The following is a 71,301-nucleotide window of genomic DNA, read 5'->3' on the forward strand; positions in this document are numbered from 1 at the left end:
TGTTCCCTGACTGCTTGTTCTCTTCAGCCTTGTTTCTTCCTCTGGTCCTTTTGGTCTTTTCCTGCCCGTGGCTCTTAGTTTTGCTGACCTTTCTGGATGCAGCTTTCTGAGGTTTGCCTTGCGAGTGCTTGGCCGTGTTCACAGGAGCCCTGTCACTGACTGCAGCATTGCATAGAACCACTTCTCCCCCTAACAGGCACTCTGGATTCTTTGGCTGGCTTTTGGCCTTGGGAGCACCACTGATAGGCTCAGAGGCTTTCTGTTTGTTCTTCCTGGGTTGATCAGAGGGAACCTTTACGACACTTGGCTTTTCCTGCACCTGATTCACCTTAATGGCTCTGGTGTCTTTAGCTTTGATCACGTTGGGACCTTGGGATTGACCAAGATCTTTCAAAGAATTAAAGAGCTGGGGAAGGTGACTATCCTCCGCCAGTGTAGTCATGTCTGCAAAACCACTGCTAGGTTCAGTCCCATTTTCAAGTGTCCCTAGGTCCTGACGACTGCGGCTGTTCTCTCTCAGATCAGCATTTTCAGAACCAGGCTGCTCCTCTTGGCTGAGGGGATCGGTGCAGGCCAGCGGCTGGTGAATATCAGGGATTCCTAAAGGGCGTAGTGGAGGATCTTGGTTCTCTGTTGGGATCTGGTAGGCATCCAGAGGCTTTGAAAGCTTGGTTTTGATATCATCCACGTTCTTACTCTCTGTTTGTCCCTGGCTTGGAGCTGGAGGCAGGGCCAGGAGACGACTGGCACTCTGGACTGGAGCTGTCACTGAAATGTCCCCAAGTTCAGACGGTGGGTTACTCTCAAGTATGTGACAGTTTCTGGTACTGCAGGACTTGGGGAGTTCTTGAGTTTGTGTCACACAAAACGTCTGGCTTGGAGGTTGCAATCCCAGGGAATTTTTCATCACCAGGGAAGTCTCCATCACTACAAAGGGATCAAGGGAGAAGTCAGTCCCTGATAAATGAGATGCTCCCCCTAAACACCAACACAGCAGTCATGTACCTTTCAAGGGGTTCAGGGGCAAGATGGGCAAGGCATTTCTACTAACTCTTCTTAAGGATCATGGACAGTGCCCTATGCTACGAGGTAAGCGGTGACTGTTGTAATTCTTACTGGTGATCATTTCATGTCACTGATTCTTGGCTTTCTTTGTATTTCATAGGATTGTTATAAGTCCAATACAAAATGAGTCTTATTTTAAAGAAACTGAAATGTTTTACAAAGCCTAGCATTCTCATATAGAGTCCTTTAAATTCTCCCCACTTTCCTGAGAGGCTAAGAACACTTCACACCATGAACTAGGAGAGGGGGTAGAGCCCTTTCTGATGAAATATATCAACAAAGACAGAGTCTTAGCCTGCTTGCTCTCTGGACAGGATCTCGGACCACAAGGGCTTAAATCCTGGTATAAATGAAGGAAGTGAGGACAGTTCAACTGGCACTCTCATAACAAGAGTTCTGAAACACCTTCCAAAGAGACTATAGCAGTAGATGAGGGAAGGGAGTGCTACAGTGTGGTAGTACAGGGGGAATGATCGGCTACAGCAGTGAAAAATGTGGTACCTATTGGTGTGCTCTCAGGGTTCTTGTACATGTAGCATAGATGACCTTTACAGTGTCCCTCCCACCTTCCCACCTGCATTAGGTCTTCTTTTTATAAAAAATTTATGTTTATTTATTTATTGTTTGAACTTATTTATTTTATGTATTTATTATTTTGGCTGCACTGGGTCTTCATTGCTGTGCACGGGCTTTCTCTAGTTGCGGTAGTGGGGGCTACTCTTGGTTGCGGTGTGCGGGCTTCTCATTGTGGTAGCTTCTCTTGTTGCGGAGCATGGGCTCTAGTCGCGTGGACTTCAGTAGTTGCGGCTCACGGGCTCTAGAATGCAGGCTCAGTAGTTGTGTCACATGGGCTTAGTTGCTCCACAGCATGTGGGATCTTCCCAGACCAAGGCTCGGACCCGTGTCCCTTGCATTGGCAGGCGGGTTCTTAACCACTGCGCCACCAGGGAAGCCCTAGTTGTTCTTATATAGAGTCTGAAAACAGAGAGCACTGAGCAAAGGTAGTGGATATTAAAGGCTCAGGATCTAAATTCTACCTGTCTCTACACCACTTCCCAGCTGTAGATTTGACCCCATTTTTGAATGATGACCTCATTCTTCAGCTTTCTTGATGTTTGTACTCACCTTGAAAACTCGTTTCTGGGATGGGTTGAGCAGACACTGGGTAGTAGATTCGAGAGGTGGAAGCTGGTGGTAGGATATTTGTGGGCTGAATCTCCTTTAGTCCCATTACCATTTCTGGTTGCACAGAGGCCCTGCTTCCTGTGTATGACACAGAGCCATAGGATTGCAGGCAGGAGCCAAGTTCTCCATAGAGTAAAGACCCCAATGTGCCTTGGTTATAGTAATCTACCTGGCTTCCTTCCTGGTAGGGAAGTGACAGGCTATGTCCCTGATTTGGAATGTGAGATGGTGTTCCCTGAGCAAGGCTGGCAGAAAGTGATGGATATAGAGGGACCATGTTATTGGCGTCTGAAGTTTTATCATACTGGGCTGCCATAAACATGGAGGAAGCAACTGTGTGCCGGTCAGTGACTGCCAGAGTAAAGTCTCCAAGTGAAGAAGAATTCTTTTCATTGCTTCCTATGATGTCCCACTCAAGAATACCTGAATAGGAAGCAGCTGAAGTGGAGATCTGGCTGTGGTCAGTAACTCCAGATAACATAGTTGTGCTAGAATGTTGGTAAAGGTAGGCACTACCCATGAGTGTCTGGAAAGAGGTACCAGTAGCCGATGCCGAACTGACGGCAGGAGCAGAGACTCTGGAGAAGTTGCAGACACTTCGTGTTAGGGAAGTTGCATTGCTCACTACAGGAAGAGAATGCTGCAGAGAATTTAGAGTTCCAAGTAGAGATGGATGTTGGAAATTTTCTGTAAGAACAAGAGGGTCATGAAAAACTCAGGGAGGTTGAGAAATTCTCACTATGTTTGAGGAACAGCATTATCTTAAGGTTCTTGCTATCAGGACACCTCTACTATCAATACTTACTGAGAAACCCAAAATCAGACAGTTAATGATGGTTGCAAGGACTGAGCAGTTTTCCACTCTTCTGTATTAACTGCCTGTGCTCCCATCTTGGGCACAGATGGGCAGAAGATCCAAGTGGTATGGTTCAGACCTTGTTCTCTAGGTTGGAAGCAACCTTCTTCCTGCCCTGTTTTTCCCTTCAGCCTGCACTAATATTGACTTCTATGCCATTTCCTAGACTAGGATCATTTTAGAACTTGGAGGTCCTTAGAGAACTTCTATTTTCACAGTGTCATTTCATGAGTAAGGAAACTGAGGCTCAGAGAGGTCGGGTTGACTTGTTCAAGTTCTCTCATTATGTTAGTATCATTACCAGGTTCCAGAACCTAAGTATCCTGACTTCCTTGCCAGGACTCTACTCTGAGCATGATACTGCCAGAAAGCAGGAGAAATAGAACTTATAATATATGCATTTTTTTTGTCCATTAGAAAACAGTACAGCTATTACCATCGTAATCTTCAGTGTCTCCCTTTGTTTGTGCAGCTCCCACGCTATTACCTAGAGTTCACATATAGCTCAGTCTAACTGGTAAATTTAAAGAGTCATTTTTACCCTCTTCAAGCCTGGCTTCTCATCCTACCTCAAAATGATTACCCGAAAGTGAATTCCTTTCTTTTTTTTTTTTAACATCTTTATTGGAGTATAATTGCTTTACAATGGTGTGTTAGCTTCCGCCCCATAACAAAGTGAATCAGCTATACATATACATATCTTCCCATATCTCTTCCCTCTTGCGTCCCCCTCCCTCCCACCCTCCCTATTCCACCCCTCTAGGTGGTCACAAACCACCGAGCTGATCTGATCTCCCTGTGCAATGCGGCTGCTTCCCACTAGCTATCTATTTTACGTTTGGTAGTGTAAAGTGAGAGAGTGGCATGGACATATATACACTACGAAAGTGAATTTCTTAAGTGCTTTTGGAAAGAAAAGAGTTATCTGATTACTTCAGATTACTCATCTATAAAGTGGTTATAACACCACCACCAATAATAATAGCAGTAATAATTAATACATGAATAAACTGATATATTGCATATGATTTATATGGAGGAAGATACAATAAGTTCTAGAAAGACAAAGCAAAATCATGAAAAACATATTACATAACGAAAAGAAATCCATAGATATTAATGAAAACTGGGGTATGTGGCAAGTATCAAAGCATAATGAATTTACTAACAAATGACATTCTGTACCATACATGCAATATTATGAAGTGAATTTTGCCCACTCTATTTTAATGGATACTATTAACCAAAAAACACGATAGAAGGTGATTTTGAATGAATTCCTAGCCAATACATACAGACAGAGAAGATATATCAATAAAAAAGCATAACAAGCAACAAAATGCAATAAATGTGAATGTATAGGTAGCCACGATATATATAGACAAGTGTTTCAATGAAAACTGGTACAAAGCAGACAGCAAAATAATAAGTGTAAAAGAATTTCATTATTGTGCTCATTCATGAGCCCATCATGCTCATTCATGTTTTTACCCAGCAAGTAACATGTATTAAGCCTAGTAGAAATATATATTTCAAAGAATTTAACTATATGATAAGCAGAAAGGAAGCTTAAAAAGTATCAAGAAGGTTTTTGTATTTATCCTAGAACTTAGATTAGACTCATCTTCAACATCCAAGAAGATGGCATCCCCAAACCTCAAAAAGCATCATCCCTAGAATCCAATTTATAAAGATCTTCAAATGTAAGAAAATCCAAAGGACTGCACAATATTGTTTTAGATCAATGTGGATTTTTTTCTTTTTTTTTTCTTTTTTTTTGCCGCGCTGCGTGGCCCTGGCCGTGAAAGCACCGAGTCCTAAGCACTGGACCGCCAGGGAATTCCTTAAATGGGGAATTAGAGATGTGGGGCTTGACTCTTTCTTTTTCTTCTTCTGTAGCTAAGATCGAAAAACGAACGATGGCTGTTGATCAGTGTGCTCTCTGTGTTAGGAAGGAAATAACTGTAAAGATGAAAAACAACCTTGCCTTAGAACCTACATATCACACAAAGAAAATAGTCCTTCTGATTCAGTTTAGAAGATATCATTTAAAATTTTTAATTGGTAAAATGTCTACATAGTTTGAAAATTAGAAAGAATAAAACATTGAAAAGCAGCCCCCTAGATAACCACTTTGGTTTCTTGTTTATAGGAAGCATCATTTCTAAAACGTATTTCTAAAATGTTTATATTCAAAACTGTCAAGTGCCAACTGTATTCAGAGAGGCAATAAAAGAAAGAAAACGGAGTATGACTTTTCTGATAAGCTGCCTTTCCTGGTGATACCCTGTTCTGGCCTTACTTTCCTTCTTAGTCTGTTAATGTAAGGATTTGCTACAATCAACTTTGTTTTGTCCTGCTCTGAGCAGATTTCCCTCTGTGCTGTTTCTGCTTTAATTTAAAATCTTTGGTTACCATCAACATTCCATTCCAAACTACGTTTTTCTTGAGAGCTCCTCTATGCTTTCCCTCTTCATTCTTATATTTTTTCCTATCTCTTGGTTCCTGTTGGCCTGTGTTAATGAAAACAATCCTAAACTTCCTTACGTTTGACTCTGTGCCTCCCTATATAGCCCAGTACTCTCCATCCTCTCTCCCTATTCTCTCTTTTCAGCTGGTCGCAATACTAGTGGAGGGAGACCATTAGAGATGAAACATCTTGGTATATATTGCTAGTTTTCTATGTCACCTGGCTCTTCTATGTTTCTGTTGAAACACTCTTGAGAAGTCTCTGATTTCATTTTCTACATGGGTACCCTTTAAGGCTCAATATTAGAAAAGAAACGGATCAGAGTGATCAACCAATGTGGTATCCTAACGTAACAGATAAGGAAAACAACAGGCTTTGTGAGACAGTCAATGATTTGTCCAAAGTCACACAGATAGTAAACGTCAAAGTCAAAACTGAAATTAGGTCTCCAGACTTGTAGTTCAATACTTTCCCTCATTATTCCATGCTATTTTGAATCTCCTACTAAATTTAGGGGCAAAAGAAATCTAACGCAAAACTTTCAAAAGTTTCTTTTCTTACCTGACATGGTCAGAGAAGAAAAGGAAACATCAACTGCAGGTACAAGGGCTGAGGAGACAACACTAGAGGATGTCTGAGTGGCTGCAGCTGAACGGCGCATGTGTCCAGTACAAAGGTCACTGGTTACTGGTCACTGGTCACTGGTTACTTGTGATGATCCAAATTTATTTACAAACAGCTCCACAGATACCCCAAGACTCTACCAAGTGGTAGTGGGTTTGGTAGGAGAGTGATGTCACAAAGCAGGCAGTTCAAAGGTATGAGATAGCCAATAGGGAGGTCCGATCCCCAACAGGAAGGCGGGGTTGGGTGAAGAGAGTGTAGGAGAGCTAAAACAACACCTAAATTTCTGAGCTCTGGGGAGGAAATCCTAGAAGACAGATTTACCTCCCCCAGGCTCTTACCTTAGGGAAATCATTGCAACATTTCTTACAGATGTTCATTAATATAATTAACTAACAGTTACTTATATTCTACAGAGTATTCTATTTTATGTATCATATACTTAGAGCTATATAGATCTTATTTAATTACTATCCTTAGGAAGGAAAGAGCCATCTAGTTTAAACTATTACAGTTGTTCTGAAATCATATGTGTCTAATGAGTGAACTGATAGCAGCTTTTAAGGAGCAAAAGTAGGGATTGAGAAGCTCTTTTTGTAACTTGGTTCAAGAGTAGGGTGAAGTTTGTTGAGTGTACCTTGTGGAGAATGTTGTGGTCCAAGGCTCTTCTCTTTTAGTTTCTTCTCCTTGACTCCTACCGTCCTTGGGCTGGGCTAGGCTGGGGGCCAGGTTGGACTTGCGACTTAACATTTCTCTTCCGCTTTCTGTTTTGTTTTTTTTTTTTTCATTATGGGCATTGTTTCTAGGACAAGCCTTGATCTTGCATTGGATGTTACTTCCTGTCAACTTCCAGCAGCAGGAATCTTCTTTTCAGTGCTTGATGCTTCACGAAATAGACTCTGCCCGTTGGCAGCAAATACCAGAGAGCTAGGAGACAGAGCTGGTTGCAGACCTTTCCTCTTCCAGCCTTTGGTTGCAATTCTTTGGCCCATAATTTGCTAGCTCTAGTTCCTTGGGCCACACAGGTATCCTGCCATCCAGCTCTTTTTATATGTGAGAGACATTCTGAACACTGTCCCTTTTTCTTTGCACAGAAGTATATACAGTGTGGCAGTTACTGTAATCTCCTCCCCCTTGCAAACAGCCACTCTCGAATCTTGGACCTCTAGGACTCTCTGTCTTGCATGCTTGGGTGCAAGGCCAAACAAAATGAAGAGGAGAATAATTAGAGAAAGAGGAGGACATTGGTGGAGAATTGGGAGCAGGTAAGGTGAAAGGGCACAGGAGAAAAGAGATGCATGGAGGTTTTTTGGTTTCTGTGGGAAACAAGTTGACACACTTGGGCCTCATTTTGTATTCACAGAACAGAGAGTTAACGATATAAGTAGCTAGAGAGTGGAGCAACTGCCACGAAGTCTGTACACTGAAGAGAACAGTCTCACATCTAGTTTTCATTTTGTTTTATGTCATAGTACCTTATTGATAGCATTCACTGGTGTGTTTGTAGAACACAGATGTGTTCAAATGCTCTGGTTTTGTCTACATGGTTATTTCCTTGTCCTATTTGTAAGGAATCCAACATTGTAAGACATATTGCATGTTTTTCTCTTGACGATCGTTGACCTTGAAGCGTCGTGAACTAAGTTGAGCTGTTGGATTTTGTGGAGAAACTTTCAAAAGGGTCTGTGAAAAAGGCATTGTGGTGAGTCGCATTATGCACCCGAGCGTAAGGAGCAGATATCTGCCACCAGCCCAACTTGGCCTGGATTGCCTCTGTTTTAGTTCCCCCGGTTAGTGCTTTTCTCCCTAACCACTCTTGTGACTGTGATCATGTGAGTAAGGGCTGAGTTGCTACTGATTTCTGTGTGAGGTAAGCTGGTTTGAGGGAGGAAATCTGTGGACCTAGTCATTTTCCTTGGTGGTAAGCTTTCAGGGGTGCAAACAGATTGATCTTCCTGGGGACTTTTCTGGTCCCAGGAAGATATCGCATAGATGGGACCTCCAAAGACACACATTGAATCTTTAGGCCTGTTTTTCCTATTATGAGATACGAGTTTCTTCACTGATGGGGATGATGCTTATCTGAGAAGAAATTGTGAAAGGTGGTGTAGTATAGAGGTGTGGCTTAAGCTTTTAAGTTTTCTTCAAGGTTTTTCCCCTAAGCTTCCTACTTCAGACGGCCTACTTACATGATACTAGTATGTGATGTCAGGCTAACAACTTCCTAAATACCCGCAGGCCAGATCAGTGTCTCTTTTCTCTATATTTCCATGGAAATCAAGGGACCCATAGTTACTGCAGGTTAGGGTGGGTGGTGTGAGATTGGGGGAAGTGTGGTAAGACAAATTTTGGTATCAGTAAAATGTTTACGTATTAAAATATTCAGTTCCAACATTCAATTCTATTTAGGCAAACCCTTAGTTAGGCTTTTCCTGGTTCCGAGCCTATGTAACTTACTTTCTCTCCCTAGTTCCAGCCATTTAACTTCAGCTTGCAGGCTCAGCATCATGTTAACCTCTAAAAGTATCTTACATGTAGGAGGAAGAAACTAAAGAGCTCTATTTCAACACTTAGGAACATCAAGCCCTACCCTGACCTTCAACCTTTATTCTTATAGTTAGGGTATTGTCTTGTCCCGTATACCCACTTCCTGCATTTTGAACCCATCATTTTAACTGAGACATGTCTTGGTGTAACATACCCAGTTCATCCACCCCTGACGCTCTCCTTAATTCTTCCCATTGTCACATTTTGATTTAATTCAATACTGGAATCCCTGAAACCCTTGCATGGTACCTGAGGCCCTATCAGATACTGGTAGATTTTGTTAGTGTCAAATACTTAGCTCTCTGATTCTCCAAATATCCCTTGCTCCTATATTTTCCATCCCAGCCTACTACATACCCATTAAGGCATTGTTTTATCTCATGTTGGACCCCACTCCCATCCAGAGGCCTACTCTTTGCTAGTTGCCATACTTTCTGGAAACCCTGTTATGGCCAGGTCTGGATTTTTTTGTGTTCCCACCCAAAGCCTGTATCTTTTAGCCAGCTGGAACTGTAAGACGAACATACGTTTTCTAGTTTCTGATAGATTTATGTCACAATTTGTACACTGTCATGTCTATAGATATTTGTATCATTTGTACTTTTTGGCCATTCCATGCCTATTGGATATTTTTCATAAATTGCCAAAGAATATTTTATGATTTAGCACCAAATTGAATGTGCCTAATTTTAAGTTTGTAAACTATGTTGTGCTAACTTGTATCTTTTCTTTATCCAAATAGTAATTTACTAATATTGTCCCATTTTTAATTATGTGGAAGTTTTCAGAATTGTAAATACATGCTTGTGGATTTAAACTTGGTTAGACTATGATTGTCCCAGATATGTTAAAGCTAGTGATCTTTTTACTCATTCATTCATTCATTCAATAATTCTGACCTTCCTGACTCAGTTTACCCAGCTCAAATTGTTGTGAAGATTACTAAGAGTGTATGTAAGATACTTTCAGAAATTAGAAACTAAAAAGTAAAACTAACAAAAAACATTTGTTATTATAAATAACAATGGAATTTAGTATGCTGTTATACCCTCAGACCTACTGTAGAACATGCTGTTCTTTGCTGTTTCACTTGTGGCAGGATTCATAGTTTTTCTAACAGGTACAAATCCCTATGCCTGATCCTGGGAGGAAATGTTATACTTGAGCTCCACTCTTATCTCTCTCAGGCATTTTTTGGTATTGTCTAAAATGTAAACACATACTGTGAACCTCCAGAATGATACCAGGCACATAATAGAAACCCAATAAGTGTTTCACTGTGAGTGGAGTATAAGTTGATAGAATATTTTTGAAGGTTGATTAGGCAGATTAGACTGATTGAAAATCTTTCACTATTTTAAGTTTGCATTTTTTTTATTCCAGAAATTCTATGTCTAGAAATTTATATATAGCTATATACGTGTATAAAGATGTTCACATTGCAGCCTATCTGTAACAGAGGACAAAAACAAAAAACAAACAAAAAAACCCCAAACTGAAAACAAGTAAAAGTGCACCAGTATTGGACTGGTCATGTAAATTATGTAATGTTATGCAGCTATTAAAGAGCATAGAATGGATGTACGCAAAAACTGACTGGGAAAATCACTATCCAAGACAGATTGTAGACTATGTATATGGTATGCTGCTGTTATATAAAATACAGGATATCCACTACGTACAAATACTTCCATAGAAGATACAACAAGTGTGAATGTAAGCACTTGGGAAATATCTGAAAGAACCGCACAAGAAACTGGAAGAGTGGGACAACTTTCCACGTCCCGTATTATTGGAATTCTGAAGGTTACACCCACGAACTAATGGACCTCTGCTACCACCCTCCGGCTAAGGAGGGAATTGCAGCCATCAGAGTCCTCTTTACTAATCAAGCGTCCCAGTCGGCCGGCGTGACGACGTCATCTCGACGGGCGGTGGCGCATGCGCAGTAGAAGAAGGTCGGCGATCTGCGTGGGCTTGTGTCTAGGCTCCTGTGGTTCGGGGCCTTGTGCTGGCACCGGGGGCGCCGTGTTGGCGACTTTGGCACTCTTGGCGTTGGGTGGGCGGCATCTTGGGGGTCACATGAGCCAGTGGCATCATGCCCACGGGCGCTGGGGTCAGGGTCGCGGCTTTTCCGGACGTTCGTCGGCCAAGAGGAAGGGCGGAAACCACATCCCGGAAAGGTAATAGGCCTTGGCCCCTGGGAGTTGCCGGTGGAGCTCAGAGCCCCTGGGCCTGGGCTTCGTCTCTTGTGCTGTCTCCTGTCAGTGTTCCCCCGCGCGCTGGCCCGTCCGCGCTGTGCCAGGGGGTATTGGTCGTCTCGCGGCTCAGTTCACAGTAGCTGAAAGGGACAGTGTGTGATGTTCTGATTTCTCCCCATCGTTTTAAAAGGGAGGCTCTGGCCATTGCTCCTCGGGTAAAATGCAGAGGAAGTGCTTTTTAAGATGGGACTGTCAGTGTTGGGGACACTCCTTAATTACCAGAATGGAATCCCCTTCAGTTCCTCAAGCTGTGTTGTTTTGACACAGAAAATGTAATAGGCACTGGAACTAAGTTTGAGTGAAAAAACGCACCCGTCCCGCCGAATTTTCCATCGAAACAGTTGATTTGTGTTGTGTCTAGGAATTCTAAAGGGCGTACTGTTGCTTCCTAACCGGTGTCATTTGAGAGATCTACCTCTGTACGTTCAAATGATTAATTTTGAGACTTTGCTTATATGTGCAGTAAACCCTTTAATTCCCTAAGACCTTCCTTTCCTCCGTCTCATACCCCATTAAGCCCACTTCAGTTTATCTCCTGAATTTCTTTGGAATCTGTCAGCTCTTCCTCAACATCCTAATACTGAACTTGCCTGTCTGTTGCGGTTAGGTCCTAACTAGTGTCCATATATCTTGTTTCCTTCCAATCCATTCTTCACACAAGAAACCTTCAAAGCAAGTTGGAACATTGCTCATAAACATTGCTCACAAACATTGTTTTGAGAATAGAAAACACACTGTTGGCCTTGAAGACTCTGCGTGGTCTAGAATCCTCTCTGCTTCTCTAGCCCCATCTTGTGCCACTTTTGCCCTCACTTTCTATGCTTCAGATACACTGAATTAATTAACCTTAGTTCTCACTCATCTGACAGAAGTCAGTTCAGATATTATTTTTCACTGTGATTCCTCGCATTAAGGAATTTGATTATCAGGTTTTGTATGAGGACTAAAACTAAACTGGGAAGTGGAATAATTGAGTTTAAACTGTTTCAGTCAACACGCATATATTAATGATACCTAAGTATTGAACACCGGGCTAGGTTTCATGAGGGATACAGAAGTTCTGGCCATCTCTGGTTTTGGATATACCTTATTTGTTGAGACCTTTGCATTGTTTGGTTGCCTTTTATCTGTTTTCCAGATGGGAAAACAGGAACAAAGGAAGTATAGGTTATTACTAGGTGGGGTTGAACAAGTGGAGCAGCAAACTGCAAAGCAGAAAGAAGAGGGACGTACTATAGAGGGATATGATTTCCATTTTCAAGGCGCCTGCATCCTATGCAGGGAGACAGCCTAACATAAAATGTGCCTAACAAAAAATATATTAATAGGTGGAAAGACTATCTCCCAGTTGGACAGCGGATGCCTGGGACTCGTTTCATTGCTTTCAAAGTTCCTTTAAAAAAGGTAAGCAAAAGTTAATACTGTATTCTTCCAGAAATCTGAATTCACCATATAGAGCCCTGGCTCTCAACCCCGTCGTACTCCATTTTCCCTTTTTATAGCAAATACTTTTTAATACCTCCTTTACTATCCAGAAATGGAATTCACAGATAAATACAACCTACTTTTGTACTTAATTTAAAAAAAAAACAATGTAATGCCCTAACTATAAATAAAAAATAAAGTAATTTAAAAGAAAGTAATATGTGTTTCAATATGTAAATGTGTGGGGATGACTATACTAGAAATAAAGAAATAGTCAGTTACTTGTACCATGAATGCAATAAACTATGAACTTTGATTGATAAGGATGTGTCAGTGTTGGTTCATGAATTCTCACAAATGAAGCACACTGGTATGGCATGTTGATAGTGGGGAAGGCTGTGTGGGATGAAGGAGAGAGGGTATAAGTGGGAACTGTGTACTTTTTGCTCAGTTTTGCTGTGAATCTAAAACTGCTCTAAAACTAGTCTACTAATTTTTTTAAAAAGTGTGTTGCTGGCACTTGAATAATCAAACAGATCAATGGAACAGAGTACATAAATAAGCCAAATACATAAAAGAATATTTAGCAGTGAAAGCCATCCTTCATATATGTAGATATTCAAGAAGTATTTATTTATGTGTCTATTTACAGGCACTCTGCTTGGAGCTGGCAATACAGTGGTAGGCAAAATTGATGTGGTCCCTGCCTTCTGGGAGTTTACAGTCTGGTTAGGAGACCAACATGAAATAAACAAACATAGAAATAAATATATAGAAGTGAGCTTGTTTTCTTCCGTCTAATCTCTCTGGAAGAAAGGATTGGAATATCGCTTGTAAATTCCAGAGGAGGAAACTTTCCTTTGAATCTCATATGTTAGCATCACAGGGTTTGAATAAATGGATAATATAAAAAAGGATTTTAAACACATGTTCTTTCTTATTTTATTCTTTCTGACAGAGTTTTGAAAAGAATCTTGCTCCAGAAGAATGTTTTTCCCCCTTGGATCTTTTTAACAAAATCCAAGAACAGAATGAAGAACTTGGGCTGATTATTGACTTAACATATACTCGCCGCTATTATAAGCCAGAGGTAAATGGAACCCGTAATTGAAAATGACCTTCTTTCTGATACTGTAATAATTCATAGTAATTCAGTAGTTATCATCTTATGCTAAGGTGAATCCTGGCCTTCTTTCATGGGTTCAAAAAGGGAAGCTAGTGTTTTCCTTAAATACACATTTCTAATTGCTGTTTCAAAATGAGATTAAAGATATGAATTGAACTATAGTATTTGGCAGTAGGCTCTAGATATGGTTAAGAAATTCTGTAAGCTTCCACGTTCTATATTTTGAAAATGAAGTAAACTTTTAGTAAGAATAGTAGTAGCCTAAAAGGAAAGAAAGGTATGTCCATTATGTCTTTAGTACTTATTTTAAGCAGTTGCCTGAGCATGTTTAAGCATCATGGTAAAAGACAATTGTTCTCTAAGTTTTATGCTTTCTTTGCCTAATACCTTCTGATATAATACAGAAACCCATATATTCTCTTGGCCCATGCAGGACATACCAGTGCAAAAGAATTATCCTTCTTCTGACCTGTTCCATGGCCTTGGGAGACAGTAACACCTAATGTTTGTTAATATTTGTATAGCAGTTTGCCATTTAGAAAGTTCTTTCATATCCATTGACTTAATCTTCACAACAGTCCTTTGCTGTTGAAGTGGAAGTAGTACTGATATCTCCTACTGAGTGCTTACTCTGCACTAAGCTCAGAGGATAGACAACTACAATTACTAATTTTACAGACGATGAAACTGACTCTCGGAAAAGGAAGAATTGAAATTTCAACTCAGTTATTCCTCTTTTTTTTTTATTGTGGTAAAATATACATAAATAATATTTATTTTAACCATTTATAAATATGCAGTTTAGTGGCATTAAATACAGTCACAGTGTTGTGTAACCATCACCACTGTGTATAACCAAAACTTTTTCATCATCCTCAACAGAAACTCTGTAACCATCAAACAGTAACAACCCCATTTTCCCTCCCACCAGCCCTTAGTAACCTCTATTCTATTTTCTGTCTCTGAATTTGCCTATTCTAGGTACCTCGTGTAAGTGGAATCTATAATATTTGTCCTTCTATGTCTGGCTTATTTCACTAAACATAGTGTTTTCAAGGTTCATCCATGTTATAGCATGTAACAAAATGCCATTCCTTTTTTGGCTTAATAAATCCCACTGTGTGTATATACCATATTTTGTTATTCATCGGTTGATTGACACTTGGGTTGTTTCCACCTTGTAGCTATTGTGAATCATGCTGCTATGATCATTGGTGTACAAATATTTGTTCAAATCCCTGTTTTCAGTTCTTTTAGATGTGCAGTGTAGGTAGTAGCAGAGTTGTTGGATCATATGGTAGCTCTACGTTTAACCTTTGAGAAACTGCCAAAGTGTTTTCTACAGTGTCGTCTTGTTTTTAAAGAATTATCACAAATTTTAAACATATACAAAAGTATACAAAATACTGTGAGTGTTCCTTGTATACCCATGAACTCATCAAGCTTTAATATTTACCAACTGATGGCTGTCATGTTTTATCTATACCCCCACCTGTTTCATCCTATTCCATATTATCTTGAAGCAGCACCAAAACAACATGTAATTACACTATACATTTTTGGTATGTATATTTAAAATATAGGACTTTTATTCCTTAAAATCATTTTTTAATATTAAATACCCAGTGAGTGCTCAAATTTGCAGTTGTCTCCTAAATGTCATAAAAAATTGCTTTTAAGAATTTTGAGGGCTTCCCTGGTGGCGCAGTGGTTGAGAATCTGCCTGCCAATGCAGGGGACACGGGTTCGAGCCCTGGTCTGGGAAGATCCCACATGCCGCGGAGCGACTAAGCCCGTGAGCCACAATTGCTGAGCCTGCGCATCTGGAGCCCATGCTCTGCAACAAGAGAGGTCGCGATAGTGAGAGGCCTGCGCACCACGATGAAGAGTGGCCCCCACTTGCCGCAACTAGAGAAAGCCCTCACACAGAAACAAAGACCCAACACAGCCATAAATAAATAAATAAATAAATAAATAAAATTAAAAAAAAAAATTTTGAATTAGATCCAAATAAGGTCCACCCTTTGCCATTGATTGTTAGGTCTCTGAAGTCTTATTATAGATTCTCCCTCCATGTCTCTCTCGCTTTTTTTTTCTTCCTTGAAATTTATTTTTAAAGAAACCAGGTAATTTGTCCCATCTAGATTTTGATGATTACATTCCATGTGTTGTTAACATAGTCTTCAATCCTTTTATTTCCTCTAAATTGGTAGTTGATCAGAATGAAGCTTGCATGTTTTGTTTTGGCAAGACAGTTACCTAGGTGATGATGTGTTCTTCCATGGAGACATATAATTGTCTCTTTCTGTGATATTAGCAGTCACTGATGATTCATACCTACATCCATTAATGCAGTTGAGGCTTCAAAAAATGGTGAATTCTGTTGTTCTTTTTTCACTTATTAGCTGGGTATATTTCTATCAGGAGAAGATTCCCGTCATCAACTATTTGGTTGCCCAGTTGTAGAGGCATGATTCTCTTCTTTTATTTAACAGTTTTCAAAATAATGAGTTGATTCACAAATATCCTCCAGTGGTGACCAATTTTTTAAAATTTATTTATTCATATCACCGTGGACTCCGTTACAGTTATTATTCTAACTGAGGCCCTATCTTTGGCCAGTTGGAGCTTCTCAGTGACTCCTGAGTCCTTTTGACATGACATCAGTTGTTTCTAGACTTTTTCAGTGGTCAGAGCTAGGAAATATGTGTGTTTGTTTTTAATATAAAATATGTCATAGGTTCATACTGCTACTTTCCATTTAAATTCAGAACTACGGAACTTTCACTTATCCTTTTCTATCTTCTATTGATAGTCTACTTTCTCCCACCCCAAGAATACCAGTTCTCAACAATGCCTGAAATTTGCTCTGTTTCCTAATTCGAATCCAAGTTCTTCTGACTCTATTCTACTATTCTACTTAAATTATGGGTGCTTTATGGCCCTTGAAATATCAGATAGAACATAAATGTAGGTAGAACTGTTTATATCATTTTGAGTTACATGTGCATTCATTTACATGGATTTGCTTTTCCTTTTGCATGCCTAGTAACTGTCCATTCTGCAGTTTTAATGAAAATTAAGTGATACTGGTTAAAGCAGCTTTGGAAAAAATGGCTCTTATCAGAATGACTGACATACTAAGTTTAATGTACTCTCTTGGTTTATATTCTGCCTTCTCTAATTAATTTTTTATTATTTCCCTACAAATGAAATAATACATATTTTCATGGTTTTGCCTTATAGGACTTACCAGAAACTATTCGTTATTTAAAAATTTGTACAATTGGGCATCAGGTGCCAGATGATGACACTATTTTTAAATTCCAATGTGCTGTTAATGGGTTTTTGAAAGAAAATAAAGATAATGGTGAGTTGTTTTTCTTTTTTTTTTTTTTTCCTTTCCCTGAAGTTTGGTATGCATTTTGAGTGGGGTTGGGGATTTTTAACATTTTTAATAGTTCTGACATTAGGCCTGTTGTGTTTGATAAGATTAAGGTGGAAATGTCAGATGGTGCTCATAGAGTATGGTGTTTTTCCTGTTTATGGTCACAAACAATTTAGTTTAGTTTGGAAAGTGATTTTTGTGAGAAATATGAACTGAACTAGCTTACTTATCTCTTTAAAAATTTGAATGGAAAATACATAAAAAAATAAAAATGTTCTTTTGTCCTATTTATTGGTTGAGGGGTGGAAGAAAAGGTTAAGACTCTCAGGTTCTTAGCGTATATAAAAGAGAAAACAAAAAGCAAAGATTCGGAGTGAGACAGATCCCTAGAAGCCAAACAAAACAGAGTGGAACAGAAGAGTGGCTTCCTCATCATATGTGTTTAAGATATTTTTGCTGCTTTTATACTTTGGGTGCAAGTGAGGAAGAACACTACCACCTCTTCTTCTATCTTCAGACAGGAAGAACTTGAAAGGCTGGTGTTTTCTTGTTTCCGCTTTCAGATCTGCTCTGTTGATAGTAGGTCTTAATAGCGTCTGAATTTTAAGGATCCACTTGCCTTTTTCTAGCATCTAACTATCAGAAGGAACATGGTATTTGCCATGTTTTAAGACTGAGGAATCTTTTGTCTTTGGAACGCCACTGCCCCACATGAGAAAGTGTTCATTTTGTCCTCTTTCTAAATTTAGCCTGAGGAGTGTGCACTTTATTAAATAAATCTAACAGACAGTAAATATTCCGTGTATCTGTAAAATGATGCACATCTATACATAAAACAGGGAGTAGGGGAGAAGGAATAGAGATGGAGGTGGGAAGATAGGGGATAGGAGGTGAGAGAGAGAGGGAGAGACTGGAATTTCAAGATAAATATTCATTCTATAACCTGGTTGCTTAATGCAGGTATTAGCTCTTAAATATCTTAAGCCCTATTCACAGATCTTCCCTGTACTTTAGCTTTAAAACTTGAGAGGCTTGGCTTGCCTGTGATAACCAAGGTGTCTACAAAGGAGGCAAATTATCTGATTTGTGGAAACTGTAGTCACAGAAATGCTACCTCTTAAGATGTTAGGGTGCAGCTGCCGGCCTCCTCACTTCCTCCAGGCTCCTTTGTGTGTGTTCTGTCTGTTCTGCGTGGGCCAGAAGATCCTTACAAGTGCATGAGAACACGTTTGTAAACCTTGATTGTTCACATGTTATACCAAGTGTAGTCCATTGCATATGCTGACTCCTCTGTGGGTCTTCTGCATGCAGTGGGCTAACTTCACCATGCTCTCTGCCATTGCAGTCTCAGGACCTTAGTTATGACCATTGGTGGCTTCCTCTGCTATAAGCCCCTCCCACAGGTGCCAGGCTCACTGATAATGAGGAGGAGACTATACTATCCACTCCCTAGAATTGGTAGAGACTCAGAAAATAAATTGTTTTAGTAAACACCGAGAGGCTTATAGGTTTGTTGTTAGGGCACGGGGATACAGAGATGACTAGAAGTCTTTGTTCAGTAGCAACTTACAGTTATCTAGGAAGATAAACATGTAGTGACTATAAGTGGGTTAATTATAATAAAAGAATCAAGTGCAGCAGGAATATAGAGGAGAAATTGAGGAAGGCCTGAGGAGACAGCATTTGAGCTGGGCTTGGGGGAAGAGGATTTTGCCGGAATGAGGAAAGGACAGCCCAGGTATTGGGAACAGGTACAAAAGGCACAGGGCTTGGACTTGTGCTCTGGAGGGGCAGCCTCTGGTGTGACTAGAGGGTAGTGTGAAAGGGCAAAGAATTCATACATTCATTTTCAGCAAATATTTGTATAACACCTTCTAAGTTGAAGGCACTGTTCTAGGAAGTAGGAACAGAATAAAGTTCTTGCCCTTACGTACTTTACATTCTAGTGGGGGAGAGAGATAAAGAAACAAGTACATATATGGAGTGTCAAGTGGTGGTAAATGCTTTGGAGAATAACAAAACAAGATGAAGAGGTGAGGGAATGTGGTAGGTGATCAGGGAAGTCCCCTCTATTAAGATTTCGATTGAGCAGAGCCTTGAAGTGAGAAACAAGCCATTGGATATCTGGAAGAGTGGAGATGGGGTGGGAGGGTGTGTTCTGAAGCAGAAGGAATAGTAGGTGCAAAGTCCCTGAGGCACGACTGTGCTTGGCATGTTTGAGGAATAGTAAGGAGACCAGTGTGGCTGGACAGGGGAAAGTGAGTGAGGGCAGGGCAGTAGAGAATGGGATAGGGAGGCTCGCAGGGGAAAGGAGGGAGGTGGATGATGTAGGTCCTTGTAAGTCATAGTTTGAACTTCTAATTCAGTTGGAGAGACAGACTGATATTTGTTTATAAAGAGTTCTCAGTGCTATGCTGAAAACTTGGGCTTTATTCTGTGCTAAGTGAAGATTTTTAAGCAACAGAGCAATCCAGCCAAGTTTATATTTTAGAGAGATAACATCTTCCATGTGGAGGATCAGTTGAAATAGAAGAGATTGTTAGGCAGGAGATGACGAATGCCAGACACCACCTAGTCACAGACATACCTTTTGCAGAGATCAGCTACATGTTGTTTTTTATTTACTTTCTCATATAATTTTTTTAAAGTGCTGGACCACGAAATACTGTGGCATAGTTGGAAAAATCTGAGACTCGATTCTAGTCTTTTTTTCTGTTTGCCTGCTGTGCAGCTTGGGCTTACGTCTCAAGCCTTACTTTTTCATTGTGAAATAAGAACGGTGCTACTTAACCCGAGAACTCCACAGGCACATAGACCCGTGGCGTGTGAGGAGCAGTGAAGGAGAGAAGGAATGGAAGTGCTTTGGGGGACCCCAAGAGCCCTTCAGAAACCGCTTGTTCTTTTTAATATTGAGCATTAAAAGTGAAGGCATTCCATTTGTTTCACTCAAAAATAAATTCTATTCTTCTGATGGCCTGTTTTTTTTTTCCCACTCCCTTCTTCTATAGTCAGATCAGTTCCTGATGGGCATTCTCCAGTCCACACTATTGCATCTGATTGGAGGCTATGCAAAATTTCCCAGAGACAATGAATTTTGACTTTATAGTAGTTCATTCTTTATAGTACGTTCCTGCAAAAACACTCTTTTCTTCAGAGTTTTTCCTTTTCAGGATAATGGTAGTGTTGTGGTAACTAATAAACGCTACTCTTCAGAAAATTGTATAACTTGTTTTTAGTGTATCTACTTCACTTACTTAATTCCATATTCCCTGTTTTATAGACAGACTTATTGGTGTCCACTGTACCCATGGTTTAAACAGGACTGGCTACCTCATCTGCAGGTGAGTTGCCAACCCCAAGAGGCAGAGCATGTTTAAATTGTTCTGTTTACAATAGTAATGTAAGCTAATGTAAGCTGAATGCAAAAAATGCAGTCAGAGAAATGTATGAAGTGGAAGGCAATTTTGCCCCCTACTCAGATGTTACCACCAGTAATAATTTAGCACATATTTTTTCAGACGTAAAAAAATGCAGATATAAGCATATACAGTGGTCCCTTGGTATCTGCAGGGGGATTGGTTTTAGGACTCCCCATGGATACGAAAATCCTCGGATGCTCAAGTCCCGTATGTAAAATGGTGTAGTACAGTCGGGCTTCCATATCTGCAGGTTATGGAACCGTTGGATGTACAGAACTGACTGTACATGTGATTTAATGGTATAGTGTTTTAGACATTCTGGTTTATAATTTAATATATGGAGGACACCTTCCTCTGACAATATTTGGAGACCTCATACTTATTTATTTATTTATTATTCTTTTTTTCCTCCAAATTTGCTTTATGTAGTTGGATATAAATTAATGAACCAAAACTTAAGCAAGATACATGTAACAATGTAATAGAACCTGATACTCTAATTCTTTCAGTTTTTCTCAAACTCATCATGGGGCTCGTAAGAAAATTAACCAACATGGTTACTACTACAGTTGAATGTCAAATCTTTAAGTGCTTATGACATACTAAATACTTGTATAATGCACTTATGAAGAACCCTTCAAGAGACTTGTGTATGTAGCAAAAAGTGTTAAGAGTCAAATATTCAACTCAATATAAAATAATAAGAAACACTTCTGATTTGTTAGGTTGAGATTGCTTCTCCTTTTACTAATGAATGATTTTTTTAGCTGTAATATCACTGAGCTGAACAAATATGTCACCTTGGAGTACATAAGGAAAAATAAACACATGCTGAATGGGTAAAACATGACAACTACACCTTTACTAGACCATCTCTACTTCTAACACTTCAGAAGCTTAGAGATTCAGAGTGTTCTTACGTTAATTGCAAGAAAAATATAAAGGAGAAATTCCTTCTTTTTTGAGATCACAGCTGTGAAGTCGTGATTATACAAATTCTGCATTTGTGTGCAAAACATGAAACACATTTCTCTTAGTTCTCCCTGCTTAGAATTGTCAGTCAACTAGCAGGACTTTCCTTCCAAGAAACGGAGACTGAGATATGTTTTATATAACTTCAGTAACCTCAGCACTACAATAAGAAGACATGCAGTATCCTTTTGCTGTGGTTCAAGACAACAGGGAAGGAGGTCACAGGAAAGAATAAATCAAAATTGTTACAACTGAGAAACTTTTCTCAGTTTAACCATGGTGCCACTTTCATTTTTACATAAGCATGGTGGCATAATTCAAGCTCGATACGTCAGAATTCTTAATATTTAAAATTTACCTTGACTTTTAATTATCACCATGTTAACAACCAAAATAATTCGATGAAACTCGTAAGAAAGGGTAATGTTAAACCCCACTTTACTAGAGTTAGTTTCTGGACACATTAACTCATTTTTTTTATAGAAGAGGGACAGTGAATCTCAGTTTGCTTACAAGCTAGGAGATCACTTTGAATTCTGCATTTCTTAACTGCAAACAGATATAGCACTTGTAACAGGTTATAACTGGTTTTCAACTGGTTTTCAAGCACAGAGCCAGCCCCAACAGTAATAGTACACTATTTAAAAAAAACCTAAGGCAATGAATTCCATTTCCAGTGGAAAAAAAGAATCATATGGTCTTGGACAAACAAATCTGATGGTTTACTTAACAGTCACTTAGTAGTTCTTCCTTGCTCATAGAACTTTATGACTTTTTTGAGGAGTGAAGCATTCAGCTTTAGTGGATAAATCCTTGTTAGGCTAAGACAATCATTATCATATCCCTCTTTGCCATGAATTGACTTATGAATGGTCATATCAATCTGTTTTGGCAAATGAGTAATTAGGGGAAGGCTGTTATTGTGCTTATGAGAATGATATTTTTCTCTGAAAAAAGATAAATATGCATTAGGAAAATGACCATTTGGGCTCTTTTTCTGCTTCCTCCTTGTTTTGTGAGAATATGATACTTGGTTTTACAGCAGCCATCTTGTGACCCTGAGATGATCATATGCCAATAATGACAAATGGTAGATTAGAAAGAACCAGCAAAGACAGAAAACAGCAACATCAATAGTAACAACAATCACAGCAAAAGAACAATGGGACCTTAACTTGTGGAGTTCCTATAAAGTAAAAAATAAATGCTCTATGTTTATTCTAAAAAGTAAAGAACTATGCAAACCAGCTTAAAACTCTTTTTTTGTGTGCCAGTGTTCTAAAATGTGGCGTTTAATAAAACCTTGACCCAAATGCCAGCAACTTCAGAAAAGAATTTGGGTAGGGGGAAGAAGAAAGTTATCTCACTTAGGAAAAACAACCACTATCTTTATCCTAATCTTCGACACACAATTTAAACGTATATAGCTGCTGTAACACTTTACACAATTCCTATGTAGTAGAGCAATAATAAGATCTAAATACAATTATATTTTTAAACACTGGGTGAAGGCTTTACATAAAAATACCATCCTACTTTTCCCCGTAAATTTCTAAAATATCACGTGCTTTTCCCCAACATCTGCAGCCGTTCAGGAATCTTTAGGAAAGTTTCATGCATGATCTTAATTCCTAATCCCTGGCTCTTTGGGCTCAATGACAAAAGATCAAAACCACCAAAAATGATGGTTCACTTGAAGTCAGGTGAGAGACAGTGGTTCAGTTAGTCTCGTAAGACAAAAGCAGTGCTGCATCAACTGTCTCCATGCAGGAGGGGCACGTGAAGAATCTCATCAGCCAGTCATCTGTACAGCCCAGGTGATCTGCATACACAGCAGAAATCAAATTGGGTTCTCATAAACAAAGTGCATCATACAGATCACACACTCCCGGATCTTTTTTTTTAATATTTGTTTTATTTTATTTATTCATTTATTTATTTGGTTGTGCCGGGTCTTAGTTGCAGCCGGTGGGCTCCTTCGTTGTGGCATGCAAACTCTTAGTTGCGGCATGCATGTGGGATCTAGTTCCCTGACCAGGGAACGAACCCGGGCCCCCTGCATTGGGAGTGCAGAGTCTTTAGCCACTGCACCAGCAGGGAAGTCCCCCGGATGCTTTTTTCTGATCCATTTCTTACAGGGTCATAAACTCCTTCAGGCTGATGCTGTATGAGGCCTATTCTTTGAGCTATCCTAATTTGCTCCTCTCGGCTGAGTTGCTAGGCGAGTCTGGCTAGGTGCTGGATGAGAGACCAAAACTGGAACTTGATCCAGATATGGCAGCAGCAGCTCCTGATCCAGCTCCATCCCCTTGCCAAAGCTAGCCCAGTCGGACTGAGACTTGTGAGGCAGGGAGATGTCATCCGAAGTGGGGGACTTAAGGCAGTTCCCCATCTTCTGGGGCTTGAGTGTTTGATCTGTGTGCTGCTTTGACAGTCTTCCAACCTCATTCTTTTTAAAAAAAAAATTAATTAAGGTTTATTTATTTTTGAATTTTTAAAATTTATTTATTTTTTATACAGCAGGTTCTTATTAGTTATCTGTTTTATACATATTAGTGTATATACGTCAATCCCAATCTCCCAATTCATCTCACGACCACTGACCCCCACCCTGCCCCGCTTTCCCCCCTTGATGTCCATACGTTTGTTCTCTACATCTGTGTCTCTATTTCTGCCTTGCAAACCGGTTCTTCTGTACCACTTTTCTAGATTCCACATATATGCATTAATATACAATATTTGTTTTTCTCTTTCTGACTTACTTCACTCTGTATGACAGTCTCTAGGTCCATCCACATCTCTACAAATGACCCAAGTTCGTTCTTTTTTATTGCTGAGTAATATTCCATTGTATATACGTACCACATCTTCTTTGTCCATTCATCTGTCGATGGGCATTTAGGTTGCTTCCATGACCTAGCTATTGTGAATAGTGCTGCAGTGAACATTGGGGTGCATATGTCTTTTTGAATTATGGTTTTCTCTGGGTATATGGCCAGTAGTGGGATTGCTGGGTCATACGGTAATTCTAGTTTTAGTTTTTAAGGAACCTCCATACTGTTCTCCATAGTGGCTGTATCAGTTTACATTCCCACCAGTAGTGCAAGAGGGTTCCCTTTCCTCACACCCTCTGCAGCATTTGTTGTTTGTAGATTTTCTGATGCTGCCCATTCTAACCGGTGTGAGGTGATACCTCATTGTAGTTTTGATTTGCATTTCTTTAATAATTAGTGATATTGAGTAGCTTCTCATGTGCTTCTTGGCCATCTGTATGTCTTCTTTGGAGAAATGTCTATATAGGTCTTCTGCCCATTTTTCTTTTTTAATTTACCATTTTTAAAAAAAAATTATTAGCGCCTTTAATTATTATTTATTTATTTATTTTTTGGGCTGTGTTGGGTCTTCGTTTCTGTGCGAGGGCTTCCTCTAGCTGCAGCAAGCGGGGCCATTCCTCATCGCGGTGCGCGGGCCTCTCACTATCGTGGCCTCTCTTGTTGCGGAGCACAGGCTCCAGACGTGTAGGCTCAGTAGTTGTGGCTTACGGGCCTAGTTGCTCCGCGGCATGTGGGATCTTCCCAGACCAGGGCTCGAACCCATGTCCCCTGCATTAGCAGGCAGACTCTCAACCACTGCGCCACCAGGGAAGCCCTTCTGCCCATTTTTTGATTGGTTGTTTTTTTTTTTAATAGTGAGCTGCATGACCTATTTGTATATTTTGGAGATTAATCCTTTGTCTGTTGATTCTTTTGCAAATATTTTCTCCCATTCTGAGGGTTGTGTTTTCGTCTTGCTTATAGTTTCCTTTGCTGTGCAAAAGCATTTAAGTTTCATTAGGTCCCGTTTGTTTTTGGTTTTTTTTTTAAGGCTGCATTGTTCCTTTGCTTACTGATGAACATATAAAAGTCAGAAGTTTTTGATATTATAAAATGTCAAAGTAATGAACATTCCTGTGTGAACATCTTTGAATATATATGCTTTGTCTCAGTTAACTTCACTCAGAATGGGACTTCTGCATCAAGGAGTTTATGCCCTTATGCTTTTTGTGGGTGTTGCTACACTGTACCAATGTATGGTTGTTCATGCAGGAAATACTTATTGAGCATCTGTTATGTTTAAGCACTGTGCTGGGTGCTAGCAAAAAGACTTGTGAAATTTTGTGAGTAAAGAGACTTGACCTGCCCTTTGTGAATTCTAGCAGTCCAGAGAGGGAATAGATATTCAAGAATCATACTCTGCATGTAGAATTACAACTCTGACAAGTGCCAAGGAGAGGGACATGGTACCATGAGAGCATATTTTAGGGAGGATTTGATCTCATCATGGAGATTAGAGAAGGTTTATTTAGGGATGTTTCAGCTGATATCTGAAGGATGAGTAGGTATTAACCAGATAGGGACGTTGGGGAGAGATTTCTGAGCATAAGGAATAGCAAAAGACCCTATAAGAGGAAAGCATATGCTGTGTTGGAGGAACTGGCCAGGAAGGTGGGGCCGTTGGGGAGAGATTTCTGAGCATAAGGAATAGCAAAAGACCCTATAAGAGGAAAGCATATGCTGTGTTGGAGGAACTGGCCAGGAAGGTGGGGCCGTTGGGGGAGCATGTCATTATAATGGAGCTGCAAGTGTGGGTAGGAGCTCAGTCGTGCAGGCTTATGTTTAAGGTTTCAGACTTGAAGAGTAATAGAAAACCACTGAACTTTTTTTGTTGAAGGTGAGTGTGTGGAACATACCCAATTGCATTTTCAACCTATCGTTTTGCTACAGAGTGGAGAATACACTGCAGGGAGAAAGAGTGGAAGCGAGGAAACAAGTTAGGAGACTTGTGTAGAAATTGGGCATAATGGTGGCTTGGACCAGGGTATGGTGGTGATTTTGGTGGAAAGATGTGGACAGATTCTAGAGGTATGTAGGCAGTATCATTGTCAGCACTGGTGGTGGGTTGAGGATGAGGATGAGGGAGAAATAGCTGTCAGTGATGGTGATTCCTAAGTTTCTGGCTCCTATGGTTGGTTAGATAGGGCTTTTTAGATATGATGTTAATATTTGTCCTAATTTGTCTTTTGTTATTTGTTGGTTCTTGATGAATACTCTGTCATATTAAGTCTCCTGTTTTTAGTGTACAAAGCATTTTGACCGAAACTGACCGTTGTATGTTATCAGATAACTTTTTAACATCTGCCAGTTTGGTCCTGTATTTTATTCTCTTTCATTTATTAATTAAATTGTTGTATTAATGTAAATAATTATATTAATAGATTTTCTAAAGTTGCGTTATCCTTGCATCGTTGGAATAAAGCCTTTCTGTAGTCATGGTATATATCATTCTTTAATAATTATTGATTAGATGTGCTGATATTTTCTTAGGATTTTTATATCTATATTTGTAAAGCGAAATTGGACCTTTTTTGCAAAAACTTGATTTTCTTTTCTTTTTATTTACAAATGACTCGAATTTTGTTGTTTTGTAGATATTTGATTGATGTAGAAGGCATGTGGCCAGATGATGCAATTGAATGTAAGTATAAGGGTTGTCACTACTTTTCCCTTGTTATAAAATTTGAAGGTAGAAGTGTAGGGGAATTTCTCAAATTTTCGAAAAAGAGAAAAGTTTGTAATTCATTTGTTCTGACATAAGATAACCTTTTACCAAAAGTTTATAAAGGTATGTATCTGGAAATAGCGAGATATAACAGCCTGAATAATTAGTCAGTGGGTTTCAGCATTTTTTTTTTCTTGTTAAAATTTATTTAATTAATTAAGTTATTTTTGGCTGCGTTGGGTCTTCGTTGCTGTGCGGGCTTTCTCTAGTTGCAGCGAGCGGGGGCTACTCTTTGTTGCGGTATGCGGGCCTCTCATTGCGGTGGCTTCTCGTTGCGGAGCACAGGCTCTAGGCATGCAGGCTTCAGTAGTTGTGGCACGTGGGCTTCAGTAGTTGTGGCGCATGGGCTTAGTTGCTCTGCGGCATGTGGGATCTTCCCGGACCAGGGCTTGAACCCCTGTCCCCTGCATTGGCAGGCGGATTGTTAACCACTGTGCCACCAGGGAAGTCCCTGGATTTCAGCTTTGATCTGCTTTCTCTGGGAAAGATTTGCTTTCTGTACAGTTATTTCTAACAGTTCATCTGCTCCTCAGTATTCAATAGGAGCCGTGGACATTGCTTAGAAAGACAAAACTACATTGAAGACCTTCGGAATGGTCCCATCAGAAAGTAAGTTGCATTTTATATGTGATATTTGTGGTTAGGAAGATCTATTTTTATATCATTTAAGTTGCACATATCCCTTCTTCATGTAGCTTGTTTACTTGCTCGAGGAAACCTAAACAGATAGGAATGGGGGGAGGATGGAATTGTTATTTTCACGGGCCAAAATATAGTCACTAAATTGGCTACTGAATTTGCAGACCAGTAATATTTTGTGGAAACATTCTGTTTGAGGAATCGGGATTCCAGTGTATCCAGAACAAGTGGTTTTGAAGACTCAGTGCATATGATGGAAACAGTTCACACAGCTAATAAGTCTGTTAACCAAGGACCTAAGTATAACCTACATTCAACCCCAGGTTACCCAACATCTCGGCGTTTCCATACCCAGACCCAAGATTTTCAGCAATCAGAAAGGTATCTCTGCTTTCCCTTTTTCTAGAATTGAAATAGAAATTAATATTATATATTAGTGTAAACACATTATAATGTGAAGAATTGGTGTTTTCTTGCTGATCAGTGTCAACCAGGAGGTATTGTTTGTTCCATATTTTGCATTTAGGGCTGGAAAATCAAGTATAGGAGGGGGAATAGGTGATTTTTCAGAGGCAGTTGGGAAGAGGACTTAGGAATTTTCATTGATTCTTAAACTTAGTTTAAGCCAATAATTTGATGTGAGTGTCAGAAAGGATCTTACATTCTTAGGCTGCATTAATAGTGGTATAGTTTTCAGAATAAAGAAGGTTGCTTTATTTAAAGAGTAAATACAAATTATAGGGAAAATGGTAAAATTCCAGTAGAGAAACTTGCAAAGGGGTTGAACACATAAATCACAAACATACTTTTACTCGGGAAACAGGAAAAACCTCAGTACAATTAAAACAACAACAGTTTTTGCTGTTTTGCTATTAATTTAGCAAGTTTTCGACAAGGTAGTCCAGTGTATTGATTGTCAGGCTGGACCTGGGTTTGCATCCTGGCTCTGCTGTTCACCCTGTATGTGATGTTGAGTAAGATCTCTAAATTTCTATTTTCTTATCAGTTAGATGGAAATTTTAACAATATTATAAATAAAATTTTAATAACATATACCTTGGGATTGTTGTTGATTATTACATGAGTTAATAAAGTACTTTAGCACATTGTAAACTTTCAGTTTTCAAAAAAATGTTTTGGCATTTTTAGCAGATGTAAACATTTCAAAAAGGTGTTGCTTGTGTTGCCAGGGGCACTGAAAAATGGTATAGCCCTTTTGAAACATAACTGTAATAGCCATAAAAATGTTCATACCTGGTAATTCCACCATGAGGTTACAGAAATACTTTAAAATATGGAAAAATGTACATGCATTTAATCATTCAGCACATTTCTCAAACTCCCTACTATGTATCAGACTCTGGACTAGGTGCTTAGGATACAGTTGTATATGTTCTGGGATGTTAATCCCAGCATTATTTACAGTAGTGGAAAAACTGGTAGCAGCTTGCATTTCTAACGATGAAGAATAGCTAAGTAAATTATTATATCCATACTATGATATTTTATAAAGCCATTGAAAGTGATAGCTTACTTATGATAAGTGAAAATAATAGGTTATGATTCAGCAGTCAAAAAAAGATGCTAGGGGGAAAAAGACCAAAAGTAAATATTAACCAGTTTACTTAGATTAAGTGGGATTGAGGGGTTTTGGGGGGTGTTTACTTTTCTCAGATTTCCAAATTTTCTTTTGTATGATTATATTAGATTTACTGATGTTGCTTTTGAAACAATTTAATTTTCCAAATTTGCTGCATGTGCCATGGTTAGAATTTCTACATTTTATAATTAATTCATATATGTATTTACTTATAAAGTGAAAGTAGGTTCCTGGTTTTCAAAAATAAATAGCTTATTCTGTTTCATGTCAACCCTGCCACACTTGGAGAGAATGTATCTGATTAGAATAGTATGGGCATTTATCTCTATAGGGAAAGGTGGAAAGGCTTTTGGGAACCTACAGTGTGCCAAGGCATTGTGGTGGGTAATTGAAGTATATCATCTTAATTTACCTTCAAAACAATCCATGAAGATGGAAGGTATTATTAGCTCTATTTTATAAAGAACTACGAAATCCAAAGATTAAGCAATTTTATCTGCTAAAATCACACAGGTAGAAAACAGTAGAACCAGAGTATCTATGTATAATTTTATAAAGCTTATTATATATATTTATTAAAACTAATAATGGTGTATTACTTTTGTTTTGTTTAAGAAAATTTTCACAGAATCAGAACATTTACCAGAGAGGCCGTATTCCTCCTCCTGGTCCCCACGGAGAGGACTGTTTACAAAGGAGGTACTCTTGGAATGTAAAGCCAAATGCCAGTCAAGCAGCGCATAACAGAAGGTGGTATCCTGGCAGTTACTACAGACTACCCTATCCGACCTATTATAGATGGACCAAGTGACACAAGCCTACCCTGGAAATCTATGTGGAGACAGAACAGGACTGAAGACAGCCAGAGTGACTTTTTATAACATCAGGTCAAATGAGGTTTATAATCTATTTTAGTGCTCCCTTATGTGTTCGAGCTTAAGGAAAAATTATATTGATACTTAGCTCCGCTGATAAATTTGCAGTATTTACAACAGTGAAGGAAATAATCTGTCATTCCAGTCTTAAATTTTTTTAAAGGAGGATGATATTTTAGAACTGATAAAAAGTAATAAAGAACATCCCTTGTAAATTATTTTTAAAAATTCTGTCTTCCTTTTCTGGTGTATTTCCTTCTGACTAGACTTGTAATGTTTGTGTGTGTGTGCAGAAAATTTTTAGTGTTTTTGTCATGTTCTGTTATTACCCAGTCATCAGGGTATCTTCCCCACCTCCCAAACTGTTCAAGATTTCTATTAAAATCTACCTAGGAGATAATCTCTTTAGAACCTAATCACTATTTGTAACTAGTTGTAGTATTTTTGTGATTAGACATTTCTTTCTTTCTTTTGGCAGTCTGTTGTTGGATTTGACCAACTTCCTTTCACTGAATTGTCAGATACGCCATCTAACACTAGATAAACTTTTAGGGACTGATTGTCAATTGAGCGGGAGAGACCAATTGATAAACGTAAATGCTAAATGCTGGGTAATTTACCTGACAGGGTAATTGTTATCAACTGGGTGGAGCTACTCAGAAAACTTGAAAACTCTTATAGACTATAAATGTTGCTTGATGAACAGAATAGGGTGCGACATTTAAAGCCTGGAATATCTGGGGAGACTTGCGTGGCTCCTTGTGTTGTTGCTTCCTTGTTGAACGTAACCTGCTGTAGTCTTTCTCCACTTGCCTCTCACAGTGGAATCGTGCCTTGACCTTGACTTTTTCTAAGTTGCCCCTTCTGCTAGTTTACCTCTGGAACACACACCTGGATCATGTGGGAGGTGTTAATTATTTTTAGTTGCAGAGGAAGCCAGAAACCTTTGTTTGCTCAAGAAAGGGTCTAACTGGGCTTCCCTGGTGGCGCAGTGGTTGAGAATCTGCCTGCTAATGCAGGGGACACGGGTTCGAGCCCTGGTCTGGGAAGATCCCACATGCCACGGAGCAGCTGGGCCCGTGAGCCACAATTGCTGAGCCTGCGCGTCTGGAGCCTGTGCCCCGCGACGGGAGGGGCCGCGATAGAGAAAGGCCCGCGCACCGCGATGAAGAGCGGTCCCCGCACCGCGATGAAGAGTGGCCCCCGCTTGCCGCAACTGGAGAAAGCCCTCGCACGAACCGAAGACCCAACACAGCCAAAAATAAATAAATAAATAAATAAATAAATAAATAAGAAAATCCTTTAAAAAAAAAAAAAAAAGAAAGGGTCTAACTGTCATGACATCATAAGCCTTGGTAAATATTTGATGAATACTTGGGCAAATTGGCCTCATTTTTTAAGCCTCTGATTTTGAAGCGTTGTATCATGGAAAGTCTGATACTGCATATGATAGTTGTTTTCTCTGTTCTGTGTTATAAATGAACATCATGTGGAACCTGACCCTAAGGAAGTGCTCTAACTCAGCTACTCCCTGGTCTGTGTCTGATGAGCTCAGTCAGGTTGCTACCTTTCATCTAGGTGGTGGCTCAAAGTTTTTTTCTGCCCGCCACATTTAACAGAGATACAAGAGTTCTTCTTGCCAGAAGGCTGCACTGTGGAATTGTTCCTTCGCATACATCGTGAACTCTCCCTTGGAAAGATACTGGCAGCAAGACAACTGGTGAGGCAAAAAAAGAACCACCCAGGGACAGGCATGGGAGTCCAGCTAATCTAATAGTTTTAAGGAATTCCTTGGCAAGCAGTTTCTGAGGAGGACATTGCCAGCAGAAGTGTCATCTTAAGCACTGCCACCTTTGAAAACCTTCTTTGATCATGTTGTCCTCTTTGTCCCCATCCCATTTCATTTATCAACAGCTTATTGAAAACCAGTCTCCTTTTGCTATCTCGTGTCTCATTTATTCTTCAACACACTGTTTCCGGCTTCTGCTCACATCACACCACTGAAAGTCCTCTGGCTAAAGGGACGAGCAACCTTTTTTAAAGGTCTTTAGTGGTCTGTTTAAGCTTTTAAATTTTTTATTTTTATTAAAAAAACACAGGTAAGTATTGGGTTGGCCAAAAAGTTCGTTTGGGTTTTTCTGCAGGATGTTACGGAAAACCCAAACAAACTTTTTGGCCAACCCAATAGTTTAAAATTCAAATAGTTCTACCGAGATTTCCATGAAAAAGAGTAGTCTTCCCATCAGCACCCCTGCCCTATCCCCTGATTGTCACTCCCCAAGGGTAATCACTTTAAGTATTTTTGCATTATTTTCTACCCAAAGGCAACCACTTTAAGTATTTTAGCATTATTTTCTAATATTTGCCTCCATATTTAAATACTAGGCTTATATTACCACATCTTGATTTTTCAGTTTCTGATACTATCTATTGACTTCCTACTGTGGAAGATGAGAATTTAGCTCTTTCACATCATCTGTCCACATACACACTTCTGTTCCCCTCATCTTTTCAGGATAGTTATTTCCCAACTTTTGGTTAAATCAATATTCTAAGTTTATGTTATTTGCTAGGTAAGTATCATTCACCTCTGAACCATCATGTACGAGTATGTCTCCATTCTTACACCATTTTGTCCCCTTCATTTTTGTTTGTGTCTTTTCCTATGAACCTATCACTAATTTGTCCTCCAAATCTCTAACACCACTGTAACATTTCTCGGTGTGGATAGGGTAAACACGTCAGATTCTTTTTTGTTTGAAATCTTTCCTGGATTGATTGGACTTGTTCTTGACCTGTTCTAGGTTGGGCACTGTTTTTAGTTTGCCAGGGCTGCCATTAAAAAGTACCACAGACTGGGTGGCTTAAACAATAGATGTTTATTTTCTCACAGTACTGGAGGCCAGAAGTCCAAGATCAAGGTGTTGGCAGGGCTGGTTTCTTCTGAGGCCTCTCTCCTTGACTTGTAAATGGCCATCTTCTCCCTTGGTCTTCACATGGTCTTCCCTCTGTGTCTACGTCCAGATTTCCTTTTCTTATAAGGATACCAGTCATATTGGATTAGTGCCCACCCTAATGACCTCATTTAAACTTACCTCTTTAAAGACGCCATCTCTAAGTACAGTCACATTCTGAAGTCCAGGTGGTTAGGACAACTTCAACATACGACTTTTGCAGGAGCACAGCTCAACACATGACAGGCACGTTGGTTGTTCTCTACACCTGGGGCATAGCTCTTGCCCTGAGATTTCTCTTTGCCTTCACCCTGGTCCTTTCTTGTGCCCCTCTTCTGTTTCCTGGATCCACAGCTGCTGCGTTCATGGTTTACTTCCCTGTTTGGTGGAGCATATCCTTCCATGGTTTCCCAAGGATTAATGGGATGTAAATTTTTTGAGGCTTTTGCATGTCTGAAATGGGTTTATTTTATTCTTCCACTGCATTGATAGTTTGATAGACTGTACAATTGTAGGTAAGCACTTTAAAATGCATTTATTCATTGTTTTCCATAGTTCATTGTTGCTGTTTGAAGCCTTGTGCTATTCTGATTCCAGAACTTTTATTTGTGACCTGTAATTTTTCTTTCTGCAAGCTTTAGGATCTTTGTTTCAGGTGTCCTGAAAGTTCATGATATGACTTAGTGTGGGTATTTTTTAAATTCATAATGCTAGATACTAAGTGAGGTCTTCCAGTCTGGCAGGCTATATGCATCAGTTCTGGGAAATTTTCTTTTCACTTTATCTTCTCTATTTTCTTTTTGGGGAACTTCTATTAGTTGACGATTGGATTTTCTGAAATGTACCTCTAAGTTAATTATATTTTTTCTTTTATTTTCCATTTTTAATCTTTCCTTTCTTCTTTTTTTTAAATCACAAGAATTTTCTCAGCTTTATTTCCACCCTTCTGTTGATTGTTTAGGTTTTCTGCTACATATTATATACATATTTTTTCTGCTATATGTTTTTTAAAAAATATATTTATTTATTTATTTATTTTTGGCTGCATTGGGTCTTTGTTGCTGCACGCAGGCTTTCTCTAGTTGCGGGGAGCGGGGGCTCCTCTTCGTTGCGGTGCACGGGCTTCTCATTGTGGTGGCTTCTTTTGTTGCCTAGCACGGGCTCTAGGGCACGCGGGCTTCAGTAGTTGCAGTGCGTGGGCTCAGTAGTTGTGGTGCACGGGCTTAGTTGCTCCGCGGCATGTGGGATCTTCCCGGACCAGAGCTCGAACCCGTGTCTCCTGCATTGGCAGGCGGATTCTTAACCACAGCGCCACCAGGGAAGCCCCCTGCTATATGTTTTTAACCTCCAAGAGCTACTAGCTCTTCTTTTCTGAATGGTTTTTTCCCCAGGCACTTCATTCTTTTATTTTTTTAAATGAATGCATTATCTTTTCTCTCTCTAAAGTTATCAATTTTTAAGTTTCTTCTGTTCCCTGTGTCAGCTGTTTTTGTTTTTTGTTTTTTCCTGTTTGTTGATGCCTTTCTCTCCTGTTAGATGTGATCTTGAAATATCTGGTGATCTTTGCCTGTCATTTGGTACTTAAGATTGAGGCACTCAGAGCTGATGGAAGTGTATGGTAGACTTGTAATAAGGTGGTCAGTCACCTTCACTTTTTTGTTTAGCTTCCCCTTGCTGCACACGATTAGATTTTATTTTTCTCCATTCTGAGAGTTAATATCTTTGAAATTTTTATTGCTCTCTCTCTCTCTCTCTCTTTCTCTCTCTGTCTACCATTCATCATCCCTCCCATTCTCTTGTGAGTTCTTAATCTTTAGGAGTCTTATCTTCTTGGTAGGGTTTGAGTAAAGAGTAGAGATATAGGCATGAGTTCAATCTAGCCAGTGTAATGAGACTTTGCCAATTAAATTGGTTTTGGGTTTAAACTCAGTCTGGTAAGCTTGATTTTTATGCATCATGTCCCAAGAGTGTAGGCCATTCAGTGCCCTAAGTCATGATTTGGACCCACAAAATCAACTACAAACACTCCTGCTATGGAGGTAGGCCCTATCTAGATCCTGTCTGAACCACCTTTCTAATGTAATTCTAACAACTGCCCCAGAATTATGTCCTAAAAGAAGCTCGTTAATGTTATTCCCCTCTTGGAAATCTTTAATGGCTTACGGCCTTCAGAATCCATTTCCAACTCCTTGTCAGGGCCCTGTGTGATCTGACTCCCAGCTGACTTTTCAAAGCCTCTGCTGTGTTCCACTCCATTCTTCAGTGTGCCAGCCGTTTCTTGACCACAACATTATACATATTTATGCCACGGTATCTTTGTCTTTCAGGTTGTTCCCTTGGCTATAATGGCTCTCCTATAGCCTCTGTGAACAAATCATTCTTGAAGCCCCCTCTCCTCAGTAAAGCCTTCTCTCCCAACCCTACCCCCCTACTGAATTACTCCTTTTTCTACAAGGTACCTTGTATCACTATTTAGCATTTATTTCATTTATATCTCCTGTTATGTGAAACATAGGTTCTAAGAATGGTCTCAGATTCCCTCAACCTCCTCCTCCTCCCTGAAGGTGCCATCTGCCACCTGGACCACACTCCCCTGTTTTGCCTTTGCCAGCAAACCTAATTAGCACTTTCTAAGCTGACTAGAGCCCAAGTTAAACTCTGGGCCTCCATACCAAGCCCTCTCCATTCTCAGCCATCCCTCCATGTTGGAGTTGGAGGAAATGCTACATATCAGGCCACAACTCGCAATGAGAAGCACACACACTGCAACAAAAAGTCGCACCTGCTCGCCACAACTAGAGAAAGCCTGTGTGCAGCAATGAAGACCCAATGCATCTAAAAATAAATAAAATTTAAAAATAATAAAATTCATAAATTATTTGTTAATAAATCTGGCAGTCATAGCTGTTAATTTTTCAACCACGCATATGAGACCAAGAAGTACCAGAGCTCTTCCACTGACTTGACATTGAGATCCTACAAATATTTATACCTTTTAGGAATACAGAGATGTCAAGTAACAGTTTATCAAGAAGTACAGGTTTCGGGGCTTCCCTGGTGGTGCAGTGGTTGAGAGTCTGCCTGCCCATGCAGGGGACATGGGTTCGAGCCCTGGTCTGGGAGGATCCCACATGCCGCGGAGCAGCTAGGCCCGTGAGCCACAATTACTGAGCCTGTGCGTCTGGAGCCTGTGCTCCGCAACAAGAGAGGCCGCGATAGTGAGAGGCCGCGCACCGCGATGAAGAGTGACCCCCACTTGCCGCAACTGGAGAAAGCCCTCACACAGAAACGAAGACCCAACACAGCCAAAAGTTAAAAATAAATAAATAAATAAAAAGACGTACAGGTTTCATTTGGGGGGTTATTTTCACATGACACAGGAATGGTTCCAGTTGCTCACATTTTTACCAGCACTTATATTGTCAGTTTTTTCATTTCTTTGAGCTGTTCTAATACAGATGTAGTGTTGTCTCATGATTTTTAAAACAGCTTTAGAGATATAATTGACATATGATACACTGTACAACTGTTAAAGTGAACAGGTTTATAAATTTGACATGTATACGTCCATGAGACCATTACCACAATTAAGATAGAACACATCTATTGATATTACCCCAAAGTTTCCTAGTGCCCCTTTGTAATTCGCCTTTTCCACCCCAGGCCCCCTACCTGAGCCACCGGTGATTTGCTTTGTCACTATAAATTAGTTTTATATAAATGGAGTCATACAGTATACACTATTTTTATGTCTGGCTTTTTTCTTTCAGCATGACTATTTTGAGATTTATCCATGTTATTTTATGTAGCAATAGTTGATTTCCTTTTTACTGCCAAGTTGTATTCCATTGTATGGATATAGTTTGTCCATTCACTTGATGAACATTTGGGTTGTTCCCAGCTTTTGGTGGTCACAGACAAGTCACTGAACTGGGACAACTTTTTTTTTTTCTATGTCTATTTTTTTTTTTTTTTTTTTTTTTTTAGAGTTGAATCTTGATGGAAATAACAAATTTTATAGTGGCCTTGCTGTGGGTCAGACACAGTGACAAGTGCTAAATAAATGTGAACAAAATAGACTCTGTCCCTGACGTCCTGGGGCTTAAATTCCAGGGCAGGGCATAGAGAGGTGTGGTTGCAGGATGGGGGGAGGAGCTTAGAATCGCTGTAAAGGACAAACATTAGCTAACAATGATTGAATGTTCCTATGTGCCATATGCCATACTAATTGCATCATATTTAATCTTTAGAATAACATTATGTAGCGGGTACTGTTATTTATATTTTAAAGGTGATCTAACTTACGAGATCTGGCATTCAATCTTAGGTGTGTCTTACCTCAAAGCAAGAGCTCTTTTTTTTTTTTTTTTTTTTTTCCACACGCACACACTGTATTTTATTTTTACAAGAGATAGATAGACTGACACCAAGCATTGTACATGGATGACCACAACAAAAGCAACAATGATTGCAATTACCAAACATGAAACACACTTATACTATGTCATAACATTGACATTCAGTCCAGTAATCCTCCACTGTAACAGCTCCTTTACTTTGCAGTGAAAATTGATTTGTATATTCTTTTCCTCTGAGTCCTTGTGGGATTTTTTTTTTTTTTAATTCAGAAAGTCACAAAAATTATACTCATCCTCATCAGTTCACTCAGTCCCATGTAATTAATTTCTTTTTTTTCATCTTGATCTTTTGTTAGCACTTTTATGAGTTCATCAGTTTTTCATTAGAGTTCTGAAAATGCTTATTCATTCAGTTCAGCAGTACAGTCAGTTACCAGAAACCTGTACTTGTCAGAGTCTTTTCCATGAATTTCTTGAAGATGAAACTCTTTTATAGGAACATATTTGCAAAATCATCAGAGTACACCCAGAACTGTCTGTAAATGACGAAAGACTTAAAAATGACCATGGTTAAAGATTTGATGAAAGTTCATAATAATGCAGTTGACAAGAAAATTAGTTATTTCTGAGATATACATTTTAAAGTAATAACTAGGATTATTACTTATAACATTATACCAGAACATATAAGATTTTTAGACGTTTCCTGTAATGTCTGAAACATTTATATTAACATATTTCCATACATATTTCCATACAAATACAAATATAAGATTTTTAGAAATTTCATGTAATGTCTGAAACATTTATATTAACATATTTCCATACATATTTCCATACAAATACAAATATAAGATTTTTAGAAATTTCATGTAATGTCTGAAACATTTATATTAACATATTTCCATACATATTTCCATACAAATACAAATATAAGATTTTTAGAAATTTCATGTAATGTCTGAAACATTTATATTAACATATTTCCATACATATTTCCATACAAATACAAATATAAGATTTTTAGAAATTTCATGTAATGTCTGAAACATTTATATTAACATATTTCCATACAAATAACCCAATGAAAGTTTAGTATTAGTTGTTTTGTTTGTTTTTTTTATACTGCAGGTTCTTATTAGGCATCAGTTTTATACACATCAGTGTATACATGTCAATCCCAATCGCCCAATTCAGCACATCACCATCCCCACCTCATCGCAGTTTTCCCCCCTTGGTGTCCATATGTCCATTCTCTACATCTGTGTCTCAACTTCTGCCCTGCAAACTGGCTCATCTGTACCATTTTTCTACGTTCCACATACATGCATTAACATACGATATTTGTTTTTCTCTTTCTGACTTACTTCACTCTGTATGACAGTCTCTAGATCCATCCACTTCTCAACAAATGACTCAATTTCGTTCCTTTTTATGGCTGAATAATATTCCATCGTATATATGTACCACAACTTCTTTATCCATTCGTCTGTTGATGGGCATTTAGGTTGCTTCCATGACCTGGCTATTGTAAATAGTGCTGCAATGAACATTCGGGTGCACGTGTCTTTTTGAATTACGGTTTTCTCTGGGTATATGCCCAGTAGTGGGATTGCTGGGTCATATGGTAATTCTATTTTTAGTTTTTTAAGGAACCTCCATATTGTTCTCCATAGTGGCTGTATCAATTTACATTCCCACCAACAGTGCAAGAGGGTTCCCTTTTCTCCACACCCTCTCCAGCATTTGTTGTTTGTAGATTTTCTGATGATGCCCATTCTAACAGGAGTGAGGTGATACCTCATTGTAGTTTTGATTTGCATTTCTCTAATAATTAGTGATGTTGAGCATCTTTTCATGTGCTTCGTGGCCGTCTGTATGTCTTCTTTGGAGAAATGTCTATTTAGGTCTTCTGCCCATTTTTGGATTGGGGTGTTTGTTTCCTTGATATTGAGCTGAATGAGCTGTTTATATATTTTGGAGATTAATCCTTTGTCCGTTGATTCATTTGCAAATATTTTCTCCCATTCTGAGGGTTGTCTTTTCGTCTTGTTTATGGTTTCCTTTGCTGTGCAAAAGCTTTGAAGTTTCATTAGGTCCCACTTGTTTATTTTTGTTTTTATTTCCATTACTCTAGGAGGTGGATCGAAAAAGATCTTGCTGTGATTTATGTCAAAGAGTGTTCTTCCTATGTTTTCCTCTAAGAGTTTTATAGTGTCCAGTCTTATATTTAGGTCTCTAATCCATTTTGAGTTTATTTTTGTGTATGGTGTTAGGGAGTATTCTAATTTCATTCTTTTACATGTGGCTGTCCAGTTTTCCCAGCACCACTTATTGAAGAGACTGTCTTTTCTCCATTGTATATCTTTGCCTCCTTTGTCATAGATCAGTTGACCATAGGTGCGTGGGTTAATCTCTGGGCTTTCTATCTTGTTCCATTGATCTATGTTTCTGTTTTTGTGCCAGTACCATATTGTCTTGATTACTGTAGCTTTGTAGTATAGTCTGAAGTCAGGGAGTCTGATTCCTCCAGCTCCATTTTTTTGCCTCAAGACTGCTTTGGCTATTCGGGGTCTTTTGTGTCTCCATACAAATTTTAAGATGATTTGTTCTAGCTCCGTAAAAAATGCCATTGGTAATTTGATAGGGATTGCATTGAATCTGTAGATTGCTTTGGGTAGTATACTCATTTTCACAATGTTGATTCTTCCAATCCAAGAACATGGTATATCTCTCCATCTGTTGGTATCATCTTTAATTTCTTTCATCAGTGTCTTATAGTTTTCTGCATACAGGTCTTTTGTCTCCCTAGGTAGGTTTATTCCTAGGTATTTTATTCTTTTTGTTGCAATGGTAAATGGGAGTGTTTCCATAATTTCTCTTTCAGATTTTTCATCATTAGTGTATAGGAATGCAAGAGATTTCTGTGCATTAATTTTGTAACCTGCAACTTTACCATATTCATTAATTAGCTCTAGCAGTTTTCTGGTGGCAGTTTTAGGATTCTCTATGTATAGTATCATGCCATCCGCAAACAGTGACAGTTTTACTTCTTCTTTTCCAATTTGTATTCCTTTTATTTCTTTTTCTTCTCTGATTGCCGTGGCTAGGACTTCCAGAACTATGTTGAATAATAGTGGTGAGAGTGGACATCCTTGTCTCGTTCCTGATCTTAGAGGAAATGCTTTCAGTTTTTCACCATTGAGAATGATGTTTGCTGTGGGTTTGTCATATATGGCCTTTATTATGTTGAGGTAGGTTCCCTCTATGCCCACTTTCTGGAGAGTTTTTATCATAAATGGGTGTTGAATTTTGTCAAAAGCTTTTTCTGCATCTATTGAGATGATCATATGGTTTTTATTCTTCAATTTGTTAATATGGTGTATCACATTGATTGATTTGCGTATATTGAAGAATCCTTGCATCCCTGGGATAAATCCCACTTGATCGTGGTGTATGATCCTTTTAATGTGTTGTTGGATTCTGTTTGCTAGTATTTTGTTGAGGATTTTTGCATCTATATTCATCAGTGATATTGGTCTGTAATTTTCTTTTTTTGTAGTGTCTTTGTCTGGTTTTGGTATCAGGGTGATGGTGGCCTCATAGAATGAGTTTGGGAGAGTTCCTTCCTCTGCAATTTTTTGGAAGAGTTTGAGAAGGATGGGTGTTAGCTCTTCTCTAAATGTTTGATAGAATTCACCTGTGAAGCCATCTGGTCCTGGACTTTTGTTTGTTGGAAGATTTTTAATCACAGTTTCAATTTCATTACTTGTGATTGGTCTGTTGATATTTTCTGTTTCTTCCTGGTTCAGTCTTGGAAGGTTATACCTTTCTAAGAATTTGTCCATTTCTTCCAGGTTGTCCATTTTATTGGCATAAAGTTGCTTGTAGTAGTCTCTTAGGATGTTTTGTATTTCTGCGGTGTCTGTTGTAACTTCTCCTTTTTCATTTCTGATTTTATTGATTTGAGTCCTCTCCCTCTTTTTCTTGATGAGTCTGGCTAATGGCTTATCAATTTTGTTTATCTTCTCAAAGAACCAACTTTTAGTTTTATTGATCTTTGCTATTGTTTTCTTTGTTTCTATTTCATTTATTTCTGCTCTGATCTTTATGATTTCTTTCCTTCTGCTAACTTTGGGTTTTGTTTGTTCTTCTTTCTCTAGTTTCTTTAGGTGTAAAGTTAGATTGTTTACTTGAGATTTTTCTTGTTTCTTTAGGTAGGCTTGTATAGCTATAAACTTCCCTCTTAGAACCGCTTTTGCTGCATCCCATAGGTTTTGGGTCGTCGTGTTTTCATTGTCATTTGTCTCTAGGTATTTTTTTATTTCCTGTTTGATTTCTTCAGTGATCTCTTGGTTATTTAGTAACGTATTGTTTAGCCTCCATGTGTTTGTCTTTTTTACGTTTTTTTCCCTGTAATTCATTTCTAATCTCATAGCGTTGTGGTCAGAAAAGATGCTTGATATGATTTCAATTTTCTTAAATTTACTGAGGCTTGATTTGTGACCCAAGATGTGATCTATCCTGGAGAATGTTCCGTGTGCACTTGAGAAGAACGTGTAATCTGCCGTTTTTGGATGGAATGTCCTATATATATCAATTAAATCTATCTGGTCTATTGTGTCATTTAAAGCTTCTGTTTCCTTATTTATTTTCATTTTGGATGATCTGTCCATTGGTGTAAGTGAGGTGTTAAAGTCCCCCACTATTATTGTGTTACTGTCGATTTCCTCTTTTATAGCTGTTAGCAGTTGCCTTATGTATTGAGGTGCTCCTATGTTGGGTGCATATATATTTATAATTGTTATATCTTCTTCTTGGATTGATCCCTGGATCATTATGTAGTGTCCTTCCTTGTCTCTTGTAACATTCTTTATTTTAAAGTCTATTTTATCTGATATGAGTATAGCTACTCCAGCTTTCTTTTGATTTCCATTTGCATGGAATATCTTTTTCCATCCCCTCACTTTCAGTCTGTATGTGTCCCTAGGTCTGAAGTGGGTCTCTTGTAGACAGCATATATATGGGTCTTGTTTTTGTATCCATTCAGCCAGTCTATGTCTTTTGGTTGGGGCATTTAATCCATTCACGTTTAAGGTAATTATCGATATGTATGTTCCTATGACCATTTTCTTAATTGTTTTGGGTTTGTTTTTGTAGGTACTTTTCTTCTCTTGTGTTTCCCACTTAGAGAAGTTCCTTTAGCATTTGTTGTAGAGCTGGTTTGGTGGTGCTGAATTCTCTTAGCTTTTGCTTGTCTGTAAAGCTTTTGATTTCTCCATCAAATCTAAATGAGATCCTTGCTGGGTAGAGTAATCTTGGTTGTAGGTTCTTCCCTTTCATCACTTTAAGTATTTCATGCCACTCCCTTCTGGCTTGCAGAGTTTCTGCTGAGAAATCAGCTGTTAACCTTATGGGGGTTCCCTTGTATGTTATTTGTCATTTTTCCCTTGCTGCTTTCAATAATTTTTCTTTGTCTTTAATTTTTGCCACTTTGATTACTATGTGTCTCGGCGTGTTTCTCCTTGGGTTTATTCTGTATGGGACTCTCTGCGCTTCCTGGACTTGGGTGGCTATTTCCTTTCCCATGTTAGGGAAGTTTTCGATTATAATCTCTTCAAATATTTTCTCTGGTCCTTTCTCTCTCTCTTCTCCTTCTGGGACCCCTATAATGCGAATGTTGTTGCGTTTAATGTTGTCCCAGAGGTCTCTTAGGCTGTCTTCATTTCTTTTTATTCTTTTTTCTTTAGTCTGTTCCGCAGCAGTGAATTCCACCATTCTGTCTTCCAGGTCACTTATCCGTTCTTCTGCCTCCGTTATTCTGCTATTGATTCCTTCTAGTGTAGTTTTCATTTCAGTTATTGTATTGGTCATCTCTGTTTGTTTGTTCTTTAATTCTTCTAGGTCTTTGTTAATCATTTCTTGCATCTTCTCAATCTTTGCCTCCATTCTTATTCCGAGGTCCTGGATCATCTTCACTATCATTATTCTGAATTCTTTTTCTGGAAGGTTGCCTATCTCCACTTCATTTAGTTGTTTTTCTGGGGTTTTTTCTTGTTCCTTCATCTGGTACATAGCCCTCTGCCTTTTCATCTTCTCTGTCTTTCTGTAACTGTGGTTTTTGGTCCACAGGCTGCAGGATTGTAGTTTTTCTTGCTTCTGTTGTCTGCCCTCTGGTGGTTGAGGCTATCTGAGAGGCTTGATGGGAGGCTCTGGTGGTGGGTAGAGCTGACTGTTGCTGTGGCGGTCAGAGCTCAGTAAAACCTTAATCCACTTGACTGTTGATGGGTGGGGCTGGGTTCCCTCCCTGTTGCTGTGGCGATCAGAGCCCAGTAAAACCTTAATCCACTTGACTGTTGATGGGTGGGGCTGGGTTCCCTCCCTGTTGGTTGTTTTGCCTGAGGCAACCCAACACTGGAGCCTACCCGTGCTCTTTGGTGGGGTTAATGGCAGACTCTGGGAGGGCTCACGCCAAGGAGAACTTCCCAGGACCTCTGCTGCCAGTGTCCTTATCCCCACGGTGAAACAGAGCCACCACTCGCCTCTGCAGGAGACCCCCCAACACCAGCAGGTACGTCTGGTTCAGTCTCCCCCAGGGTCACTGCTCCTTCCCCTGGGTCCCGATGCACACATTACTTTGTGTGTGCCCTCCAAGAGTGGGGTCTCTGTTTCCCCCAGTCCTGTCACAGTCCTGCAATCAATTCCCACTAGACTTCAAAGTCTGATTCTCTAGGAATTCCTCCTCCCTTTGCCGGACCCCCAGGTTGGGAAGCCTGAGGTGGGGCTCAGAACCTTCACTCCAGTGGGTGGACTTCTGTGGTATAAGTGTTTGCCAGTCTGTGAGTCACCCACCCAGCAGTTATGGGATTTGATTTTACTCTGATTGCGCCCCTCCTACCGTCTCACTGTGGCTTCTCCTCTGTCCTTGGACGTGGGGTGTCCTCCTTGGTGAAGTCCAGGGTCTTCCTGTCAATGATTGTCCAGCAGCCAGTTGTGATTCTGGTGCTCTCGCAAGAGGGAGTGAGAGCACGTCCTTCTACTCCGCCATCTTGGTTAATCCTGTATGTCTATTTTTTAATTGACTTTACTGAGGCATAATTTTATAAAATGTACTCTTTAAAAGTACATAATTTGATGAATTTTGACAAATTCATACTCCCTTTTAACTAACACCACATCAAGATATAGAACATTGGCTTCACTGCAAAGGTTCCCTTGGGGGTTCTTTTCAGTCAGTGTCTCCCACTTGCCCATTCCTAACAACCACTAATTTGCTTTCAGTCACTCTAGAATAAATTTGCAATTCCTATAGTTTTATAGAAATGGAATCATACAGTTACATAATTTTAGTTTCTTGCTTTTTTGCTGAGCATGTTTTTAGATTCATCCATGTTGCAAGTATGTTCATTCCTTTTATTACAGGATAGTATTTCATGACGTCAATTTACCACAATTTGTTTATCCATTGATGTGTTGTTGGGCATTGGGTTGTTTCCAGTTTGGGGCTATTATGAGTCAAGTTGCTATGAACATTCATGTTCAAGCCGTTGTGTGGACACGTTTTCACTTCTGGGTAAATGCCAAGGAGTGAAACTGCTGGGTATGGTAAGAATACATTTAATTTTTTAAGAAACTGCCAACCTCTTTTCCAAAGTGGTTATACTATTTTATACTCAGACTAACAACGTGTGAGGGTTCCAGTTCTGCATGTATGACAACACTTGGTATTTAAAAATTGTAAGGTCTTTTAAATTTTAGTCATCTTACGGGTATGTAGTAGTATCTCATTATGTTTTTAATTTGTATTTCCCTGATGACTAATGATGTTGAGCATTTTTTCAAGTTTTTATTGGCCTTTCATATATCTTTTGTGAAGTGTGTTCAAAAATGTCTCCTATTCTTAATTAGGTTGTCTCATAATTTTTGAGTTGGAGTTCTTTACATAATCTGGATACCAGTTTTCTGTCAGAACAATTTTTTTTTTCATATATATTCCCACTGTGCTCAAGCCACAAGGTTCTTTGCTCTTTCTTAAATAGGCTAAGGCCATATCTGTCTCAGCCTTTGAACACCCTTTGTTGCCTGGAATGCTGCTCTTCAAATACACACAGAACTTGCTTCCAGACCTCCTCCAGTCACTGTTCAAATGGCCCTTTTTGGAGAGATCTTTCTTAACCATCCTATTTAAAATAGTAATACCCACGGCCTGACATTACCCCGTTTCCTCTGGTTTTTTCTCCATAGCATATATCCACCCTATTTGTTATTTACCTCTCTTTTTGTTTAAAGAAAAGTATTGACCAACATGAGCCCCAAGCATAAAAAACATGGAAAATAATTCTCTACAGCCTGTTCAGCGGATTACCTCCTCTTTTGGAGGCTGATACACTTAAGGATGACAAGTCAAATTTGTGAGCCTGCTGGATGAAGAGGTTGATTCCATTAACGTACTGTCACCTCTCTCTGAAATACCTCAGGTAGGTCGCCGACTGCGTTCGGCTCCAGGAGATCCTTCCCCAGTGAGCGTACCCAGAACAAGAAGCAAACTGAATCCCGCCTGCCTCGAAAAAGAACTGTTGAATCTCGAGCAGCGGAGACGTACGTAGAGCTCATTGGAGCCAATACTTTGCACGGGAAGAAACTGAGGACGTCTCGTCCAAGGCCAAGGTGCTTAAGGACCGGGAGAAGACCCACACCCATCCCTCAGCTTCCGGCCCCGCCCGAGGAGTCTCCCCTCCTCCCTCGCCGGAAGTGGCGGACGGAGCCCCGGATCTCCTTCGCGTCCGCTGATGCGATTCAAGCCGGGGAAGAAGGGTGTGCCGGGAGGGCGGAGAAGGGGCGCAGCTGAGGTTGATCTTCCGGAAGTTCAGGGCTTTGTTTCCGTGGGGAAGATCTTACGAGAAGAACAGGGGGGCGACGGTGAGTCCTCGCCGAGCAAGAGCTGGAAGGGCGGGAACGGAAGACGCAGTCCCGGCACCCATTTTCTAGACAACAGATGTGATTCTCGGCGTCCTCGTTTATCGAGCGCCTCCCGAGGCCCGGCCCTGGGATGCAGCCGGGCAATGATCGGCTTAGTCTCTCCCTGATGTATCAGCGGACGATACATCACCCTGATAAGGCCGCGACTCACCAAAGTTGTGACAGAGGAGCTCGTGGAATAGGGAGCTAGTCCTGGGTTGTGGGCGCGCTGGTAAGTGGACTCTTACCGGCGAGTTGAAGGGAGGGAGGATTGCATCAGGGGAACTGCCTGTCCTAGAGGGCGCGCGGGGGCGGGAGCTTGGTGACTTGAAGCTGAGAAGTCAAGTGCGGTGGTGGCGGAATGAGCGCGATCAGGGGAGGGGTGCGCTAGGAAGCCGAAGAGGGAGGAAGGGCCCAGATCATAGAGTTTGGAACGCCCGTGGGTGGAGGTTGGATGATAGGAGGGCAGGAATTGTGAGGCGACCACTTCTAGGAGGTCACAGATGTAGATGAGAGATGGTGGCCTACGGTGGAGGCAGTGCGTATAGGAGAGAATTGGAGCTGTCAAGATGATATTTAAAAATTGACAAGACTTTTGGATTAGATATGGGATTTGAGTGAGAGGTTAGTATCCAACGATGATTCGAAGTTTCTGACCTGAGTGAATTATATAAAACAAAACAAACCATTTTGACGTTTGCTAGGGGGCCTTTTTCCCCTAGTGTAAAAACAAAAACCACAAAAAATTTTTTCCTCCCTGGTTATATGTACTCGTTATATTTTGTGTGCACACTGCAGAAAATTCAGAACATACACACAAAAATATTTTTTATAGAAAACAATAAAAATTACCTGCAATTCTACTATCCAAGATGGCCGTATTTTGATGTGCTTCCTTTATGTTTTTGCTTTCTGAGTGCATCTTTTTGTATAATTGGGTATACATTCTGTCTGTATCTATTCTTTTTCCATTGGACGTTATCATGATAATAAAGGTTGAACTGCTGTGTGCTACGACATTATTCACAAATTTTATTCTTTCCTGATTGTAACAGAAAAGATCAGATGTAATTCCAGCAAGTCAAGGCTAACTTTTTTTTTTTAAACCCCACATTTGTTTATTTATTTATTTTTGGCTGTGTTGGGTCTTCGTTTCTGTGCAAGGGCTTTCTCTAGTTGTGGCAAACGGGGGCCACTCTTCATCGCGGTGCGCGGGCCTCTCACTATCGCGACCTCTCTTGTTGCGGAGCACAGGCTCCAGACGCGCAGGCTCAGTAGTTGTGGCTCACGGGCCTAGTTGCTCCGCGGAATGTGGGATCTTCCCAGACCAGGGCTCGAACCCGTGTCCCCTGCATGGGCAGGCAGATTCTCAACCACTGCGCCACCAGGGAAGCCCAAGGATAACTTTTTGTTGTATTTTTCTTTCAATATTTTTTCTTTTTGTGTACCTTTTAAAAACCCCACAATTTATGTCACATTTTGTGTTTTGTTTTCCAGTCAGATGTGAAGTACTTAATGCTATTTATTGCTATATTTACACATCCTTAACTACTCTTCAAGACTAGTTTTTAGTGGTTGTTTAGTAAAAACCAATCCCCTGTTACTAGTTAGGTAGGTTTTCAACTTTTTACTCTTAGGATGATGAGAAGGACATCTTATTACATAAATCCTCAGATTGTCAATTTATTCCTTAAGAAAAATGCTAGCAATGGAACCTCCTAGGTAAAAGGATAAAATGAACCTATAAAATTGCCTCACCCAGGCTTCCCTGGTGGCGCAGTGGTTGAGAATCTGCCTGCCAATTCAGGGCACACGGGTTCGAGCCCTGGTCTGGGAAGATCCCACATGCCACGGAGCAGCTAGGCCTGTGAGCCACAACTACTGAGCCTGCGCGTCTGGAGCCTGTGCTCCGCAGCAGGAGAGGCCGCGATAGTGAGAGGCCCGCGCACCGTGATGAAGAGTAGCCCCCGCTTGCCACAACTAGAGAAAGCGCTCGCACAGAAACGAAGACCCAACACAGCCATAAATAAATAAATTAATTAATTTTAAAAAAAATTGCCTCACCCAAATATCTCGCTGGGACTTTAATTGAAATTGTTTTAAAGATCAGATTTTTGCAGTGCTTAGTTTTTCCATTTCAAAGATAGATTATGTCTTTCCAGTTGTTTGTCTTTTATGTCCTTTTCTTGTTAAATTTATGTCTATAAAGGGTCAGTATTATTATTTAAGAATTGTACCCTCTTGGCTAAATTCCCATGTGTGAAATGAATATCTTTGAGTTGTGTCATACTTTCTTCTATAAGATTATTTTCTTTATATTTGTGCCTAGGTTCTGCTAAAATATAAATAAATGGTGAGATCAGAAAGCTAAAAAGACCAAGTTAGAGTGAGGTTTCCTTAATGCTATAAGTAACCTGTGGTCTAAAAAATTTTTGGTTTTCTGCTCCTAGTTGTCTGTGGGAAGCTGCCCTTCTTGCATGCATCAGAGCCTGCCTTATCTGCACTGCCAGGGGGCCAGGTGTCAACCTTGATCCTTTCCCAGGAATGGCAAAGGAAGCTAGAAACAGCTCGAGCAGGGTTAGGAAGACAGTGTCTCATGAGAATGCCAAATGTTTTGGGGTGGATTTTTCTAGTTTAACAGTTCTACATCTTATTATTAAAGTTACTTTAATATATTTAATTGTTAGTAAGGATATTTGTTTGTTAGTGACTTACAGTTGTTAACTTTTGGTCTTTTGGTCTTGTGCAATAGAATCCTGCTTATCGATGAAATGCAGTTGACACATCAGCTGGACCTATTTCCCGAATACAGGGTGACCCTTCTGTTATTTAAAGATGTAAAAAATGCTGGAGACTTGAGAAAAAAGGCCATGGAAGGTGCCATTGATGGCTCATTAATAAATCCTACAGTGGTAAGTACTCATGGGAATGAGTGAACTATATGGGGAGTTTAAGAATATGATGATTTTTCATGACGTTATAGGTGGGCCTAAAATTGTTATCTTCAGGTAAAAAGTTCTTGTCCAAGCTGTAGAGTGGAATCAGATTTGGCCAGCCTTGAATTTAACAGTGAATAGAAGCTGAAGTGCCAGGGCCTGCCCTTGGAGATGTGAAAGGTCGTCTAGCTCTGATGTGATGGCAGATGCCTGGATCTCCATCTTCTCTTCTGAACTAGAAAATCTCTGTAAAGGAGGCATTGCATAGTGGTAGAATCAGCAGGACTTAAATCCCAGATATGCCATTTATTATGACTTTGAGCAAGTGGTAGCCAACCTTTATATAGTGCTTATTTGGTTCCTGGCATTGTTCTAAGTTCTTTACATATACCGCTAACTCACTTAATCTTCACAACAACCCTGTGAAGTAAGTATGGTGATTATCTGCTTCTACAGATAAAACACTAAGGAATTCGCCCAGGTTCCCTCGGTGGTAAGTGACAGAACTGGAATTCCAGCTCATTCATTGCCTTGGTTTCCTCATCTATTGCATGTGAATAATGATACAGATATCATAGGGTAGTTTTGAGAAGTATAGAAAATGAAGGTAAAATGTTTTTTTTTTTTAACATCTTTATTGGAGTATAATTACTTTACAATGGTGTGTTTCTGCTTTATAACAAAGTGAATCAGTTATACATATACATATGTTCCCATATCTCTTCCCTCTTGCATCTCCCTCCCTCCCGCCCTCCCTATCCCACACTCTAGGTGGTCACAAAGCACAGAGCTGATCTCCCTGTGCTATGCGGTTGCTTCCCATTAACTATCTATTTTACATTTGGTAGTGTATATATGTCCATGCCACTCTCTCTCTCTGTCACATCTTACCCTTCCCCCTCCCCATATCCTCAAGTCCATTCTCTAGTAGGTCTATGTCTTTATACCCGTCTTGCCACTAGGTTCTTCATGACCTTTTTTTTTTTTTCTCCTTAGATTCCATATATATGTGTTAGCATACTGTATTTGTTTTCCTCTTTCTGACTTACTTCACTCTGTATGACAGTCTTTAACTCCATCCACCTCACTACAAATAACTCCATTTCGTTTCTTTTTATGGCTGAGTAATATTCCATTGTATATATGTGCCACATCTTCTTTATCCATTCACCCGATGATGGACACTTAGGTTGCTTCCATGTCCTGGCTATTGTAAATAGAGCTGCAATGAACATTTTGGTACATGACTCTTTTTGAATTATGGTTTTCTCAGGGTATATGCCCAGTAGTGGGATTGCTGGGTCATATGGTAGTTCTATTTTTAGTTTTTTAAGGAGCCTCCATACTGTTCTCCATAGTGGCTGTATCAATTTATATTCCCACCAACAGTGCAAGAGGGTTCCCTTTTCTCCACACCCTCTCCAGCATTTATTGTTTCTAGATTTTTTGATGATGGCCATTCTGACCTGTGTGAGATGATATCTCATTGTAGTTGTTTTTTTTAATTATTATTTATTTATTTATTTTTTTGGCTGTGTTGGGTCTTAGTTTCTGTGTGAGGGCTTTCTCCAGTTGCGGCAAGGGGGGGCCACTCTTCATCGCGGTGCGTGGGCCTCTCACTATCGCGGCCTCTCTTGTTGCGGAGCACAGGCTCCAGACGCGCAGGCTCAGTAGTTGTGGCTCACGGGCCTAGTTGCTCCGCGGCATGTGGGATCTTCCCAGACCAGGGCTCGAACCCGTGTCCCCTGCATGGGCAGGCAGATTCTCAACCACTGCACCACCAGGGAAGCCCCTCATTGTAGCTTTGATTTGCATTTCTCTAATGATTAATGATGTTGAGCATTCTTTCATGTGTTTGTTGGCAATCTGTATATCTTTGGAGAAATGTCTATTTAGGTCTTCTGCCCATTTTTGGATTGGGTTGTTTGTTTTTTTGTTATTGAGCTGCATGAGCTGCTTGTAAATGTTGGAGATTAATCCTTTGTCAGTTGCTTCATTTGCAAATATTTTCTCCCATTCTGAGGGTTGTCTTTTGGTCTTGTTTATGGTTTCCTCTGCTGTACAAAAGCTTTTAAGTTTCATTAGGTCCCATTTGTTTATATGTTTTTTTATTTCCATTTCTCTAGGAGTTGGGTCAAAAAGGATCTTGCTGTGATTTATGTCATAGAGTGTTCTGCCTATGTTTTCCTCTAAGAGTTTGATAGTGTGTGGCCTTACTTTTAGGTCTTTAATCCATTTGGAGTTTATTTTTGTGTATGGTGTTAGAGAGTGTTCTAATTTCATACTTTTGCATGTAGCTGTCCAGTTTTCCCAGCACCACTTATTGAAGAGGCTGTCTTTTCTCCACTGTATATGCTTGCCTCCTTTATCAAAGATAAGGTGACCATATGTGCATGGGTTTATCTCTGGGCTTTCTATGCTGTTCCATTGATCTATGTTTCTGTTTTTGTGCCAGTACCAAACTGTCTTGATTACTGTAGCTTTGTAGTATAGTCTGAAGTCAGGGAGCCTGATTCCTCCAGCTCCATTTTTCGTTCTCAAGATTTCTTTGGCTATTCGGGGTCTTTTGTGTTTCCATACAAATTGTGAAATTTTTTGTTCTAGTTCTATGAAAAATGCCAGTGGTAGTTTGATAGGGATTGCATTGAATCTGTAGATTGCTTTGGGTAGTAGAGTCATTTTCACAATGTTGATTCTTCCAATCCAAGAACATGGTATATCTCTCCATCTATTTGTATCATCTTTAATTTCTTTCATCAGTGTCTTATAATTTTCTGCATACAGGTCTTTTGTCTCCTTAGGTAGGTTTATTCCTAGATATTTTATTCTTTTTGTTGCAGTGGTAAACAGGAGTGTTTTCTTAATTTCACTTTCAGATTTTTCATCATTAGTGTATAGGAATGCAAGAGATTTCTGTGCATTAATTTTGTATCCTGCTACTTTACCAAATTCATTGATTAACTCTAGTAGTTTTCTGGTAGCATCTTTAGGATCCTCTATGTATAGTATCATGTCATCTGCAAACAGTGACAGCTTTACTTCTTCTTTTCCGATTTGGATTCCTTTTATTTCTTTTTCTTCTCTGATTGCTGTGGCTAACACTTCCAAAACTATGTTGAATAATAGTGGTGAGAGTGGGCAACCTTGTCTCGTTCCTGATCTTAGTGGAAGTGGTTTCAGTTTTTCACCATTGAGGACAATGTTGGCTGTGGGTTTGTCATATATGGCCTTTATTATGTTGAGGAAAGTTCCCTCTATGCCTACTTTCTGCAGGGCTTTTATCATAAATGGGTGTTGAATTTTGTCGAAAGCTTTCTCTGCATCTATTGAGATGATCATATGGTTTTTCTCCTTCAGTTTGTTAATATGATGTATCACGTTGATTGATTTGTGTATATTGAAGAATCCTTGCATTCCTGGAATAAACTCCACCTGATCATGGTGTATGATCCTTTTAATGTGCTGTTGGATTCTGTTTGCTAGTATTTTGTTGAGGATTTTTGCATCTATGTTCATCAGTGATATTGGCCTGTAGTTTTCTTTCTTTGTGACATCTTTGTCTGGTTTTGGTATCAGGGTGATGGTGGCCTCGTAGAATGAGTTGGGGAGTGTTCCTCCCTCTGCAATATTTTGGAAGAGTTTGAGAAGGATAGGTGTTAGCTCTTCTCTAAATGTTTGATAGAATTCTCCTGTGAAGCCATCTGGTCCTGGGCTTTTGTTTGTTGGAAGATTTTTAATCACAGTTTCAATTTCAGTGCTTGTGATTGGTCTGTTCATATTTTCTATTTCTTCCTGGTTCAGTCTTGGCAGGTTGTGCATTTCTAAGAATTTGTCCATTTCTTCCAGGTTGTCCATTTTATTGGCATAGAGTTGCTTGTAGTAATCTCTCATGATCGTTTGTGTTTCTGCAGTGTCAGTGGTTACTTCTCCTTTTTCATTTCTAATTCTATTGATTTGAGTGTTCTCCCTTTTTCTCTTGATGAGTCTGGCTAATAGGTTTATCAATTTTGTTTATCTTCTCAAAGAACCAGCTTTTAGTTTTATTGATCTTTGCTATTGTTTCCTTCATTTCTTTTTCATTTATTTCTGATCTGATCTTTATGATTTCTTTCCTTGTGATATCTTTGGGGTTTGGTAAAATGTTGAGAAAAGGCCTTTCCCATAATAATAGCCCTCAATAAGTGTTGCTTCAAAACTTTTTATTATTTATCTAAGTTGCTTGCAGCTGTAAAATTCTGTGATTTTCTAAACACCGTAAGCCCTTGAGATTTTGAAAATTTTGAAAATGTAGTCCATAGGAATTGTGATGAAGTAAAACAGCCTGACACTGGAGTTACCATGATATAGGGCATATGTCTTCAGAGTACTCCAGATTCTCTGTGTGTAATTCTTTTTGTTCTCTTTGGTAGATTGTCGATCCATTTCAGATACTTGTGGCAGCAAACAAAGCAGTTCACCTCTACAAACTGGGAAAAATGAAGGCAAGAACTCTATCTACTGAAATTATTTTCAATCTTTCCCCAAATAACAATGTAATTAATATGGAATTTACTTCCTTTATATCTTTTGACCTTGTCATGGTAGCCTTTGTACTCAGTGTTGGGTTGGAGCCTGTTGTTAGTAACAAACGGAAATGATAGTGAAGAAAGAATGCTGGACAGAGAGTTGAGGTTTAGCATTGCCTCTTACTAGACAAATAAGCTTTGGAGTCACTTCACGTATGAGTAAACTAAAGTTTTGCTAAATTAAGTGAGGATAGTTTTATTTGTCCTTCCTGACCATATAGAGTCAGGAAGATCACTCTAAATTATATTTAAATCTAATGATAAAAATTAGGCATGGATATTTGTGTGTTATCATGTGTATCTTTCGTTCTCCCGATGAACTCTTTGAGGATAGAACCCATGTCTTTTCCATACACCAGAAGCCTGCCTGGGACCTAGAACAGCCCTTTAACACATGCTCACACACCCAGTGCATAGGAAGAGTTTGTGGTTTGAGATATTGATAGTAATCAAAGTTATTGAGTTAAAAACATTCTACCTGGGGCACATTTGAAAAAAAAAATGTAATTTTGCTGACGAAGTTTTAGTATTACTACTACTATTAACAACACAATCAAGTGCTGACATCAAGAGAAAAGTTAGGAAACCCATGGCATAGTTTAAAATACAGATGTTTGAAAAGTTTATAAAATGTGTGGTAATAGAATTCCCCAGTACCTGGGGGAAAATTACTGTGTAACTATTGTTTCTTTGAGATCACTGATATAACTCAGGAGATTGTACAATTCATAAACATCTGTCCCCTACCCTGTTCCAGCTGTAGGGGCAGAAGAAACAAATATGTTTCTGAGGAAGGCAGATGAACAAGACAAAGTCCAAATGCTCTAAGATAATTGATATAATGGGAATAATAATGCAAATCTGTGGGAACAAAGAAGCAATTCATTCTGTAAGGAGGAAAGTGCAAGGGGAGTGACATTTGAACTGGACCTTGAAAGATGAGGGCACTCCAGGCAGAAGGCAAAGTGTGAGCCCAGGCAAAAAAGTATGAAATGATGGGAGGCCCAAACTGTCCCGACTGGCTAGAGGGCAGGAGTGCACGGCTAGAGGGTCACTTAGGTCCAGGGGGAGTGGGTGTTTGTGCACCGTGCCAAGTCCAGGCTTGAATCTATGGGAATGAGGCGCAGCTTTGAGCAGGGAGGACTCAAGAGGCAGAGCTGGTAGATATTAGGAAGGGATTGTTGGAAAACTGTAGACAGAGAAAACTATTAGGATATGAAAAATAAGAATCTGACCAGGAAAGAGCACAAATGGGGAGAGATTTCAGATTTTGAAACTACTGGTTTTATTGTCTTTTTATTCCCCCTTAGATTTCAGAGGCCTTGAAAAAATTTGGTATCTCGGCAAATGACACTTCAGTTCTGATTGCTTATATTGAAGAGGGAGAAAAACAAATAAATCAAGAATACCTGATATCTCAGGTAGAAGGTCATCAAGTTTCTCTCAAAAATCTCCCTGAAATAACAAATATTACAGAAGTCAAAAAGGTTTGTAAGCCTGTATTTTTAGAAAGAGCATGGTAGATGTGGAATAATACTGTTTGCTTATTGAACACCAATGCTTCTATATATTTTTTTAACTTTTAAGAAAGGTTAATGTAATTAAAAGTTACTTGAAAAATAATTATAGATGCAAAGAATTGGAAATGCAGGTTTATGTAACATATAATTAAAAACTTAGTTGATGCATTCTTTTTATATATATATAAATTTATTTATTTGTGGCTACGTTGGGTCTTTGTTGCTGCGCACGGGCTTTCTGCAGTTGCGGCAAGCGGGGGCTACTCTTCATTGCAGTGCGCAGGCTTGTCATTGCAGTGGCTTCTCTTGTTGCCGAGCACGGGCTCTAGGCACGCGGGCTTCAGTAGTTGTGACACACGGGCTCAGTAGTTGTGGCTCTTGGGCTCTAGAGCACAGGCTTCAGTAGTTGTGGTGCACGGGCTTATTTGCTCAGCAGCATGTGGGATCTTCCCGGGCCAGGGCTCAAACCCGTGTCTCCTGCTTTGGCAGGCGGATTCTTAACCACTGTGCCACCAGGGAAGCCTGATGCATTCTTTTTAAAAGAATAGATAATTTTAAATATCTATATCTTATGCAGTACATTTGAAATGTAAAATGTAGTATGAAGTTAATGTCTATATGTATGCTTTTAAAATTGGTACAAATGTATTTCTATGTTTAGAGAGTTATCACCATAACTGCAATTGAAACTTTTGACGTAAGTGTTGAATTGTCATCTACTTTCCATATTTTAATCACATTGTGATTTTACACCATTATCCCAATAATTGAGTAATAAATAAATTCACATATACATGCTCGTGTAATGAAAGTAGTACATGAATATGTCAGCATGTCATAATCTGTCTTTTATTTTTACAGGTATATAAACTATCTTCACAAGAAGAAAGTATTGGGACATTATTGGATGGTATCATTTGTAGAATGTCAACAAAAGATGTTTTGTGAAATGACAGAAAGATTAAAAATTTTCAGCAATTATAAAAAACATTCATTATTTTTTCCGGATTATAAAATCTATTATGTTTGTTGTAGAAAATTTTAAAACACAGAATGGTAACAAAGAAAAAAAAAACACAACCATTCCTGATCCTATCTCTTAATATTTTAAAAGATAACCATGGTTACTGTTATTTGTTATTGTCTTCTAGTCTTCTGTTTCTGTTCAAATATATTTTATTTTTATGTAAGTGGAATAATTGCTAACATTTATTGGGTGTCTACAATGTACTGAGTTCTTGTCTTCATGACTTTATATCCCTCAGCTCATATTCCTGCACTTACTTCTGGCTACTCCAGCATTGCTGTTCCAAGCCTCCTGGTTCCAAGTTTTTACATGCAAGAATTCATTTAATTATCACAGCATCATATGAGGCAGATACTGTTAATACTCCCATTTTACACAAAGGCAACTAAAAGGTTGTAGAAGTAATAAATAATTTGCCCAAGGTTTTACAGCTAAAAGTCATGTTTTATAAATGCTTTGGGTTTTTTTTTTTTTCTATTTTGTCTTAAAATATGATTGTGTCAGTCAAGATAGAGTAGGTTAGGGGTCAGCAAACTTTTCTGTTAAGGACAAGGTAGTACGTATTTGCAGTTCTACAGGCCATATGGTGTCTGTTGCACCTACTCAGCTCTTGCTGTTGTAGTGCTGAAGCATCCACAGACGGTATATAAATGATACACACAGGGGGCTTCCCTGGTGGCGCAGTGGTTGAGAATCTGCCTGCCCATGCAGGGGACACGGGTTCGAGCCCTGGTCTGGGAAGATCCCACATGCCACGGAGCAGCTGGGCCCGTGAGCCACAATTACTGAGCCTGCGCGTCTGGATCCTGTGCTCCGCAACAAGAGAGGCCGCGATAGTGAGAGGCCCGTGCATCGCGATGAAGAGTGGCCCCCGCTTGCCACAACTAGAGAAAGCCCTCGCACAGAAACAAAGACCCAACACAGCAATAAATAAATAAATAAATAAATAAATAAATAAATAAATAAATAAAAATTAAAAAAAAAAAAAGATACACACAACTGTATCCCAGTAAAACTTTATTTACAAAAATAAGTGATGGGCAAGATTTGACCAGAGGGCAGTAGTTTCTGGACTCCTAGGTTAGATTAGGCTGTAATTTAGGGTCCCTAAAGCTCATTGGTTTCATACGACAAAAGTTTGTGTCTTGCTCACTTCACATAGCCACTGTGAATCAGTAGGAAGACTCATTGCAGTGACTCAGGAATCCAGTCAGCCAAAGGCTCTATGTCAGCATGCGCTCTGTGGGTCACTGCACAGCTGGAAGTCATGCTGTGAGTTACATGGTGGCTCTTAAAGCTCCCATGTGGAAGTGACAGATATCGCTTATCTCATGTTTCACTGTCCAGTCACATGGCCATGCCAACATCAAAAAGGGTGGGGGAGTGCGATCCTGCACCATGATAGAGAATGGAGAGGTAGAAATCCTTAGGGGACAAACATATTTATTTCCATTGTGGTCATTAATAAGGTACCAAAGCACATCGTTAGCATTTCTTGCATGTGCTGTGCTAAGCTCTTTATATGCACTGCCTCATATAGTCCTCTCTACAACCCCAAGAGTTTTTACCACCTTCAAGGAAGCAAATTTAGTCTCTGAACTCTATTTCAAAAACTTTCAAACCTACAGAACAATTGAAAATAATACAATGAACATCCATGTGACTTTCATGTGATTTCACTATTTGTTAACATTTTGCTACATTTGCTTGCTTTTCTGAAATATTTGAAAGTAAATTGCAGACCTCATGACACTTCACCCTACATTGTGTTTAGTTGTCATGTCTCTTAGTCTCCTTTAATCTAGAACAATCTTTTTTTTAAGATATTTTTTAAATGTGGACCATTTTTTATAAATATTTATTCATAAGTATTTTTATTTTTTTAAATATTTATTTATTTAATTTGGTTGTGCCGGGTCTTAGTTGCAGCAGGTGGCTCCTTAGTTGCGGCATGCAGGCTCCTTAGTTGCAGCATGCCTGTGGGATCTAGTTCCCTGACCAGGGATCGAACCTGGGCCCCCTGCATTGGGAGCGCAGAGTCTTAACCACTGTGCCACCAGGGAAGTCCTGATGTGGACCATTTTTAAGGTCTTTATTGAATTTGTTACAATATTGCTTGTGTTTTATGTTTTGGTTTTTTGGCCACAAGGCATGTGGGATCTTAGCTCCCCAACCAGGGATCAGATCTGCACCCCTTGCATTGGAAGGCAAAGTCTTAACCACTGGACTGCCAGGGAAGTCCCATAGAACAATCTTTCTTTCTTTCTTTCTTTTTTTTTTTTAAGGTGATGTTGATGTTCTTTGACGAGTACCCTAGATGTGTTTCAGAATTTCAGAATGAGTTTGTTCATGATTCGAGTCAGTTTAAAAATTTTGGGGAATGATAGTAGATAGATTTTGTGTCCTTCCAGTTGTATGTTGTTGGGAAGCACATCATGTCATTTGGCCTCATCCTTGGTGATACAGTTTGGTCACTTCATTAAGGTGGTCCCCACCCCCTGCCAGACCTCTCCATTACGAAGGCATCTTTTCCCCTGAACCTTAGGGAGTCAAAGCTGCCCTAAAGCTCAAAGTGCTTGTGGTCAAAATTAAAACTCAGATCTACCTGAGTGACCCCTGATTCTATGCTTCTAATGACTCCACACTGCTTCTTCCCTTGCCATCACTCTCAAACATGTTTTTATCAATGTGAAATATCACATATGTAATTCTATTTTTATACAATAACATTGCTTTCAATTTTTCACTTTGCTTTTGCAAATAAATCTCTGTACACGTCTCTTTCTTTAGGATAGCTTCCCTGAAGTGGAGTTATTAGGGAAGAGGATATGAATTTTTTAATACCAGAAAGGTGCCATTGTGCACTTGTAATTGGCACAAGTGTGCCAGTCTCAGCAGACTCGCCAACAATGCCTTTTAACTTTTCAACATTTTCACCATTTTGAGTTGTCAGACTACTGGTGAAGTTGAATTGTTTATTAGTTTGTTATGAAGAGTGTTTTGAAAGGGTTTATTTCTGTAACTATTTATAATGTTTTCAACTCTTTGTGAGCCTTTGGGTGAAGAAGAAAAAAGAAAAAGTAATGCCATTTCCTGGGAAAGAAGTTAACGTAAGCACCACAAGCTTTTTCTCTAAAAAAATTGATCCAATTTAGGAACAATGTTCTTTGTTCCTAAATTAACCAGGTTGCTTCAGAGCCTAAAGGCTCCCCAGCAAAAGCAACCTGTAATTATAGGGACTTTGGTGCTGGCAGAGAAGGGATGCAGTTTGGTAGGACACCCTTATCTGGCTCCTTAGTCAAGGGTTACATATTAAAGTAAAAAGCCAGCTGTCTCTGGGATAAGGTGAGGGAAGGGGGCTCTGTTACCCAGGCAATCATTGTTAATCCCCCTCTCCCCAGTCTTGGGAACAACTAAGGCTGTAACTACAGTGAAATGGTCTTTAATCCCCTATTCCCCTCCCCACCACACACTCAGAAGAACTACAAGAACTGCTCCTAAGCCTTGTACCTTCTTTTTAGAAGGAGCCTCATGGCTCACAGGCTATTTCAGGCCTCCTGCTGCCATTCTCATTCTGCTTTTCCCCTTGATGACCTTTCCACTTGTCTGCAAACTACAGTAGTCAATTCCTCTGCTCTGGAACCTGTGCTGGGGTTGCAGCTGCTTCCCTGCTCCTGGCTTTGTTTTGCTGACTGACATGCCATCTGTACTCCATGTTACAATACTGAGTAAAGCACAACTCTCTAGGTTGATTGGGTGCAATGAGCAAAGTTTGTATTCATCAGATTTGCCTGTTCTTGTTTTCATAATCCTCTGTGCCAGTAGTCTCCCATTGTTCCCTCCAGGTCACCCTTCATCTTCCTCCACTCTTCTCTCTGCCCTGGAGGCTGACTTACCATGTACCCAGCAAGAGGTCCTCCCTTCCCCTTGGCTTCTACTTGGGTTTGGCCAGTGTGTGTGAAGGGGGGAGGCTAGCAGGAGAATGAGGCCAGGGTGTTTATTCTCCTGGCCCCTCCCTGCAAGGACCCCTAGGCTGGCTTTGGCCCTGAACCTCTCAGGGCGGTCTGTGCTACTCAACTCCTGGGTCAGACTCCTGTCACCTCTCCCTCCACCTCCCTTCAGGCCTCTGAGCAATAACACTCCTGGTTCCCCTCTACCCATCCACACCTTCATAATTAGGCCCTTTGGTGATCTATATCTGTAAAATCAGCTCGAGTTATCCTAATTTGAGTGCTGATACCATCTCCCTTTTGCTAAATTTGTTAAAAGGTTAAGTTAGGTTAGATTAGAACCATTTCTGTAGAGCTGAATCATTGTTCTAGGATTTCTGAACATCCTGCCAAGGACCTATTAGTCCACTTTCTTTCCCCTTGAAATAATTTGCTGTTATTTCCTCTCATTCGTCTCTTTTAAGTGATGAGTTCTCAGTGGGAGACCAGGGCATTGACCTGAGGCTAGGTTACTGGGAGCCCCGATGAGAGATCAGGGGAGATGGTGTTCTTTCCAGGACATTTTCCTTCTCTTTCTGAGGCTTCTGAAACTCTATGAGTCTTGATTGTCTACCTTCCATTTCATTGGCCCATTTCTGGACTGAGCTGGTCTATTAGGCAAGTGTTCCTCATAAATGCAAGCATGGGATTTCACTGACATGCTGCTCTCAAATCCCACAACTCTGGGAATAACAGTGATTCCAAAAATATAATTACCTATTATAATCAGGCTCCTATAGGCAATAGAAAAATAAAATAATTTATCCAGTTACTTGTAACTGTTTAATTAACTGTAATAAGTTAACAGTTACTTGCTAAGCAACTAATAAATTAACAGTGATATAAGTGCTTAATGAGAAGTACAAAGGCTTCAAAGAGGGGGAGCAGATACAAGATCCATCTGGTTGAGAGGGGTCAGAAGTCTTGATGGAGAAGGTAGCACTAAACTGGATCTTGAAGAAAGAACAGAGCCTTAGTCACGTATTGGAATTTGGTCAAGTATGGTCTGACCGCTGGTGATAGGGGCATAATGAGGCTTGGAGGCGAATCTTGCATCCCAGCAGACAGAGCTGGTTCTCCTGGAATACAGTGCTTTACACTACTTAATAATTCACTTGTCAGACAGCTGCCTGTTGGGGTCAGCACGTGGTACTGAAAAAGCAAAATGTTCAGGCCTTCAAGTCAGAGCTGCCAAGGCTTGGGTCCCACCCTGCCATGTTCTATGGGGTTGTGGGTAGGGTATCTCAGGCTTGTGGACTTCGGTTTCCCATTTGTAAAATGGAAACAATATCAACCTTAGCTCTTGGTTGCTGCCAATATCAAAGAGTACAGCATAGGAAAAGTGCTTTCTCACAGTGCCAGGCATCTAATATCTCAGTGAATAACAGCTGTCTCTCCTTCCCTGTACGTACCTGCATAGTGCTGAGGCAGATAGTAAAACCAAATAAGACTCACTGCTGGTGGGAACGTAAAACTCTGGACAACAGTTTGGCAGTTCCTCAAAATGTTAAAATAGAGTTACCCTATGACCCGGCAATTCCACTCCTAGGTATATACCAAAGGAATTGAAAACAGGTGTTGAAACAACCACTTGTACAGAATGTTCATAGCAGCACTATTCACAATAGCCGAAAGGTGGAAACAGTTCAAGTGTCCATCAATGGATGACTGGATGAACAAATGTGGTCTATCCATACCATGCAACATTATTCAGCCATGAAAAGCAATGAAGTACTGATACATGCTAGGACATTGGTGAACTTTGAGAACAAAAGTGAAAGAGGCTGAACGTAAAAATTCACATATTGCGTGTTTCCATTTAAATGAAGCATCAAGAATAGGTAAATCCATAGAGACAGAAAGCAGGTTAGTTGTTGCCAGGGGCTTGGGAACGGTGGAAATAGGGAGTGACTACCTACTGACTAACAGGTCTCCTTTTGGGGTAAAGAAAATGCTTTGGAACTAGATAGAGGTGGTAGTTACACAACATTGTGAATGTACTAAATGCCACTGAATTGTACACATTTAAATGGTTAATTAAAAATAAAATAATAGAATAAAATAACACACCTGCCTTACCTTTAGGAGTTCACAATCTTAGCTGGGTCTCTTTAGACTCTTAAGAGTTGGCTGAGGGAACTTCCCTGGTGGTCCAGTGGTTAAGAATCCACCTTCCAATGCAGGGGACATGGGTTCAATCCCTGGTCAGGGAACTAAGATCCCACATGCCGTGGGGCAACTAAGTCTGCGCCACAACTACTGAGCCTGTGCACCACAGCTGGAGAGAAGCCGGTGCGCTGCAACAAAAGATCCCACATGCCGCAACTAAGACCCAATGCAGCCAAAAATAAATAAATATTTTTTTTAAAAAAAGAGTTGGCTGAGGCACATTTGCAGCAACATGGATGGACCTAGAGATTTTCATGCTAAGTGATGTCAGAAAGAGAAAGACAAACACCGTATGATATCACTTATATGTGGAATCTAAAATATGACATAAATGAACTCATCTACAAAACAGAAACAGACTCACAGACATAGAGAACGGACTTGTGGTTGCTAAGGGGGAGGGGGCGTGGGGGAGGGATGGATTGGGAGTTTGGGATGGGCAGATGCAAACTATTATATATAGGATGGATAAACAACAAGGTCCTAATGTATAGCACAGGGAACTATATACAATATTCTGTGATAAACCATAATGGAAAAAAATCTGGAAAAGAATGTACATATATGTATAACTGAATCACTTTGCTGCACAGCAGAAATTAACACATTGTAAATCAACTATACTTCGATAAAATAAATAATAATAAAAAAAAGAAGTTGGCTGAGGCACAGACAGGTAGATTCCCAAGCCTCAGTTTCTATTTTTTTTTTTTTCTTAACATCTTTATTGGAGTATAATTGCTTTACAATGGTGTGTTAGTTTCTGCTTTATAACAAAGTGAATCAGTTACACATATACATATGTTCCCATATCTCTTCCCTCTTGCGTCTCCCTCCCTCCACCCCTCCCTATCCCACCCCTCTAGGTGGTCATAAAGCATCGAGCTGATCTCCCTGTGCTATGCAGCTGCTTCCCACTAGCTATCTATTTTACATTAGGTAGTGTATATATGTCCATGCCACTCTCTCACCCTGTCACATCTCACCCCTCCCCCTCCCCATATCCTCAAGTCCATTCTCTAGTAGGTCTTTGTCTTTATTCCCGTCTTGCCACTAGGTTCTTCATGACCTTTTTTTTTTTTTCCTTAGATTCCATATATATGTGTTAGCATACTGTATTTGTTTTTCTCTTTCTGACTTACTTCACTCTGTATGACAGTCTTTAACTCCATCCACCTCATTACAAATACCTCCATTTCGTTTCTTTTTATGGCTGAGTAATATTCCATTGTCTATATGTGCCACATCTTCTTTATCCATTCATCCGATGATGGACACTTAGGTTGCTTCCATGTCCTGGCTATTGTAAATAGAGCTGCAATGAACATTTTGGTACATGACTCTTTTTGAATTATGGTTTTCTCAGGGTATATGCCCAGTAGTGGGATTGCTGGGTCGTATGGTAGTTCTATTTTTAGTTTTTTAAGGAGCCTCCATACTGTTCTCCATAGTGGCTGTATCAATTTACATTCCCACCAACAGTGCAAGAGGGTTCCCTTTTCTCCACACCCTCTCCAGCATTTATTGTTTCTAGATTTTTTGATGATGGCCATTCTGACTGGTGTGAGATGATATCTCATTGTAGTTTTGATTTGCATTTCTCTAATGATTAATGATGTTGAGCATTCTTTCATGTGTCTGTTGGCAATCTGTATATCTTCTTTGGAGAAATGTCTATTTAGGTCTTCTGCCCATTTTTGGATTGGGTTGTTTGTTTTTTTGTTATTGAGCTGCATGAGCTGCTTGTAAATCTTGGAGATTAATCCTTTGTCAGTTGCTTCATTTGCAAATATTTTCTCCCATTCTGAGGGTTGTCTTTTGGTCTTGTTTATGGTTTCCTCTGCTGTACAAAAGCTTTTAAGTTTCATTAGGTCCCATTTGTTTATATGTTTTTTTATTTCCATTTCTCTAGGAGTTGGGTCAAAAAGGATCTTGCTGTGATTTATGTCATAGAGTGTTCTGCCTATGTTTTCCTCTAAGAGTTTGATAGTGTGTGGCCTTACTTTTAGGTCTTTAATCCATTTGGAGTTTATTTTTGTGTATGGTGTTAGAGAGTGTTCTAATTTCATACTTTTGCATGTAGCTGCCCAGTTTTCCCAGCACCACTTATTGAAGATGCTGTCTTTTCTCCACTGTATATGCTTGCCTCCTTTATCAAAGATAAGGTGACCATATGTGCGTGGGTTTATCTCTGGGCTTTCTATGCTGTTCCATTGATCTATGTTTCTGTTTTTGTGCCAGTACCAAACTGTCTTGATTACTGTAGCTTTGTAGTATAGTCTGAAGTCAGGGAGCCTGATTCCTCCAGCTCCATTTTTCGTTCTCAAGATTTCTTTGGCTATTCGGGGTCTTTTGTGTTTCCATACAAATTGTGAAATTTTTTGTTCTAGTTCTATGAAAAATGCCAGTGGTAGTTTGATAGGGATTGCATTGAATCTGTAGATTGCTTTGGGTAGTAGAGTCATTTTCACAATGTTGATTCTTCCAATCCAAGAACATGGTATATCTCTCCATCTATTTGTATCATCTTTAATTTCTTTCATCAGTGTCTTATAATTTTCTGCATACAGGTCTTTTGTCTCCTTAGGTAGGTTTATTCCTAGATATTTTATTCTTTTTGTTGCAGTGGTAAACGGGAGTGTTTTCTTAATTTCACTTTCAGATTTTTCATCATTAGTGTATAGGAATGCAAGAGATTTCTGTGCATTAATTTTGTATCCTGCTACTTTACCAAATTCATTGATTAACTCTAGTAGTTTTCTGGTAGCATCTTTAGGATCCTCTATGTATAGTATCATGTCATCTGCAAACAGTGACAGCTTTACTTCTTCTTTTCCGATTTGGATTCCTTTTATTTCTTTTTCTTCTCTGATTGCTGTGGCTAACACTTCCAAAACTATGTTGAATAATAGTGGTGAGAGTGGGCAACCTTGTCTCGTTCCTGATCTTAGTGGAAGTGGTTTCAGTTTTTCACCATTGAGGACAATGTTGGCTGTGGGTTTGTCATATATGGCCTTTATTATGTTGAGGAAAGTTCCCTCTATGCCTACTCTCTGCAGGGCTTTTATCATAAATGGGTGTTGAATTTTGTCGAAAGCTTTCTCTGCATCTATTGAGATGATCATATGGTTTTTCTCCTTCAGTTTGTTAATATGATGTATCACGTTGATTGATTTGCGTATATTGAAGAATCCTTGCATTCCTGGAATAAACCCCACCTGATCATGGTGTATGATCCTTTTAATGTGCTTTTGGATTCTGTTTGCTAGTATTTTGTTGAGGATTTTTGCATCTATGTTCATCAGTGATATTGGCCTGTAGTTTTCTTTCTTTGTGACATCTTTGTCTGGTTTTGGTATCAGGGTGATGGTGGCCTCGTAGAATGAGTTGGGGAGTGTTCCTCCCTCTGCAATATTTTGGAAGAGTTTGAGAAGGATAGGTGTTAGCTCTTCTCTAAATGTTTGATAGAATTCTCCTGTGAAGCCATCTGGTCCTGGGCTTTTGTTTGTTGGAAGATTTTTAATCACAGTTTCAATTTCAGTGCTTGTGATTGGTCTGTTCATATTTTCTATTTCTTCCTGGTTCAATCTCGGCAGGTTGTGCATTTCTAAGAATTTGTCCATTTCTTCCAGGTTGTCCATTTTATTGGCATAGAGTTGCTTGTAGTAATCTCTCATGATCGTTTGTATTTCTGCAGTGTCAGTGGTTACTTCTCCTTTTTCATTTCTAATTCTATTGATTTGAGTGTTCTCCCTTTTTCTCTTGATGAGTCTGGCTACTGGTTTATCAATTTTGTTTATCTTCTCAAAGAACCAGCTTTTAGTTTTATTGATCTTTGCTATTGTCTCCTTCATTTCTTTTTCATTTATTTCTGATCTGATCTTTATGATTTCTTTTCTTCTGCTAGCTTTGGGACTTTTTTGTTCTTCTTTCTCTGATTGCTTTAGGTGCAAGGTTAGGTTGTTTATTCGAGATGTTTCCTGTTTCTTGATGTAGGCCAAGCCTCAGTTTCATCATCTGCATGCAGGGCCAAGAGTCTGGAATGTGCTGAGACTTCCAGACTTCATTTCTTACACAGAGAATTACCCATAATTCCTCTATCCAGAGACAAATGCTGCCAATGTTTGGTGTAACCATTCAGACTTTTCTCTCTGCATGCTTGTGTGTATAAATTATTTTTGTTATATTTTTCCAAAAATGAATGAAAACATACTGTTTTATAACCTTTATAGCTTGGTGCTATATTTTGACAATTATTTTTCATGTCAATAAATCCTCCTCATTATTCATGGCTATGAGGAAGGTTGAAAAGCCTGAATGTAAACCAAGGCCATTGGGTGTTGAGGAAGCCACAGAAGCCGGTGAGAATACAGGAAAGAGAGGGCAGGGACAGATCAAGGACCTCTGGCCCCTCAGCTTGACTATTAGGTTTCTGACTGGTTATTATTAGATAGACTCATTAGGGATACTCAGCTGTATTTTGGAGCCTTCTATTCTCTTTTGATTCTTAGTTCAAGTTTTGCTTAACACTTAAAAAAATATTAAAATGTACTGAAAACAATGTAACATACCCATGGCTCACCACCCTGCCTTCATGTTAGTTAAACCCTTGTGGCCTTTTTGCGTGCCAAAGATCTGGAGCCTCAGCAGTCTCCATCACCAGCCCTGGATTGCAGCTGCCAGGATGGCACCTTTGGGGTGGTTATGATCTTTCTCTCCAAGTCTGGTCTCTCTCCAGGGTCTTCCTAGATGCTCTTGCCAGAAATCTGGCTGTCATCGCTGACCACTTCTTAATCCTCAGATCATCAACTCCTGCCATTTCTGCCCCCAAGGTGCACCTCCAAGTGGGCCAGGTCACACCCATGGCCCAACTCTGGTCTAAGTCACTGCTTTCTCTCGTAGGACCCCTGCTAGCCTAGATGGCTCCTTTGTGAACATAGAACAAGGCACCCCCTTCACAAAGACACAACCTATTGGAAACACAGTTCAGTGAGCAGTGACACCTTTGAGCAAATAAGAAAGAGGTGCCTTTTCTTTGGTCAGACGCAGCTCTGTGCCAGGGCTCATGGATTTTAGTTCCCACTAGCCTTCTTGGACGAGGTGCTCTTTTACAGTGAGCAGCCTGCATATCTGTTTCTGGAGGCCCTTCTTTTGCCCGGACTGCTGTGCTAGCCTCTGGGGGCCGGGGGATATATGCTTCCATTCCTGGCTCTTCCAATCCATTTTCCACATGTAGCCAGAGTACTAGACACACACCACACACACACACGCCCCCACCTCTGGTTATGTTACTCCCCAGCTAAAAGCATAACAATGGCCTCCTGGTGTTCTTGGAATAGAGTCTAAACTTCTTAACCTAGATGATAGGCCCTGCATGGCCAGGTCCCTGCTGCCCTCATCTGGCTGTGAAGCACCTCGTATGCTGAGCCAGGGGACTTGGACTCTGGTCTGTGATGACAGAGCACAGGGTGAGGGGCAAATTCCCCAGGGTCATAGCAGCTGTGTGGAGGGGCTGAGGGTGGACATCAGAGAGCACCAAGGTGCTTGGTGGACTGCCATGGTATGGGGTGTAGGCCGTCCACAAGGGCAAGGACTCCTGAGCTGTTGCAGACCCTGCGTACCCCCTCCAGGCTAATTCCCCAGTGATCAGAGAATGGACTCCCTGCTCCATCATAGCCCAGCTACTTGAGCCTGGGATTTATGATTAACAAATATCCAGGAGCTGGCCAATGAGGTGCCATCCAGGACCTGGTCCCTGGAAGTGGAGCATGCCCTTGCAGTCTCTCCTGGATGCCAGTTGGAGGCTGAGGGCAGAGGCTGCCCTGGACGCTCAAGGCTCTTGTGATAGCAGGTGAGAGGCCATGGGTGGAAGGACAGTGTTCTTAGGTGTAGCCTGGAGCTCTGGACCCTCCTCTGGCTCTCAAGGCTGGTCTATTTTTGGTGTTTGGCTCTTATGCCACCTCAACAGCCTGAAAATTTGCAAGCTAGTGGGAAGAAGCCTTTGTTGAAACCTGTACTTGGAAACACAGGACTACTGCAGTGTATGGTCCCTGGGAGAGGGACACACACTTGGCTGCTGCATGGTGCCACCCCAACGTATGGAGAAGCTGAGAGAGCCAGGGAAAGGGGAAAGAGGGGGAGGGGAGGGGGCTTATAACCAGAGATTTGTATGTGTTATTTTATTAAATCCTCTACACAACTTCAGAAGGCAGGCTCTTAGAGAAGATTATGTAGCATGCCCAAGGTCATGCATGGAGACAGGATCAAATGCAGACCTTTCTGACTCTACACCTTCTCCCAGTGGTTGTGGCCTATTTCCTCTTGGGTAGAAGCAGAAAGACACATCCTTGAGCAGGGTCATCCCCGGTTCTGGTGGGTGGGAGGATAAGCCACTCACATGGCCTCTTCTCTCTCCCCCACGGCTGCCAGGAAGTCACACAGGGACTCCTACCTCTCTCTTGAACTTTGAGATCCAGACACAGAAGTCTTCCATGGCTCCTTATCAAATCCACAAATACCAGGAAAATTATTGCAAATGGGTCGTGGGCTTGTTCTCCAAGGAGATGACCGAGCACCTTCCCACCACCTTCCACCACATCCTAAAGCTGCCCCGAACCCTTGTGCTCTTGCTTGCGGGGGCCCCTTGCCCTATTCCTGGTCTTTGGCTCCTGGGTCCTGGCCTTCGTGGCCAGCCCCCCCTCCTTGCTGCCCTGAGGTTTCTTGCCAAATACCCCTGGATCCAGTTTGAGATCATGTCTTTGCACACAGACATGTCTGACATCACCAAATCCTACTTCAGTGAGAGTGGCTCCTGCTTCTGGGTGGTTGAGTCTGAGGGGCAGGTGGTGGGTATGGTGGGAGCGCTGCCTGTTAAGAAGCCCGCCCTGTGGAACGAGCAGTTGCAGCTGCTTCACCTACATGTGGCCCTGGAGCACCGTGGTCAGGGGATAAGTAAAAGCCCTGGTCAGGACTGTCCGAGTCTGCATGGGACCAGGGCTACAGCGAAGTGGTCCTCAGCACTAGCACACTGCAGTACTCTGCCCTGGCCCTTTAAAAGCACCTCGGCTTCTGGAAGATGGGCTAGTTTTTCTTCTCCACAAGCTATAGGCTAGTTGCTGTCCCTGCAATTCAATTTATCTACCGTCTCCCCTCTGCTCAGGTCTCTCAGGCACTGGAGCAAGGAGGGGGCCTATGATCCATTTCGTTGTGGATTAGTTAGGAGGGATTGGCTCCGCTGCAGTAATAAGCAAACCCTGAAGTCTCACTGTGACGGCACAGTAAAAGCTTACTGCTTGTTCACATTGGAACCCAATGGCCTGGGTGGTGGGGGGGCTCTGCTCCATTCAGTTTTTGGGGTTGCTACTGTTTCATTTATCTAGTGCCACGAGAATGTTGCATAAAAAACCACCACAAAATAATGATAAACATTTTTTTAGCTCATGAGTCTGTGGGTCGGCAGCTTGGGCTGAGCTCGGCTGGGCCGCCCCTTAGATCTTCAGGTGTCATGCTCTGCCTCTTCAGTGAGAGGAAATGCAAAGTCATGTGGAAAGGGCGTGGAGAAGGAGTGTGAGAAGAATCCACGTGAGAAGGATCAGGGCCAGTGATGCCATCAATCTGCTATGGCCCCCAAGGTCTCTGCTGAAGGGGAAGAAGGCAGCCAGGGACAGAGTGTGGGATTTGACATGGACTAGACCTAGAAGTGGCACAACCCACATCCCACTGGCCAGGGCCAGGTCATGATTTAAATCAAGCTTCTGTTGCCTCTTGAGTTGTGTCTACTAAAGGCTAATGGCTCCGAAGGAAGCTGGAATGAGGCTAAGAGGTAGCTCTGGACCCAAGGCACCTGTGTCTGCTGAGAGTCTCTGGGCCCACCTGATGGCTACCCTAACCAGACACTGTCTGACACCAAGTCAACAAAAGGGCTCTCACCGTGTTATGCTGCATTTCTTTTCCTTGATTGGTGCTTTTAGATTGAAGCTCCCCACACACCTCAGGGAGACACTGCATAGCTCCCTGAACCTCTACAGATGGGAAATAAATAACCCTCTGCTGCTTGCTTTACTATGAGTCAATCAGAAGTCATTTTCTATAAAAACACATACAAAAAGGGACTTACTCTTGCCTAGAATTAAGATAATACCATTGTAACAAACATCCCTGTGGGCAAGGCCACTGTGGAGAAAGTATTGCTCCTAAACCATTAATAATCTTAGTCATCATTCTACCCAAGACTCTTTAGAAGGTTACTACTTCAAAATTACACATGGACAACAAGATAAGTTTTATTAAACCAGACTCATAAAAGTAAGGATTGTGCTCCTCCAGGCTGATAAAATAAAATTCCAAGGCTCTGAGGAAAATACTCTTATGTCAGTTCCAAGGAACTTTTCTCCCCAAGAGTTGATTGGTCACTTTCTGTGGAAGAAAAGAAGGGCAGGAAAGAAGTTAGATACTCTTGCCACTAGAGGCAGACAGCCACTCCTCACCCCAGACATGCTGCTGAAGAGACCAGTGTTGTTCTCCCCAAATCTTGTTTATCTTTCCCAGCTACAGAAACTATGGTAATTATACAAAAAATACTTCCTGAAGTGTTTAGGGAAGATGATCTGTAGTCTATTATAGTCTATACAGAAATATATTAATATAATCCTAATAGACTAATCCATCCATCAGTTCACAAACACACAAGCACAATAAGAGGCCTGGCCTTGTGATGCTGACACACCAGACAGGTCATGTAGTGCCTGGGGCGTCCCCACTTGAGGGAGCCCAGCC

The 71,301-nt window shown here is 40.2% G+C and overlaps 2 protein-coding genes and 2 pseudogenes across 7 annotated transcripts; 3 read left to right on the forward strand and 1 right to left on the reverse strand.

Moving 5' to 3' along the window:
- The first annotated feature begins 10,695 nt into the window (after positions 1–10,695).
- DUSP11 (dual specificity phosphatase 11) lies at positions 10,696–30,278 on the forward strand. 3 transcript variants are annotated; one of them, XM_057558051.1, is made up of 9 exons: positions 10,696–10,930; positions 12,337–12,412; positions 13,392–13,523; positions 16,806–16,929; positions 20,228–20,288; positions 26,806–26,852; positions 27,470–27,545; positions 27,768–27,956; positions 29,791–30,278. In XM_057558051.1, exons 1-9 carry the CDS (start codon positions 10,830–10,832, stop codon positions 29,984–29,986), a joined length of 1,002 nt encoding a protein of 333 aa, XP_057414034.1. In that variant the 5' UTR covers positions 10,696–10,829; the 3' UTR covers positions 29,987–30,278. The 3 variants fall into 3 exon arrangements, with proteins under 3 accessions (XP_057414034.1, XP_057414035.1, XP_057414036.1); XM_057558052.1 differs by having other exon boundaries at positions 27,774–27,956; XM_057558053.1 differs by having other exon boundaries at positions 27,899–27,956.
- On the reverse strand, positions 22,991–23,900 carry LOC103003321 (RING finger protein 11-like; annotated as a pseudogene).
- Positions 30,279–46,265: 15,987 nt separating the features above from the next.
- Positions 46,266–56,805, forward strand: LOC103009570 (EKC/KEOPS complex subunit TPRKB-like). 4 transcript variants are annotated; one of them, XM_057558054.1, is made up of 6 exons: positions 46,280–46,552; positions 49,073–49,232; positions 53,666–53,788; positions 55,132–55,308; positions 56,003–56,038; positions 56,203–56,805. In XM_057558054.1, exons 2-6 carry the CDS (start codon positions 49,092–49,094, stop codon positions 56,287–56,289), a joined length of 564 nt encoding a protein of 187 aa, XP_057414037.1. In that variant the 5' UTR covers positions 46,280–46,552; positions 49,073–49,091; the 3' UTR covers positions 56,290–56,805. The 4 variants fall into 4 exon arrangements, with proteins under 4 accessions (XP_057414040.1, XP_057414037.1, XP_057414039.1 ...); XM_057558056.1 differs by having other exon boundaries at positions 46,290–46,552; positions 53,666–53,737; XM_057558057.1 differs by lacking the exon at positions 53,666–53,788 and having other exon boundaries at positions 46,266–46,552.
- A 12,212-nt stretch (positions 56,806–69,017) lies between these two features.
- Positions 69,018–69,721, forward strand: LOC103000700 (N-acetyltransferase 8-like; annotated as a pseudogene).
- The last annotated feature ends 1,580 nt before the right edge of the window (positions 69,722–71,301 follow it).

The sequence above is a fragment of the Balaenoptera acutorostrata genome, chromosome 12 (assembly GCF_949987535.1).
Source record: "Balaenoptera acutorostrata chromosome 12, mBalAcu1.1, whole genome shotgun sequence".
In the NCBI taxonomy this organism is placed as follows: Eukaryota; Metazoa; Chordata; class Mammalia; order Artiodactyla; family Balaenopteridae; genus Balaenoptera; species Balaenoptera acutorostrata.

Coding starts and splice junctions, on each gene's coding strand:
- DUSP11 (XM_057558051.1), top strand. CDS start 10,830: ATGAGCCAGTGGCATCATGCCCACGGGCGCTGGGGTCAGGGTCGCGGC. Junction 10,931..12,336: donor GGAAACCACATCCCGGAAAG/GTAATAGGCCTT, acceptor ATATATTAATAG/GTGGAAAGACTATCTCCCAG. Junction 13,524..16,805: donor GCCGCTATTATAAGCCAGAG/GTAAATGGAACC, acceptor TTTGCCTTATAG/GACTTACCAGAAACTATTCG.
- LOC103009570 (XM_057558054.1), top strand. CDS start 49,092: ATGCAGTTGACACATCAGCTGGACCTATTTCCCGAATACAGGGTGACC. Junction 55,309..56,002: donor ATATTACAGAAGTCAAAAAG/GTTTGTAAGCCT, acceptor TTCTATGTTTAG/AGAGTTATCACCATAACTGC. Junction 56,039..56,202: donor CTGCAATTGAAACTTTTGAC/GTAAGTGTTGAA, acceptor TTATTTTTACAG/GTATATAAACTATCTTCACA.